The sequence below is a fragment of the Emydura macquarii genome, unplaced genomic scaffold (genome assembly GCF_026122565.2).
Source record: "Emydura macquarii macquarii isolate MOO-44397 ecotype Brisbane River unplaced genomic scaffold, CSIRO-AGI_Emac_v2 contig_2076, whole genome shotgun sequence".
NCBI lineage: Eukaryota > Metazoa > Chordata > Testudines > Chelidae > Emydura > Emydura macquarii.
Window position 1 is genome coordinate 279,631 of NW_027132213.1, and position 71,155 is coordinate 350,785.

Sequence of the window (71,155 nt, forward strand, 5' to 3'; positions counted from 1 at the left end):
GCAATAAAAACACAGAGTCTCAGAGCCAGGTCAGATGAGTGGGCCTTGCAGGTCTCAGGTCGTGGGGCTAAGAGTAGCAGTGTAGATGTTTGGGCCTAGGCTCTGAGACCATCCCCCCAGCAAGGTCTCTGGGCTCCCGCGCCTACACTGCAATTTTATAGCCCTGAGAGCCTGAGTCAGCTGACCTAGTCTTTTTAATCTTTCCTTATCGCTAGCTGTTCCATACCCCTAGTCAATTTCATCGCCCTTCTCTGTGCTTTTCCCTGTGTTAACAGATCTCTTTTGAGCTGGAGCGACCAGAACTGCACACAGTACTCAAGGTATGGGTGTACCAGGGATTTATACAGTGACCTTACGATATTTTCTGTCTTTTTATCATCCCTTTCCTAATGATTCCCAACACTCGGTTAGCTTTTTTGGCAGCCACAGCACACTGAGTGGTTATTTTCAGGGAACTATCCACAAAGACTCTGAGATCTCTTCTTGAGTGGTAACAGCAAATTTAGACCCCATCATTTTGTACGTATACTTGGGATTATGTTTTCCGATGTGCATTACTTTGAATTTATCAACATTGAATTTCATCTGCCATTTTGTTGCCCCATCACCCCGTTTTGTGAGATCCCTTTGTAACTCTTCGCAGTCTGCTTCGGACTTGACTATCTTGAGTAATTTTATATCCTCTGCAAACTTTGCCACCTCACTGTTTATCCTCTTTTCCAGATCATTCATGACTATGTTGAACAGCACTGGCTCCAGTACAGATCCTTAAGGACAATATTTACCTCTCTCCACTATGAAAACTGACCATGTAGTCTTTGTTTCCTATCTTTTAACTAGTTACTGATCCAGGAGAGGACCTTCCCTCTTATCCCATGACTGCTTACTTTGCTTAAGAGCCCTTTGCAAGGGACCTTGTCCAAGACTTTCTGAAAGTCCAAGTACACTGTATCGATTGGATCACCTTTGTCCACATGTTTGTTGACACTCTCAAAGAATTCTAATAGATTGGTGAGGCATGATTTCCCTTTACAAACGCCATGTTGACTTTTCCCCAACATATAGTGTTCATCTATGTGTCTGATAATTCTGTTCTTTGCTATAGTTTCAACCAGTTTGCCTGGTACTGAAGTTAGTCTTATCAGCCTGTAATTGCCAGGATCGCCTCTGGAGCCTTTTAAAAAAATTGGTCATCCTCTGCAGTGAAGACTGATACAAATAATTCATTTAGCGTCTCCGCAACTTCCTTGTCTTCTCTGAGTGTTCCTTTAGTCGCTTGATCATTCAGTGGCCCCACTGATTGTTTGTGGCTGCTTCTGATGTACTTAAAAAAATGTTGCTGTTAGTTTTTGTGTCTTTTGCTAGTTGCTCTTCAAATTCTTTTTTGGCCTGCCTTATTATACTTTTATACTTTACTTGCCAGAATTTATGTTCCTTTCTATTTTCCTCAGTAGGATTTGACTTCCAATATTTAAAAGATTTTTTTTCATCTGAGTTCCTATTTTACTCTGTTGTTTAGCCATGGTGGCATTTTTTTTGGCCCTCTGACTGTTTTTTGTTTTTTGTTTTTTTTAATTTGGGGATATACTTTAGTTTGAGCCTCTATTATGGTGGTTTTTTAAAGTTTCCATGTAACTTGCATGCATTTAATGCTTGTGACTGTTCTATTTAATTTCCATTTAACTAGCCTCCTCATTTTTGCGTTGTTTCCTCTTGGAAGTTAAATGCTACTGTGGTGGATTTCTTTGGTATTTTCCTCCCTACAAGGATGTTAAATTTAATTACATTATGGTTGTAGTACTGAGAGGTTCAGCTATATTCATCTCTTGGACCAGATCCTGTGCTCCACTTAGGACTAAATCAAGAATTGCCTTTCCTCTTGTTGGTTCCAGGACTAGCTGCTCCAAGAAGCAGTCATCAATGGTGTTAAGAAATTGTATTTCTGCATCCCATCCTGAAGTGACACGTACCCACTCAATATGGGGATAATTGAAATCCCCCGTTTGTACTGGGTTTTCTATTTTCATAGCTTATCTAATTGACTTGAGCTTTTCACAATCGCTGTCCGTCACCATTCTGGTGAGATGGTTGATAATATATTTCTATTGCTATACTCTTATTATTCAAGCGTGAAATTTCTATCCATGGAGATTCTATGGTAGTTTTTGATTCATTTAAGTATGTGACTGAGCTTTCTTTCCCACGTAGTATCACTCCCCAACCTGCACGACCTACTCTGCCATTCCATTATCTTTTGTACCCTGGTATTACCATGTCCCATTGATTAGCCTCCTTCCAGCAAGTTTTTGTGATGTCAATTATATCATTAACCTCATTTAAGACCAGCCCTCAAGGTCACCAGTCTTAGTGTTTTGACTTCTTGCATTTGCATTCGAGCACTTATGAAATTTGTCAATATTTAGTTGTCTGCCTTCATGTGACGGAATTGAACGGGATTCTTTTTCCTTTGACTGTTTATCTTCAGTTCCTACCTGTACGTTATCAACCTCTCTCCTCTGCTCTTTACTAGGATATAGAAAATTCCCTTTAACAAATCCTCCCTTCAGGGAGGATCCCTGAGTGCTTGGAAGCTGTAATGGATGGATGAACAATCCACTATCCTCCACTTCCTAACTGAGAGGCACTGAGCTACTTCTTGAATCCTCTGAGCGCCCTGTTAGAATTCAATAAAAGCAACAACAACTACCCAGGCTATTCCTGCTGGGCCCTGACACAGACCCAGCGCTCTCTACAGGTGCCCCTGCCTAACCTGACAAAGGTTAATCCCACCAGCATTTCTGCGGCACAGTCAAATGCCCCAGATTGCTCTTCACTCAATGCATCTGCTGCTTCCACCTCTGGGCAAATGCAGAGAAGATATCACACCTCACCTCAGAGAGCTAGTGTCAATTAATGGGGGAAATGAAGCCATACAGAAGAAGTGTTCTTCAGTGCAGAATTACACATCCTGCCAGCTGCAGACGAGATGCTGCGGGCACAGCGCGTTGGCAATACCATGGTGTCAGCAGGCCGATTTAATAGCAGAAGAGACACATGGAACAATTACGTGACCGGGGCTGGAGCAGAGTCAAGATTCTTTCAAGCGTGGCCGAAAAATACATAGTTATCAGAGAGAGCTTGAGCTGGGACACGCGGCAGTTTGTCCGAGGATAGAGAGATTTTCATTTTCCAGTGGGTGATTTTGCTAATGGAAATCTCACCAGTCTTTTCTTCTGAGCTGGCTTTACTTTAAAACATTTTAAGAGCTCAGCAGCGCTGCTTTTCAATGGGCATCAGGGCTAGACCATTATTCTGGCTCGACCGCCATTCCAACCCGTTATCCCTTTAGTAAAATGAACATTAATTAGTATCAGAAGTAATTAATTAATTAGCATTAATTAATATTACTATTAATTAGTATTAATAACTGAAGTCACTTTAAGGCTGGTTAACAACCCCAGGCTCCTAGAACAGATATGACACAGGCAACAGCAGAGCATGCTCTCCTCATCCTATCCTGTCCTCGAGGGGACCCTGCCCAGAGGTGAAAGGGGGGTTCTGTCTCCCTTCCCAATAAAGAAAGCAGCCGTGACGCTGGTTTCTACGACACAGACAGGTTTCCAGGAAGTGCTTTGGTTCTGTTTATTCATGTAAGATTCAGGAGACTTGATGGCTCAAGGGTCTGTCATGGGACAGACAAGCAGTCAGCAGATCCGCAGGGGTGGTTAGTGACGGAAAGGTGTTACCAGCTGAGGGCAGTTTGGAAAGAGGATGGCCCAGGGGTGGGTGATAGGCAGGGACTTGGGAGACGGAGGCGCAATCCTCTGCTCCACCACTGATTTCCTGGGATACATTTCTTAGTCTTTCTGTGCCTCAGTAAAATGGGGATGCCAGCAGCACTCGGCCTCACACGGGAGTTCTGCGGATCAATACGGTAATTTTGTGAGGTGAGCTGCTACTAGGGTAATGAGGGCCAGATAAGAACCTTAGCTAGACTGTCTGCTTTCTGGGATGGGATCAGTTCTGTGGAACCTGCATGCCACGTTCTGCTCCGGTAATATCCCTTAGCTTGCACGCTTCTGGGGGAAGGGACCGTCTCTTCCTGCATCTGTCCATCACATTGCACCCCGAGGGATACATATTGAAAGTGACATAACACTCTGTAGCTCCCCAAGTGCTTTACAAAGGCAATCACTATCATTAGCCCCATTTTACTGAGAGGAAAACTGAGGCACAGAGAGGGGACGCGACTTGCTCAAAGCCACCCAGCTGCAGAGCTAGGAACAGAACCCATGTGTCCTGAGTCCCAGTTCTGTGCTGTCCACAACCAATTATCCCCCAGTGAGCCAGCACCAGAGGGGCTCCTTCCCTTTCAGATACCCCTGGGTCCATGCACAAGGGGGGGCGGTCAGCCACCTCTACGGCATTTGAACCCCGAGAGGGCTCTGGAACCCGCACCGGGGGAAAGAGTGTCAGAAGGAGTGGTGCAGAGGGATGCATCTGGTCTTCCCCCAGACACACCAGACTCTGCAGGAAGGCTGCACGAAAGGTCGTGGATTCCACGGCAGGGGGGCGCCAGAGGAACTGCGCTACCCAGAGCTAAGAGTTGGGGGCAAGTGTCAAGACACCATGCACCTGCCTGGGAAGCCCACTGCCTTTGGCAAGTCTCCAAGATCTGCATTGCTCTCAGGGGATCCACAGGGTTGGAAGGCTATACCCCGTTTCTCCCTGGCAAGGGACAGCAAACCCTGGCTCCCAGTATGAAAACCAAGGGAAATCCACAGGGGACTCGGATGGAGTTTGGAGGGGCTATGTAGACAAAATCACATGCCTATCAGGGTGACAGGACAGCAAAACCGAGAAACATCTTCAGCAATGAAGAGATTCTTGCCACTTCCATGCCTACAGGCCTAGGTCATCTTTGTTGTCTGTCTCCCCACTTTCTCTTTGTGGTTTCCCGTTACTGCGATTGTTTTGCTGTTTCCTCACCTGTACGGCTGCACGACAGCACCTGGAAACTGATCAGGACTTCTTCCTGCACTCCTGAAAGTCAACGGAGAAACTCCCGTCAACTTAACGGATTAGGTTGTAATATTGTTATAACAACACATCACACTTCTGTAATACATGTATTGGAGGCTCTTAAAGTGCTTTACAAATGTTGCATACGCCTCACAACTCTTCTGTGGGGAATAACCACATTAATACAATCTTACAAGTTGGTAAACTGCTGCACACGTTGGTGGATGGTGACTGTGCTCTATTGATATGCTGGAGGTGTGAATCTAATCAGCTGCCACAAACCAATGTCCAGGAATAAGCAGAAGGAACTCCAGGGGCATCCTTTATTCCCCATATCATTCATTTTTACTGGGCATCTCTCTGCCTCATTGACTCCCCATCTCTTTTCAGATCTCAGACGCAAGATTCTTTTCCCTTACTTGCCTCTTAATTTCTCCCTCCAGCTGCTGCTGTTTCCCTCTGCAGTTGCATCATTTAACTCTGAAGAGTTTGGGGGATGCAGCTGACATGAGCGGGGCTCTCGCTGCATTGTGTTATAATCTACAATTATGTGCACCAAAGTGGGTGGCTCTCTCCATTTATGTCTCCATTCTCGAAAATGCCGTGGGGGCGGCTTCTGTGATGTGCACACAAGTTTGAGTGAATTATGGGTTGGCTAATTAGGAATCATACACGGTGCCGATCAATCAAAAAAGCTGAGGCTATTCTTCGGGCTGCCTCCCTCCCTTCAAGGAATCCTGCTGGGAATCCTCTTTACAACACAGAGTCCCGGTTAGCTGCAAACCTGTGGGCCCTGCCGAGAATCAAAGTCTCATAAGAGTGAGCTCTGATCCTTTCAATAACAATCAGCTAAACATGAGCTCCCAGTGCGACACTGTGTCCAAAAGAGCTGGTGCGATCCTGGGATGCATACACAGGGGTACCGCCAGTAGGAAAAGAGAGGTTATTTTATCACTGTTTTTGACAGCAGTGTGACCACGGCTGGAATACTGGGGCCAGTTCTGCAGCCCACAGTTCAAGAAAGATGTTGATAAATTAGAGAGGGGTCAGAGAAGAGTCATCAGAATGATTAAAGGGTTAGGACACCTGCCTTATGGTGACAGACTCAAGGAGCTCAAGCTATTTAGTTGAGCCAAATGAAGGTTAAGAGGTGACTTGATCACCATCTATAAGTATCTTTGGGGAACAACTATTAATAATGGGCTCATCCATCTAGCAGGGAAAGGTCTAACATGAGCCAGTGGCTGGAGGTTGAAGCTAGACAAATTCAGAATGAAAATAAGGTGTACGTTTTTGACAGTCAGGGGCATGTGCAGGAATTTAAATGTAACCCCTTTTGGAGGGGCACATTCTGTGCCCCCACCCCTCCGCAGGAGATCGCTTTTCCCTGCCCCCGTGGCCGGAGAAGTTTTGTGCCCACGATTATTGGGTGAGACCGTGCCCCTGCTTGCCCCACCTGGTGCATGCCCCTGGTCAGGATAATTAACCATTGGAACAATTTACCTTGGTGGATTCTCCATCACGGACAATTTTTCAATCAAGACTGGATGTTTGTCTAAAAGCTCTGCTCTAGGAATGACTGCGGGGCAGGTCTCTGACCTGAGTTATCCAGGGGGCCAGACTAGATGGTCACAATGGTCCCTTCTGGCCTTGAGATCCATGAATCTATGAAATAATAACTCCCAAGATCAGCGACAGCCCTCCCATTGACTTGAACAGGAGCACAATGGCGGCCCCTGACCCCGAATGAAGGAAGGACCCCAACAGTCCATTTCAGGGCTTCCAAAAATGCCTGTGGGGAAACCACCGAAGATTCAGGATTTGGGCAACTACCCCAGCTGCTCAAAATCTGTGACAGTGAGCTGCAGATGGCACCAAAGCAGGCTCATTTCAAAGATTTCCAGCCCCCCTCTTTCTGGCACCAGCCGGGAATACCATGGAAGGTGCCTCTCTTTGTTGGATTCCATCACTTCCCGTCCCAGCTGGAACTCAGAGCTTACGGAAACGGGAAGACAGTCCAATAGCTACCCTACATATTTTAAACCCTCAAGTAAGGTTCATTTTGAGTGCCGTTAGAAAGATGGACATGATTTTAACGAAGCTGATTCACCCACGTGTACGCCTAAGGGACAGGCCAGCTGTGTGGCCAGATTGCCCAGTCAATTCCTGGTTCTGGGAATGGCTCCTTGGGGATCACTGGAGGAGCAACATAAAGCAGTCCTGCAGCTACTCCAAGGGGTGCCACATCTGAAACTGCCTCAGGCCAACCCCAGGACTGGGGTGGAATAAAGGCTCCCCCTCCCTTGCACCCAGCTCTTGGTCTCCTACTCCTTTCTCAGTTGAGCTCTGTGGATTGCCTGCCGTTTAGCAGCATCAGGCTAGCGTGGGAATCGTGCTGCTTTCTCCTTTTGTATCAAGTATTTTCTTCAAGCTGCTTGAGAGGTGGGGTGCTATATGCTTTTCATTTGCAGAATAATTGGTCTGGCAAAGCATGTGTATGAAACGCCTAAATTTTAGGTTGCATTAAGTGCAGATATGAAAAAGCTTTTAACAGCAAGCTGAGCCAGCCAAAGAATTTCTTTGTCTCAACCTTACATCTATTTGCCGGTTAGGGTGACCAAATGTCCTGATTTTATAGAGACAGTTCCAATATTCGGGGCTTTGTCTTATATAGGCACCTATTACCCCTCAGCCCTGTCCTGATTTTTCACACTTGTGGTCACCCTACTGCACGCTGATATTAATTCCTATATATTTGTAGCCTGCCAGGGATCAGCAGGGATCTCTATGCAGCAGATTGGAACTCATGTGTTTTATTTTCTCACCAGTCCCTTTGTTAAATTCGTATTCGCCTGAAAATTAAAATGCACAGCGATAAGAGCAGAGCTTGATCAATTAGGTTTTACATTGATGGCCACTGAACCTTGAAGTGCGATTCTGCTCCAAGAAGTGACTCTTTAAAATATCAATGGGGCGGTTCAACATTGATATAGACAGGTGGCTCAATGAATCCACAGCAAATCTGCTCTGTTTACACGTAAAGTAATGGAGCCCAATTTTTAGACTTTGTCTATACTGCACACCAGAAGCAGCAGCATGTAGGGTATGTGTACACGTGTCGGTGAAAGGCTCTGGCAAGGGGGAAGCAGCGAGGAAAAACTCCACAGTCGGGTGGCAGCGGGATATAAATAGCAGGGTAGATGGGGGAGGCAGTGCTGGGGCATGTAGAGAGCAGCATAGGGAACATGCCCTAGGGTCAGGCATGTCTTTATTCTACTCTATTCTACTTTCTTCTACCCAGGTCCCCTGGGTCGCTAAACAGCTTCACTAGCCTCCACACCACAGTGGTACGTGGCACCATGGCCCCTGGCCAACAGCCTCAAGGCCTGCAGCCCCACAACAATCACCCCCCAGGCCTCTGATTGGCTGCACACACAGGATTTTCACTGGATACCTGGACTACATTCAGATCCCAGCAGGAAGAGGAAGCTGGCTGAGCAACAGACCATCACCTACTGGCTGCTGCTAGACCACCTTTGCGTGACCTCACCTTGCCACCCTACTGCCTTGCCTGATCCTCTTTCACTTGACCCTGCCCTGCTGCCTCACTTGGCTCCGCCCTGTTTCGAAAACCAGAGAGAGACGAAGCAGGCTGCTTCCTAAGGCAGACAGGCACAGCTTGTTCTATATCGGATCTTTCCAGACTAATTCTGATTGCACGCTTTCCTACCAAGCCCCTTGTCCTGCAAGAGGGACCAGAAAACCCCTCAAAATTAAAGTGACAGTCTAACATTCTAACAATTTTCAAATATGCCACATTTAGCCCATGCTTAATTGGTCAAGTTACAGCCTTGGCTCTCTGCAGGAACAATAATGATCTGAACCAGGACAGAAGAGAGCTGGGTTCTGTTCCCAGCTCTCCCACCAATTGGCTGTGTGATCTTGGCCACTTACTGTTACTGTTTATTTGTATTATCGTACAAATAAACCCCGGTCACTACAGGACTCTGTTGTGCTGGACAGTGCACAAATAGAGAACAGAACATCTGTGCTTCCAAGAGGCTACAATCTCAATATAAGACAAGAGACAACAGATGGATAGATACACACCTCCTGGGGAAGTAACAGTGAGAGAATATTGGTCTCTGTGCCTGTTTCCCCATCAGTAAAATGCGGAGGATGATGATAACACATTTCTGTTTTGTATAGAGATCCTCGGAAGCTGCTAAAGGAGCGTAAAGTATTGTTAGCTATTGCAACTGATAGCCACTCCGTGGATGGGCATAATCAGATATTGCTGTGTTCATTCCTGCCCTTCTCTCAGCTCTGCGCAGTGAATGGCCACAGGTTAGATGATGGGACTCTGAAATGAGGTAAATTAGCAGCCATTATCTTCCACTTCAGTGAGATTGTGATGTCAGAGATAATTTCAGTCAATCCCCTTTCTCTATTATCCTTTTTCCCTTCCTCTCTTGTAGGTTTACAGGTTAAAAGTGACTTAACATTTACAAGGCTCACTGGTATTATCATCCAGACTCAGATCTTTAGCCCGAATGTTTGACACTTCTTCCTGTCTACAGTAAGACAAAATTCCTTAGATTGTGAGCTCCTTGGAGCATAAGAACATAAGAACAACCATACTGGCTAAGACCAATGATCCATCTAGTCCAGTATCCTGTCTTCTGACAGTGGCCAATGCCAGGTGCTTCAGAGGGAATGAACAGAATGGATAATCATCAAGTGATCCATCCATTGGCCATTCCCAGCCTCTGGCTAACAGCAATCCCTGCCTATCCTGGCTAATAGCCATTGATGGACTTATCCTCCATGAACTTATCTAGCTCTTTTTTGAACCCTGTTATAGTCTTGGCCTTCACAACATCCTCTGGCAAGGAGTCCCACAAGTTGACTGTGTGTTGTGTGAAGAAATACTTCCTTTCTTCGTTTTAAACTTGCTGCCTATTAATTTCATTTGCTGACCCTTAGCTTTTGTGTTGTGAGAAGGAGTAAATAACACTTCCTTATTTACTCTCTCTACACCAGTCATGGTTTTATAGACCTCTATCAGAACCCCCCTTAGTTGTCTCTTTTCCAAGTTGAAAAGTCCCAGTCTTATTAATCTCTCCTCATATGGAAGCTGTTCCATATCCCTAATCATTTTGTTGTTCTTTTCTGTAGCTTTTCAATTCCAATATATCTTTTTTGAGATGAGGTAACCAGATCTGCACGCAGTATTCAAGATGTGGGCGTAGCATGGATTTATAAAGAGGCAATACAATATTTTCTGTCTTATTTATCCCTTTCCTAATGATTCCCAACATTCTGTTAGCTTTTTTGACTGCTGCTGCACATTGAGTGGATTTTTCCAGAGAACTATGCATGACTCCAAGATCTGAGAGCTAATTTAGCCTCCATCATTTTATGATGTTGAGTTAAGATGCAGAGTTGAGATGTTTTCCAATGTGCATTACTTTGCATTTATCAACATTGAATTTCATCTGCCATTTTGTTGCTCAGTCACCCAATTTTGTGAGATCCCTTTGTAACTCTTAGCAGTCTGCTTTGGACATAGCTATCTTGAGTAGTTTTGTAGCATCTGTAAATTTTGCCACCTCACTGTTTACCCCTTTTTCCAGATCATTTATGAAAATGTTCACCAGTACTGGTCCCAGTACAGACCCTGGGGGACACCACTATTTACCTCTCCCCATTCTGAAAACTGACCATTTATTCTTTTAACCAGTTACTGTTCCAGGAGAGGACCTTCCCTCTTATCCCATGACTGCTTACTTTGCTTAAGAGCTTTGGTGAGGGACCCTGTCAAAGGCTTTCTGAAAATCCCCTCAAAGAATTTTAGTAGATTGGAGAGGCATTATTTCCCTTTACAAAAACCATGTTGACTCTTCCTCAACAAATCATATTCATCTATGTGTCTGATCATTCTGTTCTTTACTATAGTTTCAATCAATTTGCCTGGTACTGAAGTTAGGCTTGTAATTGCTCGGATCACTTCTGGAGCCTTTTTTAAAAAATTGGCATCACATTAGCTATCCTCCAGTCATCCGTACAGAAGCTTATTTAAATGATAGGATCATGGGTGGCTTGTGAACTGCCGTGAGGGGAGGCTAGCCCCTGCCTCCCAAAGCCACGCTCCTTCCACCCCCTCCCGTCAGAGTCCCACCCCAGGCGGCCCAAGCATTAGCCAGGCCAGCCAGGTGGCCCCAGTGCCAGAGTGCCACAGCACCAGCGCGGACCCAACCTGGCCCCAGGCTGGCCGGCCTGACCCAGCCTTCATAGAGCCACCGGCCCAAGTGCCCCAGCCCTCGGAGTGCTGCCGGCCTGCACTGAGCCATTCTGTGCCCCATCACCGACCCGCCCCCATTGCCGGAGTGTCGGCCCGGCCTGCCCCAGTGGCGCAGCGCAGAACCCACCCTGGCCCTGGCCATGGGCTGGTCTGCCCAAGCCCCCGGAGTACCACCAGCCTGCGCTGCGCCGCACCATAGTGCCGTCCCGGCCCACCCCCAGGCTGGCCAGTGGCCAACCTGCCCTCGGGCTGGCCAGTCTGCCCCAGGCCCCGAGCGCGCTCAGCCCCTGGAGCGCTGCTGGCCCATGCTGACCCACAGCGCCAGCCCACCCTGCCCCCTGGCTGGCCGGTCCTCCCCAGGCCCGGAGTGCCGTCTGCTCGCGCACCCAGTCCCCGGAGCACCGCCAGCGCACGCCCCACCCCAGAGCAGGCCTGCCCCGTCCCCAGACTGGCCGGTGGCTGGCCAGTGGTGGGCTGATCCACCCCATTCCCCGGAGCACTGCCGGCCCAAGTGCCCCTAGTCCCCAGAGCACCACTGGCCCTTGCTGTGCCGCAACGCCAGCTCACCCCAGCGCTGAGCGCCAGCCTGCCCTGCCCCTACGCTGGCCGGTAGCTGACCCGCCCCCACTGCTGGCATGGCTGCCAGACCAGCCTGCCCCAGAGGTGCAGCGCCGACCCACTCCAGCCCCGGGCTGGCCTATCCCTCCCAGTTGGGTGGCTGCCTAAACCCCAGCCCCTGCCCGCTTAAGACTGCCACCACTGCCAATCATGCGACACAGCAGGAGGGAGCCGAGCATGGGCAGGGCCCCGCCTGGCTGTCAGGGAAGGCTAAGCTTTCCCTGGCCTTATATCCCAGCGCCCATGGATCGGTTACATACCACAGTTAGTTGTTCTGCAATTTCAGAACTCGTGGGTCAATACCATCTGGTCCTGGTGACTTATTACTGTTTAATTGATCAATTTACCAAAATCTCCTCTTATTGACACCTCAGTCTGAGACAGTTCCTCAGCTTTGTCACCTAAAAAGAATGCCTCAGGTTCGGGAATCTCCCTCACATTCTCAGTCAGGAAGACCGATGCAAAGAATTCATTTAGTTTCTCTGCAATTGCCTTATCTTCCTTGAGTGCTGCTTTAGCACCTTGATCATCCAGTGGCCCCACTGCTTGCTTAGCAGGCTTCCTGCTTGTGATGTATTTAAAAAAAATGTTGCTGTTATTTTTTGAGTCTTTGGCTAGCTGTTCTTCAAATTCTTTTTTGGCCTTCCTAATTATATTTTTACACTTCACTTGCCAGAGTTTATGCTCCATTCTGGTTTCCTCAACAGGATTTAACTTCCACTTTTTAAAGGGTGCCTTTTTGCCTCTCACTGCTTTTTTTACTTTGTTGTTTAGCCACGGTGGCACTTTTTGGGTCCTCGTTCTATATTTTTTTAATGTGGAGTATACATTTAAATTGAGCCTCTATCATGGGGACTTTAAAAAGTTTCATGCAGCTTGCAGGGATTTCACTTTTGGCACTGGTCCTTTTAATTTCTGTTCAAGTAACTTCCTCATTTTTGTGTAGTTAAATGCTACTATGGTGGGCTGCTTTGGTGTCCGTCCCCCAGGGATGTTAAATTTCATTGTTATCATAAAAGATAGGGTTGGAAGGGACCTCAGGAGGTCATCTCGTCCAACCCTCTGCCCAAAAGAGGACCAAACCCAACTAACCCATCCCAGCCAGGGCTTAGTCAAGCCACACCTTAAAAACCTCTAAGGATGGAGTTTTCACCCCCCTCCCTAGCTAACCCATCCAGTGCTTCACCACCTGCCTAGGGAGAAAGTTTTTCCCAATATCCAACCTAGACCTCCCCCCCCTGCAACTTGAGACCATTGCTCCTAGTTCTGTCATCTGCCACCACTGAGAACAGCCTAGCCCCATCCTCCCTGGAACCCCCTTTCAGGTAGTTAAAGGCTGCTATCAAATCCCCCCTCACTCTTCTCTTCTGCAGACTAAACAAGCCTAGTTCCCTCAGCCTTGCCTCATAAATCATATGCTCCTGCCACATTTTCGTTGTCCTCTGCTGGACACTCTCCAATTTATCCACATCCTTTCTGTAGTGGGGGACCCAAAACTGGACACAGTACTCCAGTCGTGGCCTTGCCAGAGCCGAACAGAGGGGAATAATCACTTCCCGCGATCACTGTTATGGTCACTATTACCAAGTGGTTTCACTCTGTTCTCTTCTTGGAGCAGATCCTGTGCTCCACACAGGACTAAATCAAGAACTGCCTCTCCTCTCCTGGCTTCCAGGACTAGCTGCTTTAGCACGCTGTCATTAGTGATGTCTAGACATCTCTCTTCATCCTGTCCTGAGGGGACATGGCTGAAGAACAGAGTAAAAGAAGCGGTTAGACTGAGGATGGGCTGTGTGTGTGTGTGTGTGTGTGTGTGTGTGTGTGTGTGTGTGTGAGGGGGGCTGTGTGTGTGGGGGGGGGGGCGATGGCTCTGGGGGATTGGGGCCATGGTGGTGATGAATGAGGGAGGCCCAGTGTGTGTGTGTGTGTGTGTGTGTGAGAGGGCCATGGGGGAAGGGGGCAGGGCTCTTGAGTGTGTGTGTGGGGGGGTCTCTGGTCGTTATGGGGGGGAAGGTGGGGGCTGATGGGTCCTGGGGCTTGTTGTTGTTATTGGGGGGCTGATGGCTCTTTGGGGCCGTGGGGGGTAATGTTGAGGGGCTCATGGCTGGAGAGATGTGGGGGTGATGGCTCGGTCTGGGGGGGCTGATGGGTGGGGGGAGGGTGTTAGGGGGACCGAAGGCTTGGGGGGGAGGCGGGTGGCTGGGGGGGTCCCTGCCCCCTTGCGGCCCCGCCCAGCAGCCGGCCCCCCCCGCGCCGCCGCTCGTTGCCCGGTGACGGTGTTTGTGACCCGCCCCGCCCCGCCCCGCGGCCTCACTCGGCGGCTGCGCCGGAGCGAGCGAGTGGCCGGGCCGGGCCGAGCCGAACCGAACCGAGCCGAGCCGAACCGCACCGCGCCATGGCCTCCCGCAGCGCCGGGACCCTCCTGTCCCACAACAACGCCACCTACGTGCCGCCGGCTCTCATGCCCGGGTAACGGGGGGCCGGGACCCCCGAGATCCCCTGGGATCCGCCTCAGCCTGGCACCACCCCGACCTCCGGCAGCCCCCCATCGCCCCATGCACGCCCCATAACCCCCCGCACCCCCATCGACTCACAGCGACCCCCCATTATCCCCTGCACCCCCACTGACCCCTGGGACTCCCCATCGCCCCATGCACCTCCCCCGACCTCCAGCAGCACCCCCATCGCCCCATGCATGCCCCATAACCCCCCACACCCCCATTGACTCACAGCGACCCCCCCATTGTCCCCTGCAACCCCACCGACCCCTGGGACCCCCCATCGCCCCATGCACCTCCCCTGACCTCCATCAGCCCCCCATCGTCCCATGCATGCCCCATAACCCCCCCGCACCACCATCGACTCACAGGGACCCCCCCATAGCCTCCTTCACTCTCATTAACCCCTGGGGCCCCCATCAACCTCCATGGGACCCTCATCGCCCCACGCACTCCCCATAACCCCAGCCCAGCACCCTCCTCCAGAACCCTCCAGCACCCCTCAATCCCCCCATTGCTCCCTGCACCCCCACCAACCTCCCTATCACCCCCTGCATTTGACCCTCCCACCCCATCAACCCACAGGGACCCCCATAGCCTGCTGCACCCCCATTAACCCCTGGGAACCCCACAGTCCCCTGCACACACACCCCACTAACCCTCACAGCCCCCTGCATCCCTATTAACTCTCGGGAACACCCATAATCCCCATATTAACCCCAGGAAAGCCCCCTCTACAGCCCCCATGTCCTCCCATTAACCCCTGGACCCTGATTTTGAGGGTACCTCCCGTCTCTAACCCCTACATGCTACTTCTATCACCCCAGATACCACCACTTTCCTGGAGTGGGTATCCCCGTCCATTGTTCTGTATGTTCCCCCCACTCTGCAGACACTCCCCCATTACCTCCACACCCCTTCCCTAGAGGTACCCCACATCTGTCCATCCCCTACACACCCTCTCCAGGGCATGGGAACCCCACATACTTTCTTCCCAACTCCCCTACACTTATCTTGGGGGAAAACAACCTCTGTCTGCCCCAGAGTATGGGAAAATGCCCCTTGCCAATGTATGCATTCTCCCCACTGGCCACCCAATACCCCCATAGGATGGGGAGAATGGAGAGGGTTTGAATTATGCATTGCGGGGGGGGTGGGGGGAATCAATGTGTACGTAACAGAGTTGTGCATGTGGAGATCATAAGATAAGGCTGTGCATGGAGGGTAAGTTTATAAGGGTGCAGAGAGGGTGAATGCAATTTATGGGGTGGGGATTCAAGCCAGGAGGGACTCAAGGGGTGGAGATACCCCTCTGCCCGCCAATGGCGTGTCCAGGAAAGGGGACCCTTGTAATGTGCTCTCATCATTTACTTTGGGTATGCAGGACTAAAACTTGGGGAGGGCAAATAGAGATTCTCGTGGGTTAGGATGGAAATTTAGCCTGTTCAGGCCCCCTCTCTCCCTGGACTCTGCTGGATCAATAGTGGAAACAAATTGCAATGGCTTCCCCCTCTTCCCCCAAGAAAATCCTCTCTAGTCTCTCCTGGCACTCAGATCTCAGGAGCTCTGTTTACTCTGGCACTTACCATGAGAGTCAGGGCTAAGGCAGCCTTTCAGAGCTGCTATCTCCTTCTGGTGCTGTTGGGGGAACAATCACACCTGCCGTCCTCTCCAGGCAAAACAAGGAGATTTTCAGTTTGCATAACTCTGCACATTTCCATACATTTGAGCAGGCCCTGTCTAGACATAAGGACATAGAACAGGCAGACGGGCAGGCCAGTGGTCCATCTAGCCCAGTATCCTGTCTTCGCACAGTAGCGGATGCCAGGTGCTTCGGAGGGAATGAACAAAACAGGGCAATCATCGAGTGATCCATGCCTTGTTGTCCAGTCCCAGCATCTGGCAGGCAGAGGCTAGGGGCACCCGGAGCATGGGGTTGCATCCCTGACTATCTTGGCAACTAGCCATTGGTGAACCTATTTTCCATGAACTTAGCTAGTTCTTTTTTTAATCCAGTTATACTTTTGGCCTTCACAACATCCTCTGCCAACAAGTTCCACAGCTTGACCGTGTGTTGTGTGAAGAAGCACTTCCTTATGTTTGAAACCTGCTGCCTTTTCATTTCATTGGGTGATGACCCCTGTTTTCTGTGCTATGTGAAGGGGGGTAAATAACACTTCCTTGCTCACTTTCTCCACACCAGTCATGGTTTTGTAGAGCTCTAGCATATCCCCCCTTAGTCGTCTCTTTTCCAAGCTGGGGATTTGCTCCCAATCTACCTATCAGTGTAGCTATCCCAGGGCAATTCTTCACGTAGACAGGCAATGTTGTGATTTTTGTCAAATGAGAAATAACGCAGGATAAACTCCACCAGTGAAAATAGTGACCTTGCTGGCTACACTAAGGATGGCTTTGGTGCGGCTACACCAGTCTAGGTAAAGATACACAAAGGCCCCTTCAGGAACTAAACTCCTGCTCCCCTCCAAGCAGAACTCCCCATGAATTCATCTGCCCCCCAGCTCTAACACCAGTTGTGCCCCCAACCACACCTCTTTGGATTCTGCTGCTGCCACTTCTTGCTCTGTTGCTTTGCTCAGTTTACCCAGCTGCTCTGCCCTCTCTCAATGCAGGGTGAAGCCGGGGATGGGGATGCATGCACACACAGCTGGCGCAGACGCGGGGTTTCTTCACTTCCCGGCTCTAGCAGGGGGGCAGCTCTGGTACGCAGAGGGCAAAAGCTGCCCCTTTGGGGGTGGAGGAGCTGCTCCACACAGTGGAGGAGGGAAAAAGCTGCTCAGCACATCGAGCAACTCTGGTTGGCTGGAAATGGGGAAAGCAGCTAATCAGAGGTGAGTTCCCTGTAGACTGACAGGTCTTCCTTGTAGAAGGGATAGAAAACCTGCAGTCTAACAGGAAAACTGTGGCATTGGCAGGTCTGTATATCATAGACAGATGTCTGCAATGATGCTGAGGGACATGGTGAGAACAACCTAGAATGAACTTCCTGTAAGCAGGAGGCACCTGGAGGTATTGATTGCATGTTTCCATCAGGCAGACCCTGCTTCCATCCTATTAGACTCAGTCTTGAGATCTCCACCCCAACAGGACTGGACTTGCCATGTCCTGCAGATGCTGAACCAGACTTCCTACTACCCATAGAACGGAGGGTGTTTTGTGAACCAGAGCCAATTGGGGTCAGCATGTGGATAAAATATTAAAAGCCTCTGAGCAAAGCTGTGCAGCAGCTTTGGATAAAATGACTGTGTTTGCCTGGCCTCAGGGTTGTGTTTACATTGTGGAAAATTCACTGACTTCACCAGCAGTGATGACTTTAGCATCGTATCTAGTTGTCACCCTAAAGTAAAATATTGATTCGATAATGCATGAGCATAAATTCCTTGTTTTTATACACAAGGACCCAAAAATGCTTGAAGAACTGATTTACAAGTTATCAGAAATCATTGCACTTAGCACAGAGGAGATGTCTGGAGTGAAATGGGGCAGCTGTTTAACACTCCCAGCAATGGAGGATCTATGTGAGCGCAGTGAGCTTATGCACTAGGTAACACTTTTAGAAGTGGCCAGGAGCTGGACTGCATCCCCACCGAACAGCCAGCAGATGGTAACTGTTTTCAGCCTACCTGGATTTCTAGGCGGTGACAGGATCTGTATCTCATTAACAGTCCTCTTAGTCATGCAGTCCCCTGTTTTTAGACTGCAAATATGATACTCCTCCACACTGACATGGGGTACGCCAGTTCCAGTTTTCCCATTAGCTGCTGTTAAGCTACAAATGTACTGTTTGCAATGCTCCCAACATAGAACACACCGCTTCCAAGAGGAGCCTTATAGTTCAGGCAAATCATTTTGCTCCTTGGTTTTCAGAGGGAGCCGTAAATGATGCAGTCCGCTGTTCCGGCTGTGATCTGGGCTCTGGAAAATCCAAGTTCCTGTGCTTTACGTTGAGTGGGTTTTCTAGGGGCCCTTTTTTGCACAGCCAGAGACAGATGGGCTTAACTTGGAGCCCTGATTGCTATCTCAGCTACAGCAGAACTACTAGCTTCCCTTATTTATTGTTTGTATAGCAACAGCTGTGTTTCTAGGTGCTTTACGGACAGGTACTTTGATTCAGTTATTGCCCCGAAGCGCTTACAACCAAAGTATTGTAAGTTCTTTCTCTGGTGGCTTCTGGCACTTGGGAGCTGCTTCATCTCTGGCTGATCCAGTATTCACTCTCCGCTAGCCCTCTCGTGGGGTCCGGTGTTCTCTCTCCCTGCCTCTCTCTGAAATAGGCAGGCAGGATAGTTGTTCCTTTCATGCAGCTACCTGCCTTGAGTCCCTTCCTTTCCCCCCATTCAGATTTTGCCTCGGATTGGCTAGTTGGATTGTGATATAACACAGCAGTCTGGCCAGATAGACTTAATTGGGCATTAGCAGAGAATTCATGTGGCATCTGGATGCCACTCCAGTACCCACAGAGGTGGGAAAAGGGGCAGGCAGTAACCCTATTCCTCTAGCGTCTCACCATTCCCATTTTGGTTTCTGGCCCCCTTGTCTAGGTGCTGTTACTCCAGAAGAGTAACAATAGGATAGTGAGACACCAAAACATGTATCAGTTACAGCGCTTGGAAAATTAGTGTTAAGTAGGTCATCGCTGGGCACAACGTGCTTTTCCATGGCCCTTTGTGTAACTGTGTAGTGCCTCTCAAGTTTTATACACAAGCAGGGAGGGCAGCTGTCGTCTCTAGATTTAACCCTTTGGTCACTGCTGCCCTATGTCCATACCTTGGAAACAATTTTCCTTGGGAACCTCTGCATTAACAGAGCAGAAGGAGGTACCTGGTACATCCAGCCACATTTGGGAATAGCCGCTCATGGACTGCAGCAGACTGGAGTTCACAGTAGTTCCCTTCTTTCGTCTATTAAGCCCTGAATGACAATGTACCTTGTAAGAGTTCCACAGCCACGTAAGGTTTTATCCTGATTTTGTCCTAGTATAATAATGGGAAATGTGATCATAATTAGGCCTCCTCTTGAAATAGGAAATAAGAATTCTGGTGCATTTCCCCTCTCCCTCAAGCCTCTTTCAGCTACACTGGGCCAGTAGATTCCCTCTGGTCCCAGAGCCATGATTACATCGTAAGTAGCAGGTTGAGTCAGAAGGAGCTGCCTGTGAGGAAAGATCAAAGAGCTACATGTGGTTAGCTCAGCTAAGTGACAGCTAAAAAGGGACATGATGGTCTGCAGGTGTTTGAAGAGTGTAAAACACCAAGGAGGGAGAGTGATGGCTTAGGGTGGCATAGGAGGAATGGGGTGAAATTATAAGAAGGGAAGTTCTCTTCTATTAGGTTGTAGAATCGTTTCCCAAGGGAAATGGTGAAAGCCCCAATGCCTGGGACATTTAAATCCAGATTAGAGGGACTACATGACCTAATAATTCTTCTGAGTGTCCATTTCTGTTACACGAATTACATCCAAAAAACATGTTAAGAACATGAAGGTTGCAAATTCAGGCACTCAAAAAGTTTGGAAATGCCAGAATGAAGGCTGCCTATGCAACCTTTATTCATTCCCTTGTGCATATGCATTATATGCATTTAATTACATGATTGCATACTATTTTTTCTACTGGACCATGCCTCATTCAGTGACTGGGTAGCTCTTCACTATTTCGTTTTATCCTATAGGTTGAATGTGTGGCCTCCAGGCCTTATTTAGCATGCACCATCCAAAGTTTGCACTGACGACAAAATTATTGATTTCCTCATGTATGCGGTGTAGGTGCAGCCATATCGGTCCCAGGATATTAGAGAGACAAGGTGGGTAAGGTAGTATCTTTTATTGGACCAACTTCTGCTGGAGAGAGAGACAAGCTTTCTTCAGCCTGGGAAAGGTACTCTGAGCATCACAGCTAAATGCAAGGTGTATGCTAACTACTTTTGCTAAACAGTTTTAGTACTTAAAGAATTTTTTATGTTCAAAGCACAGCTCCAAATCAACTTTGGCTGCAGCTGCGAGAGCTCAGCACTTCTGCAGATCAGATCCCAAGTTGCACACTCAGAAAATGAGGAACACACAAGAAGTGACTTGCCCACCATCACACAGGAACAGGCAGGGATAGAATCCAATTCTCCAGAGTGGCATTCAACTTCCTTTACCATGAGACCAGCCTTTCTCTTCCTGCAGTTGCTGGCCTCATTCACTGTACATTTTCCAACTTCTGCAACAAATGAGGCAGGAGTTTACAGACAACAGCATCCTTCACTACACAATCCTGATTCTCCTCAAAGCAGGTCCATCCTGTGCAGTGAGGCAGGAGTCCTGTGGAAGCAATGTTATGTTATCATGAAATTAAAGACTGTATCATAATGCACAAGAATTGCACAGGCAGCCTTAATTCTGGCATTTCTTAACTTCTAAGTGCTTGACTTTGCAACCTTAACGTTATATTAACATAGTTTAAGATGTAATTTCCTAATTAACACCCCCCCCCAAACAGTAATTCGATCACGTGGAACCACACTGACTCCCACTTGTGTCATCAGCAGTGCTTGGATCTTTTGATCCTTGAGCTAACAATAGAAGGCTGTTATCCTTTAAGTGGACCAATCAGTGTGGGAGTGGGAAATGAGGCACACACCTTGCTAGTGGGTGTCACAAAAATAGTTCTTAAACAATCCAAGGAAAGTCAAGACACAAAAATAGTAAGGCTGCAATTTGAATTGTATCAAAGTCAGGAAATATATTGCAGTTGTGGTTGACTTGACAAGCATAGTTTAGCCACGCTGCACGTATAGATTAGAGGTATAGTCAACAATTAACAACATTTTGCATTTATATAACACATTTCATCCATGGGCTATTTTCGGTTTGGTCTCTAGGCACGACAGTAATAGAAATAATTCAGTTGTTGGATTCACATTGCTTTACAAAGGTGGGCAAGTATCATTAGCACCACTTCCCAGATGGGGCAGCTCAGGCTTGGAGAGGGAAGTGAGAGTCCCCTAGATAACAGCACTTACAGTAATGCAAAACACTGCACGTGCACAAAGAGGCCAAGAGATGGTTGCTGTGGAACCCATGGCTTTGCACCTCCTGGTTTTTGTGCCTATAAATTCTCAACTACATCTTTCCATAAACCAGCCAAAGCTTTTCATTCCTGCTGAGTTTCATCTGTGTCCTTTAAAGTCCCTGCAACTTTGGACTTCTTCCTAGGGCCAGTTTTGTGGTATCTGGTCTCTGTAATAAGTCTGAGGGTTCAGACTATCCTTGTAGATCATTTAGTGGATCAGCCTGTTTTCATAAGAACATAAGAGTTGCCATACTGACCAGACTAGTGCTTCATCTAATCCAGGATCCTGTCTGTGACACTAGCCAGTAACAGAACTTCAGGAGATACGTCCAGAACAGATCAATATTCCTCATCTCTGTTAATTAAATTAAAATACCATATCGTTAATTTCTTAAGGTGACTGCATGAGTCGGAAGTGCCTTTCTACTGTCTGTTGGAAGAAAACTGCAGAGGATTGTCTCACCTTCCCATCAATATTTCCTTATAATGATACTTAATACATGATGTGATGGAGCAAGATAGACTTTTCAGGCACACTTTGCTACAGTATCTGCCATGTCTTCAAAGTAGTTCACCTGCTTTTTGCCTCATTTATGTGCAGTTAGGCCTGAAACACTCTTGTCCCAGGAAATTCAGCCAATTTTCTGCTCTTTCTTCCTCCATAGTTCCCTTTCTGACTAGAGCCCCAGCACTTACCATTTCTCTTCCCATGTTCGTCTTCCTTTCCCTGTTCTTTTTCTTAGGCTTTGTCTACACTAGCAGTTATGCTGGAAAAACTTTTGTCGCTCAGAGGTGTGAAAAAAACAACCCCTGAGCGACATATGTTTTGCTGGCATAAGCGCTTACATGGACAGCGCTATGTTGGTGGGAGACACTCTCCCGTTGACATAACATGGCTACACACGTGCTCTGACAGTGGCCCAGCTGTGCTGATACAGCTGTGCTGCTGTATGTTTTTACGTGTAGACTAGCCCTTAGACTAGAACTCCTATTGATTTCAGGCGACTTTGTGCCAGTTGGGAGCCAGTTTTTATATTAAAGGTGGAAGAGATCAGGAGTTGGGCATGGAGAATGGGCGGGTCACAGATGTGCCTTTCTGCAGACCAGTGAAATGGGGTAGTGATTTGGCAAAGTTTTAAGAGCTTCTGGATTCTGCAGAGCAATCGTTTCATGGCCGGACAGTGTTTCTTTGCATGGCCATTGACTGAATGTCATTCTTAGTAGCTATTCCTTGGAGACGGGCACCAGACATGCCTTAAGAGACCAGGAGGGCGGGCTCACTTGCTGAATTGCGGGGCTCAGTTCAGTCCAGGCTGCTAGCAGGTAGATGGAGGTCAGGAAACAAAAGGTCTTGTATTTAGCTCTCATCCCTCTCAGGCAGAGCACCACCTGCATCCCACTTACCCAGCGCCAGCAAGTAAGTCACTGGGGATGAATGAACAGTGGCCCCAGCTCAGGCCTACCTTCATTCCTAGAAGCTCTGGCAGGCAGCAGTTTTGTATGCAGCTCCTGATCCCAACCGGATCGGCCTCTCTCTCAGAAAGTGAGAGCTAGAGATCTGCCCTCCTTCCCGTTCAGCTGAGCTGGGCGCTCTCCCTCCCTGCCTAGCACCTGCCACAGGTGTAGTGGGGCAGGGCAGTTCACTAATCCTTTCTCAGCCGGCGTGGGGTTGGCATGCCCCATCACACTCGCGATAGCTGTATTTTGGGGAGGAAGGGGGAAAAACCCGACACAAGCCCCATGTGTTGCACCCACATCTGGCTGCATCACTCTTGTTTACCATTCTCCACCTCCTGTCCTCCATGCAGTAGAAGGCAATGGGACATGGACTGTCTCCATAGTACAGAGGAAACGATGGACCCAGCTCTCACACCTTTGCTCATGCTGATTAGTCCCGTACTCCACGTGAATAAGACGAGCGGCATCTGGATGGCAACCGCTGTTTTTAAACAAGGACCTGGAGATTAGCGCTCCAGCTCTTATGAAAAGTGTCCCGGGACCTTGAGTGATTGTGAAGGAGCAAGACCGTGATGTTGCGTCTCGTTCCAAACGTGAGCACAGGAAAGCTCCCAGAACTGAATGCACTTATCTGAAAACCCAGCATGTGCTCTCGATTTTCCATGCCAGTCCAGGCTGTTTCATGCGTAAAGAATTTGGATTGATAGGAAAATAAGTAATTTTTAAAAAAAACACAGTTAGTTGTAGGCTTTTGGTTTTCTCCCTCCCTCCAGTGCGTAGCTAGCTGGAACAGGTATTGTTTCTTGGCTTCATCTCTCCAGGGTAATTTGGAACATTTTGCCCATCAAATAAGCAGCTCACAATGATTTTAAATGAGGCATACAATACAGCCAGTTATAGTACATCTGTGGAATGAGGACTGGCTGACACCGAGGAGAGCTTGGAAACACCGGAGACTGTCTTCAAGAGACACGTGTCTCAGGCTAGCTTCTCGCAGGATTGCAGTGCGCTGAGACACAGGAAAAAAATATCCTAGGGCAATCTAGATATGTTGAGTCAGAAATGTTTATCTTAAAGCAGAATCAATCTTTTTCTCACCCCTCATCTGGAGCCCGTGTACCGTAAATTATATACATTGATTCTCTCCCTATCAGTCCCTCACAACAGAAACTGTCAAACTGAGATTTTCACAGGAACCAATAGGATTAGGAACCCACCTCCCATTGAATTTAACTGGTTTCCTCTCTAAACCCTTTGGGTTCCTTTGCATTTTTTTTCACCCTAATGTAGTTATTGGATAGATTTCTCTCTTCTTCTCTGAGATATTTCTATCTTTTATAAAGCATATGTCTTTAGCTTTCTAAGTAGCAGCTGTATTTGGCAAAATCCCATTGTTACAGTCTCAAAACCGGATTATTTTTCACCATCTGAAATGCTTTTTAGGGGCAATATGCAGAAAATCTTAACTTGCAGCCAAATTCACTCTGTATCCTCCTATGAATTAGCCTGGTCTAAGAGAAAAGCAAATGTTCTGTTCAATCCAGCCTCTGGCAGAATTTAAACCAGGGATAAAACACAGTCTGTGAATCCATCACGAGTTTGCCAATTTTGCTTTTGATATAATGTAAATTTTCCCCTCTGAAATCGGAAAGCCTAAGGGTATTAGCTCTGCAGCAAAGCTGATTCCACGCAATCATTACAATGAGCCAAAGTGAGAACACTGTCAACGTGTATAAATTATGTGCAGGCTTACGGAAGGTATAAATGGCTTTGGGGGATGGGGGTGCGGGAGAGTAGAAGAGGAGAATATATTATAGTTTCATAGCTATTCTTTAAGATCTTATTATTGGTAAGATTTTCAACTACAAATGTTGCCAGAGCTACCAGGAATTCCACCTGATTTATTTTACGAGCCAGAACCTGAAGTAAATGGAGCTATGTCAATTTATGCCAGCTGAGGATCTGGCCTTATATATTTACCACGGTGATGAAGCTTGTACATGTCTAGCTAAGTGACCATCGGTTCCATCCCCCCACCAGAGCTGCATAGCTACGATCACACAACAGTGGGTATGAAACTGCCGGCGTACTGAATCTGATTAGTGCCAGGCAGCCAAGAGATGCGACAGGAGTAGGGCTGAGCGTGAGAAGGGAAGACAAGTCACTTGCAATTGCAGAGCCAACTGGGAGGACTTTGGAGAGCAGGTAGTGCCCTGGGAACTCTGAGAGAGGAAGCTGAGTTTGGCCGTGGCAGGTTGGATAGACGAGAGAGCAGTGGGAGCTGTCAAAGCATGGAACCGGGTTCTGATAGAAGGAGTCTTAGAATCCTAGAAGAGGAGGGTCGGAAGGGACCCCAGGAGGGCATCTGGTCCCACCCCCTGCTCAAAGCAGGGCCAACCCCGAGTAAATCACCCCAGCCAGGGCTCCAGGAAGAAGCCGTGGGATTTAGCAGCCAGCTGGGATGTGAGATGCATGAGGGAGGGCACAAAAGGCATGCCTGCACTGCAGTGGGAGGTACAACTGCACCGTGGGCCTGCATTCCTGTGTTAGCTAGCACAGCTAAAAATACCAGTGAAGACAGGGCGACCATGTGTCAATGCCCAGGACATGAGTGGTCGGCCCACTGGTGAGAGCAGGCATCAGATCCGAGAGTCAGAAGCAGAGCGAAGAGTTAGCACTGAAGTCAAGAATCTGAGCCAAGGGCCAGGGCCGGGTCGCCTGGAGCGAGACATGGCAGGCGCAGGGCTGGGGCCAAGCAGGCGCTGTCACAGCCACGAGGGAGGGCTTTGAGTGGTATTGAACAGCTGCTGCAGCAGGGTTTCGGAGCCAGTCTGCTGAGCCTTCCAACCAGCCCGGCAGCCCGTTAGAGGCCGGCTGCACTCATTAGGCCGCACGGAGAATGGCTCTGCTGCAGGCCCTGATTGCTGGCAGGATGGGCTTCAGCTCACGCTAGCAGTGCCAGTGCATGCCAGGGTCCTCAGCGGGCTCGTAAAGCCCATGCTGAAGCTCAGGCCACCACGTCTACACGGCTGTTTTTAGCTCCGCCAGCGAGATGAAAGCTCATGGGGATACGCCAGCCTGCGCTGCAGGCATAGCACTGATTTCGGTGTAAACGCACCCTGAGGTTGGGAGCATAGAGAACGGCAGACTCACTGGGCGATTGCATGTGTTGGAGGAGGATGGTGACAGCTTGCTACGGGAAGATGATGGGGTGTGTGTGCGGCGTGTTGCGTTTAGTGATTGCGGCATCCGGAAAAAGATGCCCGAGAGACAGAGGCAGATGCATGCCTGTGCTCACTGGGTGAGATCTGGGTGTCAGGCATTCACAAAGTGCCAATCCACCCCGTATCTAGGCAGTGTGCTACCAGGCTAATGACGGCTGTGTGGGAAGCTGCCTTGCTAGCCATCAAAAGCAGCTGTCCCTGGCTGTTACAGAGAAATAGTCATTACCATCTCGGCTGTTGGGTTCTTAGCTGCAATTGCTCCAATGTTATCGCAGTACATCAGCATGTCCCAGCGTGAGAGAATGTCACCAGGGTTCCCTCAACTGATCTCTGGTTATCCGGGGGCTTCTGACTTGCAGGAAATGTGGATGCCACTGTGCAGCCTGTATGGTGCCCTAATACCTGTGCGGTTCTTTGAAACACCTGTGCAGTTCTCTGATGTTCTTTGAAACACCTGTGCAATTCTTTGATGCTCTTTGAAACATCTGTGCAGTTCTTTGAAACATCTGTGCGGTTCTTTGAAACATCTGTGCGGTGCTTTGATGCTCTTTGAAACACCTGTGCAGTTCTTTGAAACCTACTTTGGTTTTTCCTCCCCTTCTCTTGGACCATTTGTAAAACTCCACATGTTTTTCATCAAAGCGGCTAAGTTGGTTTTTGTATTCATGACCTCTTTGTAACCTGGTGGCCTAGGGGCAGTGATCCAAGAGGTTAGATCTCCATCATCAACCCAGCCAGGGGAAAGCACAGCTTGAAGAATTCTTTATTTTAATGGAGGAGGAAAAATAATCCAAAGACGAAAAATCTCCTTCCCCGATAATGAGCACAAAGAGCCGGTGACCTGCCTTCTCAGAGTCGCAGCGGTGCCAGAGGGCAGGCAATTGGGGATGCGGCCGACTGGAGTCCCTTTGGCTGTAGCAACTCATGCTAATGAGCAAGCTGGGAAATGCCGCCCCTTTCTGTGTCCCACAGCTGCACCTTGTCGCAGGGCCGCCTCCAGCTTGCCTCTTGGCTGGCTAGAAAGCAGGGCCTGCGAGTTTGCCTAACGAAGAGGAAAGTCACCTTGGGAGGAGCTCTGATGAGCTGGACTGCTGCTCCCCGGAGTCCCGGCGGGGGGGAAGCAGTTTCAGACTGAACCAGCAAGCGGAGTCCTATGGAAACAGCCAGTGCTCACCGGGGCTGGGACAGCTCTCCTTAGCCCTAACACCAAGGGCCTGGCTTCACTTCGTCTCCCCTTGTCAGAGGCAGCAGCCTAGGCAGAACCTTGCTCACCGGGCTTTGACCACAGAGGGACAGCCCCTACCAACCATGGAGGTGGATTTGTTGCATTATGTGCTGTGCAGTGATGCTTCACTGCCCCCATTAGCTGGTGTTCATCAGCCAGATATTCCTGTCCCCTCCTTCCACCCGGCATAAAGTACCATGTCCCATTGGGTGACTAGCCCGTGGGCTAATTGCCCCTTCCCTTTTCCTTACGCCCTGTGGTATAGGAGTGCAATGTGCGTGGGCCCTGCGTACACCCTGTATTACCTTCTTCTCTTAGTTCCACCTGGGCGGGCACTGTGGTCAATCTGGGGGATATGGACACCAGGGGCTGGAGCAAGGATCGTGGGATGGGCACAACCTCTTGTGGATCTGGGAGCTGCACAGATCCCAGGGACCCCCACTCATGGGGGCGCAAACCGAGCCCCTCTCCAATGACATGACATTGGGGAAACTGGAGATTTCTACCTAGAGAGCCCCCCGCCCCACTTTCCCCCCGTGGATTTTGCCACAGGGGCAAGCCCGCTGGTCTGCTGAGTAATCTTGGCCAAGCCATGTTAGCTGCTCTGTGCCCCACTTTCAGCGGGGATGCCACCACTTCCCCCTTTGTTGTGACTCTTAATCAAGCGCTTTGGGATCCTCACCTTAGCAGTACTAGGAAGGTGTGAAAACTGTTATGACAATTAGCGCTTGGCCCTGTAGCATATTCCGATTCTATCCCCCACGTCACTGAAAGCATCTGATCCATAACGGTTCTAAGAAAGGACGAATGCAGCCCCGAGCGCTGTGAACTGTTGACAGGGATTCTGTTTAATCACTTTGCTCATTGGAGGCAGGAAGGTCTTGTAGAAGTCAAAGAAGAGCGACTAATGAGGAAGATGAAGGACTGCACATGGCCGGGGTCAGGAGGGCCCATTTCCACAGACATCGCCTGTGTCAATTCGACAGCAATTCATCCTCATGTGGACACTCACACATTAAATGTGGTAATGAAAACGCCGAAGCTGTGTTAACGATGTCTCTGCAGTCACCCTCCACTCTGTTCTAGTCTGATTTTTGCTGGATGCCTTTCACATCACATATCACAGGTTGCCAAAGTTTTTATTTTACAAGCTGCATGTTCGCAGACGTGCAGAGGTCAGCACAGAGGCATGTGGACACGCGGGGATTCTGTTGCCTTAATGGATGTACAACCATCCTGGGATTTATAATCTGCCCAGGGTGATCTTTAAATTGACAAGAGTCAGCTGCACCCTCTCTTGGGTGCTTCATCTCTACAGAGGACTGTTTAGCACTCTGTAACCCCCCCCCCCCTCCTCAGCACTAGTTGGTCTTAGCCCCATTTTGCAGGTGGGGAAGTTGAGACACTGAAGGTTAAAGTGCAGCATTGCAAGTACCCATTAATTCCAGGTGTCCAACCAGGGGCCTGAGTTTCAGAGATGCTGAGCCCCAGTAACGTCAACACTTCTGGAAACCAGGCCCTAGGAGTCTCCAGTTGGACCCGCCCAGAATTAGTGGGCGTTTTGGAAATGTTGGGCAAGGCTTAGACAGCAAGTCTGAGGCCTGGCAGAGATCAGTGCCACAGAGCTCCTGACTTTCAATCCTGTGCATCTCACCGGTCGTCAGTCTCCGCAACTGGCTAGTTTCATGGCTGAGAATATCTTCAGTTATGCGTGGAAGATCAGGCTAAAAAAAAGGCTTCAGGGTGTAAACTGATGGCTCCTGGGGCCTGGGAAGAGCTCCTCCCTTCTGTTGTGGCTCACATAGGAGCAAGGTGGGATTTTGACATGGAGGTTGCAGGGTGGCACTGAGGTGTATGGGAGGGAGAGCTGCATAGCCCCTTGCTGATGTATTTAAACCAGTCGTCAGCCCCTCACTTCTGCAAGCTCTGCATGTAGGAATGTTTAGAAGGAAAGACAAGGGACCTGTCCCCAAGTGGTGTCTCACTGGGTCTGTCTCTCCTCTGCAGGTACCGTGGGCATGTCCCCAACACAGTGTTTTCCTTTGGTGACACCTATGGGAACACCACTCTGAAATACTTCCAGGATTTCCGTAGTGCTGCCATGGAGACCAGCCACTGCCCATACAGCAAAGGGGGTCAGTTCCCCACCCTCTTCTCGCCCGACCCTGGGCTCGTGCTAGGGTGCAGGGCGCGGGGCTGGGACAGGTGGCTGCACGCCCCTTCCTATTCCCGGTTCAACTTGGATTTCAACCGCTCCGAGGAGCTGAAGGAGTTTTACAAGGTGAGAAGGTGTTTAATGCGGTTCCATGCCCTGCCCAGAGCAGCCCAGCAGGCTTGATCCAAAACACAGCACCTGCGCGCCACACAGTAGTCAATGCAAAGTGGTCAGGCCAGCGTCTGGACAGCTGGTATCACCCACGTCCCCAGGGCGGGGTGCTTGCCCAGGACTGAGCTGAGATGCAATCAACACAAATACACAATCAGGCAAATTCGCCACCATCAGATCAGTTTTTCTGGATCGACTGAGCAGCAGCGAAGAGCCGCTCCGTTGATCCGGAAGCTGATCTATAAAAACCACCTCCGAAACAAGCATCGCGCTGCGTCGACAGGAACACGTTTCCCGTTGGCGCCGCGCTGTGGAGACGGCGCGCTAAAGGGAAGTCACAGAGTCTACGGGAGTTACGCAAGCTACTCTGTGTAGCTTGCACAACTGCTGGCGACGGCCGCCGAATTTTACCGGCAGTGTAGGCCTGCCCTAAGTCACAACCAAAAGCCAGCCCCCTGGGCCATGCCAAACTTTTTCACTGCCCTGATACTGGCTCTGAGGGCAGCTTCTTGAATAAAAGAACCGAGGCAGACAATAACCTGAAAACCCAGCTGGCTCCGGTCGTCCCGTCTCCAAGGGTTTGCATGCCAATGTGGCAGGTGTGCAGAGGGAGTCTATAAATGACTTCAGTCAGCTTGGAAAGCAGTAGATGAAGAGCAGGGCTCCCTTCCCGTGGTTACAGCGCAGACTTCTCTGCGTGTGCTGCTGCCTGTGGAGCTGTTTCAGGAGTCATCCACTTTGCTTTGTTGCCTGAGAGAAAGGTGGCTGCTACAGGGGGAAGATAAGAGACTGTAACCCACCTGGCGCAGCACTCAGCAGCACTCAGCAGGCGTGTAACCCCGTTGCTCAGCACAGCGAAACCTTGTTGGTCTCCCTGAATCCCCACTGGACAGGAAGGGGAGCTGGGGCAGGGAAGGGGAGCACGGACCCCTGGGCAAAGGAAGTGTCTTGTTCCACTAATAAATAGCATGTGTGTGACTGTGGGAGCATGCACGGGCCTGCACACCTGTCTAATTGCACATGGGAGATGTTCCCCTTGCTAAATAGAGCAGCAGTTCCCTGATCGGACTCGGCTAAGCCGCACGTTTTAGAATTTGCACCCAAAGCACAGGGTTGTCCCCCCCACTTCTCAGCCACAGTGAGGGCACAGAGCCACGACTCCATCACGGCGCATCATGAATCATTAAAACTTGAACTGCCGAAGTCCCGCGCCAAGCACAGATGCTTGTGTTATGATCGTCCCTTACCTGTATGTGCTGCCTGCGGGAGGGGTGTTTTAGAAACACAGCTGTTGTTATTTCTCTAGCAGCTGACAGCATGTCACGCTTTGCATGTCTATAGGAAAACAGGTCCCTGCCCTAAAGAACTAACCCCTATGGGCCCTGTGGAAGCAGGGAAGAAAGGATGCAGCACCAGAGGGTGCATTGCTCGTTTGGTATTTTAACTCTTCGGTTGCCTTGCCAGCTAACGCAGCTCTGCCCTGCACTGGACGCCTGGGTTCTGAGTAGTTTGTTTGCATTGCAGCTTTCCCAGAGGCACCGCGAGCATTACCGCGACAAGACAGGGACGCTGCACGTGGTTCCCTACTTCGTGCTGCCGGTCAAGGAGAAGGACAAGTATCCCCATCCTCTTGATCTGTGAGTTGCAAAAACAGCCCCCACAAGGTGTGGTCGGTAGCGGCCCTTTCCTAGCTCCTGGGGGATAATGGAAATGGATCCAGACTGCTTTGGTTCCTGAAGCAAATCTTGGGGGGCGGGAGGGTGTTGGGTCACTCCAGCCCCAAATACCTATGGATTTACCCACCCCTCCCCTGATGGAGCACAGAACAGGCTGGAATCAGCAAAGAAGGATAAAGGGGGGTAGGTTTTGTTTGTTTGTTTTTTAATGTAGAAAGGACCTGCCCGGATTAAAAATCGCAGGGCTAGATTCACCAGAGGATTTAGGCATCTGACTCCCAGAACCAGGCCCCAGTGGGATTCGCAAAACCCCTGCTCAGCTGCTGCTGAATCCTGCAGGTTCCCACGTTTCTGGAGCACTCAAGTTGTTGCTGTAAAATCTCGGTAGCTGCCTGTGTTTCTGCCTCCAGGCAAGGGCACTTCATGCCCTCCACCAGGTATCCAGATGCCTAAGCCCCAGAGTGATTCGTGAACTGGGCGAGGATCAGTGTTCCTCTGCCTAACCTGTCTGCAGGCCTGGATCCAGTAAGCGGGCTCTGAGCTTGCCTACCAAAAGTGGGGAGGGTCCTGTAGGCAACCTTGCACAATATGGCTGGGGGAGGGGGGATGGACAAGGAGGCGGCTCTCCCTCAGAACTCTTAGCCCAGTGGTTAGGGTACTCACCTGAGACGAGGGAGACCCCCAGTTCAAGTCCCCCTCCACCTGAGGAGGAGGAGGGATTTGAAGAAGGATCTGCCACCTCTCTGATGAATGCCCTACCACCAGGGCTCTGGGATATTCTGATGTGGGGGCCTCAGTCTCCCCTGCTGAAGCTGTTCCACTGTAGGGAAATAATTAAAAAAGTCGTTGGAGCAGGAGGCTGTATCCTGGGTCTCTCCACAGTGCCCACGCCCATGTGAGTGCGCTAACCACTAGACTACAGTGGCATTCTAATACATGCTGCCTCTCTCGCTGATCCTTTCACTATTTATCTGTAGTGGAACAGCTTCACCAGGAGAAAGTGAGGGTATGTCTACACCACAAGTGGCTGAAAGCACTGTAGTGTAGATGGGTGCTACGGCCAGGGAAGGGTTTTTCCCATCGCTGTAATTAATCCATCTGCATGAGTGGCGGTAGCTAGGTTGATGGAAAAATCTTTCTCTTGATCTAGCTCTGTCTACACCGAGGCTTGGTCCGGCTTCAATGGGTCTCTCAGCGGCGTGAATTTTTCATATCCCTGAGCAACATAACCAGGTCAACCTAAGTTTTCGGGGCAGACCAGGCCAGAGGGAGCCCCACAGCAGATTTTCCCATTAGCCCTGTGTGAGAGCACTCCCCTGGGAGTTGGCAGATCCCTGTTCAAATTCCTTCTCCCTCTCAGCTGGGACTTGAACCAGGAGGCACCCACAGCCCTGGTGAGTGCCCTGTCTACTGAGCTAAAAGTTATGTGGGTGGGTCTCTTCCTCCCCTTCTCCCCAGTCTCTTGCTAAAACGGTGGAGGTTTTTCAGGGGAGGGTTTTCAGCGAAGGACGCCATCTCCCAGCAGCCTCGATTTTAGCACCAGACTGCATGAGAGGGGCGGGGCTTAGCACACACCCCTTGGCTTGGCACCGCCCATTGGCTAGGTTAGGTGAGGCACAGCCTGGCATGCTGGCATTTGTGAATCTCCTTCGGCGGCACCTCACTTTCCCCAGGCATTGCAGAGGGAGCTGAGGCTCCACAGTCCCCACGCCGACGTTTCTTTGTGAATCTAGCCCACAGAGTTTAAAAAAGCAAACGCCCTCCCTGCGGACTAACAACTCCCGAGACCTTGAAAGCACAAAGGCATTTCAAGATGGAATGTGTTTTCCTCACTGCCACTGGGTTTGTATTTCACCTGGCAGGTCAGTCTCACATTTGTTTCTGGTCAGTTTCAGGGTCTCTCCCACCAGTAGCACCTGCAGTGTTTGGGTCAGCTTCTCTTCAGGGAATATCTGTTTGGTTTTTGTTTGTTTGTTTGTTTTAAATCCTGGGAATATGTCTATTAATTTTGAGTTTTTTTAGAAATCTGAAACTTTGGGCTCAGTTTGCCCCAGTTGTGTCTCTTGAACCATTCCGGGTTGGGATGAGGTTCTGGTGCCTCCCCCCAGCCTCCCAGATGTTTGCTTCACTGAAGTTTAGTGGTCGGGGCCCCTGTCCGTTCTGTGTGCAAGTTGGGTAGTGCTCTGGTCCCCACTCTGATGGTTGGTAGCTCACTGGGCTGCTCTTGTTTCGGACACAGTATGCGGATTGAGGAGTCACACTGCTGCGTTATGAAACTGGGCAGTTTCCCTTGGCGGGGCTCTCACAAAAATTTTCACCGAGTTTTGCCTGAGCTGTGGGTTCAAACAGGCCCCTCAATTCAAAGCGAAATGTGCAGGCCACCTGAGTTTGCACAGATGCGCATTCCTGCAAACCAGGCCTCAGCCCAGAGATCGGCTTGCTGGCTTGGATTTGCTTGCTAGGTTAGTGAGCCCTGGCGAAACCTCCGGTCAGCGTGGTCTGAGTGTCAAGTTTGTAACAGACCCTGAAGATGGGCGAGCTGAATGTGAGGGGGCATTTCACAAAGCTGCAGCTCGCAAGCGCTTGGGCCAAACACAGGCCAAGTGTAGCAAGCCACAAACAGCTAGTGGATGGGTCTAAGATGGGGCACCTCAATTGGGCACTCAGGGCAGCGCTGTGGCACCTAACATGGGCATTTGGCTGCCTGGGGGTTGAATCCTCCTCCAATTTGCACCCTGTGCAGCTCTGTGTAGCCAGTGGGGGCCGACGGGGTTCAGACCGGGACAGAATTTATCCTTGCCAGCTCATTTTAGCAACAAAAATGCAGGGTTTCGGCAGCCGACCAAGGAGCCCGGCTCTGAGCAGCTCTCTCTCCTATGTGTTCGGGCTCATACGCAATGAATCAGGGCCTGCACGGTGCTGAACGGGCTTAACTCTCACCGAAGCCAGTGGGGACTGACAGAGCTCAGCGCCTCCCAGGTGATGCAGGCTCGGACCCTAAATGTCCAGAGGCGGGGTAGGGCGGGGCTTTGGAGGAAGAGGTGGGACAGGAAGAGGCGGAGCGTGTGGGCGAGGCCACAGTCAGACCTGGCTGCTGATGTGCTGATTTGCAGTGCCACTGAGCGCCACTGAACAGCTGATTCGCGGCGGCCAGCCCTGGTGGGTGCTCAGCACCCGTTTTTCCCCCCGGGGGCGCTTGAGCCCTGGAGCACCTGCGGAGTCGGTGCCTATCTGGCCTTAGCATCGCTGCAGGGCAGCAAAGCAGGGCCCAGTCTGCTGCCAGCACCTGCTGTAGCACCAGCTCTCTCTCTCGCTGTCCTTCAAGACAACCCGATGGGCGTTGCCTAGCTGCGAGAGAGGGAGCACCAGGCGAGCCTGTGCTACTCCACGGAGCGGCTGAATAAGCCACTCGGCACAAGGACACGACCCGGGGGCATGGCAGGAGGCAGCATAATCTACCCCGAACGCAGGCAGCTTTTAGCTTCGCAACGACTCGTTTGCATTTGTTTTTGTACCCGCGCCTCTATAATGGCCACCCCCCCCCGTACCGCCTCGATTCTGCACCCGGTGCACAAAGCCTGGGGGGCGGATCCCATTCCGAGTATTTGTTGTCATTCATTTTGCTGCCGGTGTTTTGGTTTTGTTCTTTCCCATGTGTTTTCAGCAGCATTTTCTCCTCCCGCCTCCCCCCCCCACCGCCACCGAGGGGGCCCCTGGCACAACCTCCATCTGTTTCATAAGCAAACACCCAGGGCTTATTTCTAGGCGCTGATTTTGTCTGGGGAGGGTTGGGGTGAGCTGTCTGCAAACAGGAGCCCTTTGAATTACCTCTCCTGCTGCAAGGGACCTGTTCCCACATTCCCTAGGCTCGCTGGACTGGGGCTGTTCTAATTAACCTTTGGGTGCTGGCTCCCCCACTGTATCTCCTGTGCGGCCTCTGGCCGCCTGGGTTCCCTTATGATAAATGCAATGCTAAGACATTTTTGGGAATGCGCCGACACAGGGCAGGCTCCTGTCCTTGGTACATTCAGACCCTTGTTCCTTGGACATGCTTGCTCCATGGGCGTCTCTGTGATCAGCAGTACGCCAGTACTCTTTGGCGATCCCTGTTTTGTTTCATAGAATCCTAGAAGTTGAGGGTTGGCAGGGACCTCAGGAGGTCATCCAGTCCCACCCCCTGCTCAAAGCAGGACCAACCCCAGCTATGAAGCAGGTGCGTTCTGCGTGGATATACCTGGTATGTGCCACTTTCTGCCTGCACATGCCTGGGAGAGCCAGCAGCATGGCACATGCAGTCTAGGTGGGCAGCCCCACAGGCAGATCAGCTAGTGAAGCTTCGAGTGAGTGAAGAACGAGCGCCTTGCACGTGTGTGCCGGGGTGGAGGTGTGGGGATGTGTTGAAGAGTGCCTGCTTCAAACTCTGTCTAGCCAACCTCTTTCTGCCTTGTACATTTTGCCGTAGGGGGCGTAGACTCTGCCTCCCCGGGAGCGGTGTGCACGATAACCCTCTGGCTTTGCTGACAGAGTCCTCACTCCCCTGGAGGTCTCTTTATTAGGACTCTGGGCAGAGGAAGGAGACAGGCACTTGTAACAGTGGAAATAGATCACTGAGTTCAGAATTCACGTCAATAAACCTTCCCCATAGTTTCACTGGCCAAGCTTAATATTCCAGCAAATCGTTTTTTCTGTTTCCACCTGTCTAATATTTCTTTCCGTTAAACCCCTTTTTAGCCCTATTCACAGCATGTCTGCCCTGGAAGGGTCTTTGGAGAACTAACGAAACGAGGACATCGCAAGACACCGAAGACTGGAGAGTGGGCGACAGAGACAGGAAAGGATTTTAGTCAGACTCCACTTCCTAAAGAGCACTTGGGAGAAAGTCGTCTTAGTTGAATTCAGCTTGCTCAATGCACATTTCATGAGAGCCCTGAGGAGGCCCCCAGGAAAGTCAGAGAAGATCAGACCTGACATTCCCGCTATTTCTAAGGCAAAACACAAGCAGGCACAAAACACGAAACCTCTTGGGCTTTGGGCATCTATGACAAAGGAGTACAGAGCCAGCTCTTGGAGCTCCTTGGCTGGGCAAGTCTGGAGCTCCCGAGCAGGGATAGCATCTGGGACTCAAATACAGGCCCCAGTCTATAGCCACAGCACAATTCAGGAGGCAGGGTGGCTTTCTGCCACCTTTGCATTCCTCTCCCCCCATCCCATCCTGGGCCGACTCTGGGCTGGGCTGGTCCACAGCCTAAGTTAGAATAACAAGAAGGCTGCTCTAATTTATGTGGGGTGCCTACATCCCTGAGTGGTCGTTAGGGCAACTAAGGAACATGAGGGCATAGATTCATAGATTCCAAGGCTAGAAGAACATAAGAACGGCCATACTGGGTCAGACCAATGGTCCATCTAGCCCAGTGTCCTGTCTTCTGACAGTGGCCAGTGCCAGGTGCTTCAGAGGGAATGAACAGAACAAGGAATCATCAAGTGATCCATCCCATCGGCCATTCCCAGCCTCTGGCAAACAGCAATCCCTGCCTGTCCTGGCTAATAGCCACTGATGGACCTGTCCTCCATGAACTGATCTAGTTCATTATAGTCTTGGCCTCTACAACATCTTGCGATCATCTAGTTTGACTTCCTGTATAGCACAGGCTGGAGAATTTCCCCACAATAACTCCTAGAGCCGATATTTCATAAAAACGTCCAATCTTGATTTAAAATTGTCAGTGATGGCGAATCCACCACTAACCTTGGTAAGTTGTTGCCGTGGTTAATTACCCTCACTGTTAAAAATGCCGCCTTATTTCCGGTCTGAATTTGTCTAGCTTCAGCATCCAGCCATTGGATCGTGTTCGAGCTTTCTCTGCTAGATTGAAGAGCCCGTTATCAAATGTTTGTTCCCCCTAGAGATACTCATGAATTGTGATCAAGTCACCCTGTAACCTTCTCTTTGTTAAACCGAATAGATTGAACTCCTGGACTCTGTCACTATAAAGCAGGTTTTCTAATCCTTTAAGCAGACGTGTGGCTCTTCTCTGACCCGTCTCCAATTAATCAACATCCTTCTTGAATAGTGGCCACCAGAACTGGAGGCAGGATTCCAGCAGCGGTCGCGCCGGTGCCAAATACAGAGCTCAAAGAACCTCTCTGCTCCTCCTTGAGATTCCTTTGTTTATGGGGAAGCTCTGACCACACCCCCAAACCCTTTGCCCTGCCCCTTTATATCAGCAGCGGGGCGGGACATGTCAAAAGCTACGATGCCACTTCTGCTCGGCAGGAGGGTCCACCCATGCAGCGGTCACTGGGGCTAGTTCCACTGGCATTGGGGACCCTGCGTGCCAGCGGAGCAGTGCAGGGGAGAATCTGGGCCATTAGATTAACAGCGTCTTCTGATCCGACTGTGGGTCTCGGGGGTCACACACAGGTGCACATCAAGCTCTGCAGAGTCACCCCCGGGATGTGAACTCCACCTAGACCCCAGGATGTGCTAGGAAACCTGGGGACTGAGAGTTCCCGAGTTAAGGGACTAATCCGCTCTCGCTGGCATCTTCCGCATATCTGTCATTTACTGCCTTCCCCCAGGAGACATAGAGCTACCGACGCAGCTCTCCACGCGTTGTACTGCCAGCCCCTGGGAGCTGCACAGTCATTTATGAGCTGCAGTTTGTGAAAGCGCACGAACGGGATCTTACGTGAAGTGAAACGGAGGCTACGTTAGTACCCTGCTGTGCTCAGCTATTCCGATCGCACCGCCGTTGAACATCAGCCCAGGCAGCAGAGTTTCCTTGGCACAGCTCCCTGTCCCTGCGGCTACCCGACCTGCCTTGAAGCCTCAAATGACCATCTGCAGGAAGTGCCCCTAGGGCTGGCTGGACCCTGCATTAAGACCTGTGGGTCAGATTCATCCCCCGTGTAACTCCACCGACGTCAGTGGGGTTACCCCAGGACCACAGCGACTTCGAGAGGCAAACACCACCACAATCGGCACTAACTGATCGCCCCGTGCTGGAGATTTCAGCAAAGGGACCAAAACCGAAATGGGCCATCGAGAGTGAATCTCGTGTCTGCCCTCCAGAGGTGCCCCTAGCACGGGGTGGAGGCACACGCTGGTGGCATGTCAGAGGGGACGGTTGCCCATGCCATAGAGGCATTCAGCCCCTGGGCTGTCCAGCCAGCATCATTCGTCCTTGTTTCATATCTTTGACCCACACTCCCACTCGTCTTTTCTTCTTTTGTTGTCCCAAGAGATCACATGATTTCTGACTCCCGTGGCCCCTCCTTCCTGGGGGTGTGGGTCATTTGTTCCCATGGGCTCCACCCACGAGCCCCAGGTGTTCAACCTGCCAGCATCGTCCACCAGCCCCAACGCAACCCTCACACAACATGAGAGCCGAGCCAAGTAAGGCGACAAAAGGGAAAAGATGTGTTGCCATGATGGCGTAGGCTTCAGTAAAGAGGAGCATTGCCTAGCGGTTAAAGCTGGAGCTGAGCAAAGTTTGGCATTTCTGTCCCCTGGGAAACACTGGTATCTCACCGCTTGTTTCCAGCCCCAGTCAGGAGGAAAGGCTGAAATGTCAGCATTAAACTGCCTTTTGCCACAGGCTCGCCTCGCCAACAGCCTGGGAACTGTTGTTCGGGAACTTCATGCCCCTGTTCTGTCCTGTGGGTCAAGCTCCCTGGGCGAACAGAAATGTTCCACTGGACCGTTATTCAGATGGAAGTTTTCTGAGCAGCTCCAGTCCAAGCATGGGACCGGGGTCCAAGAGACCTTGGCTGTGTTCCCAGCATTGCCTTCTTGGGTGTCCTTGGACAAGTCACTTAAAACAAAACAAACCTCTCGGTGCCTCAGTTTCCCTGTCTGTAAAACGGGGGTGTATCATAGGGCCACTCCGCCTGGGAGGCCCTCCTGTGGTAGGCTGCAACACAACAGGCATGCCTGCCTCAGTTTCCCTCCTGCAGGCTTGCCAGAAATAGTCCAGAGCCTCTTCCCAAGTATAAATGTAGCCCTTGTGAGGTCCATTGGTTACAAGAATCCCGTGCACATAAATCATAACAAGACTAGTCCCAATTCAATAAACCGGAATTCCCTCAGCATAGTTCTTACAGTAAATGTAACATACTGCTCCAGTATCCTTTATCCTGTCCTGTCTCACAAGTGTCTGGCACAGCCCCAGCATCTGTCACCCTTCCCTGCGTATCTGGCGCAGCCCCAGCATCCGTCACCCTGGCCCAAGTGTCTGATGTAGCCGCAGTGTTGCCTGCCCCTAGCTATCCAGCACACCCCTCCCCTGTCCTTGTACCAGGACAGCCACCCCCATCCCTTCCCACTGGCATGCACCCCACTGTTTCCAACGGGAACCTTTGCAGCTTCTCTGGGAGATCATCTTTACCAGGGGAGCATCCCTCAGTCCCCCGGCCCACCCACTGTTCCCCAGGGTCCAGCTCTCTGTCTCTGGAGATGTCAGCAGGGAAGCTCCTCTGCTGCCCTCCAACCCTGGCCTTCTAGCTTGTGGATGTCAGCCAGCAAAGGCCCCTTGCTGCCCTCCTGCCTTCAGCCTTCCTGCAGGAATCACTATCTGGCTCTGGCAGCTCGCATCTGACTCCCACTCATGAAGCTCTGACTCCCCTGGGTCTCCTGTCTCTCCCTGCATCTTTCTGACTGATCCAGGGGTCCCTTGACTCACTGGATCTCTCTCTGGTCCCTTATAGAGCCCAGGTATTGCCCTGCCTTCGTCATTGCCCTAGTGAGAGCACTTGCTCTGACACAGGGTCCTAGACCTAATTCTTTTACCGGGGCCAGCCGCCCTGTGACAGGGTTCTAATACGATCTATCGCCCATCCCCATAAAAGCTGAGCCCCTCCCAGGCTTCAGTGCACTGATCTTTCCCACACCCCTACGATCTCCATTGCACAGTTGGGAAACTGAGGCACAGAGCAACCAAGTGATTTAACTTCCCTGCTAGGTAGGTACATCAGTATTGTCATGAGACTCAGTTAAATGTTGTACAGAGCTCGGAAATTGAGACGCGCTCTGAACAGAAGAGGGATAGTTTTCATTTTTTCCCGTGGCCGACGGGAGGTGCGTGGGGAGGGCTGCTGGGGAAATGAGAATTATTACCTCCTGTAAAAACCATCGTGTGTCTGTCAGATGCGGTTCAATGATACGTGTGGTACGGATGCGAATACTGCAGTGCAGAAAAGTGCTGGGCAAACACGGCAAGCACTGCAAACCTCCTCGCGTGCCGTCTCCGGCGGCCTTGGGCATTAATGAACTGCCTGCTTAGGAGCCCTCTCCGATGACTCCACCGAGGCAGCCCTTTGGCTGAGTGAGCTGCCTCTGCCTAGCCCACAGAGGTGCTTGAACCGCAGCCATGATGCCAGCCCCAGGGATGGTGAAACCTACCCACATTACATGCTATGCCTTCACTTTGCGAGTCAGCTGTGCATTCGCCCAGGGAATCTCAAAGCACTTCACAAACTTCACCTGACTAATCTGCACATTTCTCTAGCAGGATAGGTAATAGTATTGTGATTCATCGGAGCCCCTAAGAGCCCGAATCAATACGTTCTGAGGGAGATTTCATAGTGCACCCTGGTACGGTCAGAGCTCCATCTGATGCTTCTTTCTTCTGCTCTTCATGGCTAGGAGCCAGGGTCACTCTTTGGGTGATCAGAGGGGCACAAGATCCTTTCCTATAAACAGCCTGAAAGTGCTGGGCATGTCTTCCTGTTAGCACCTCGGCAATGTGGGGGGTCCCATCAGGAGCTCTGTAGAGAGCATTGCTCTCAAACTCCATGTTCCAGCCCTACCTCTATCCCTGGCTTTGAAGACCAAGTCATCACAAGACAGCTCCTCTGATTAGAGACAGCAACTTAGTTCCCTGATCTCCTAATTGCTGCATGCCTGCAGTGAAGACATCCTGGCTTTCCAAATGGTCTGTTTTAAACTATGGAATAAATGAGTGGATCTGACTGTCCAGTTCCCACCCACATCTGAATTCATTAGCACAACGCCACCACATTCTGCGAGCTCTTTGTTCTGGTGTATTTCAAAACTTCTCTTGTTTCACATAATGGCACTGGGAGGCTTCTGCGGCAGGAAATATTGGACCAGGTGTTTCAGGAACAGATGGCAGATTAGAATTGTCACATTATGTCTTGCCATCTGCTCACAAATACAAAAAGTAAAAACCCCAGACACAGTGATTAGATTATTTCTCCAATGAGAAGCAACTATAAATAATTTAATTTTGAAAAAAGTAAAAACCTACCTTGAAAAGACACTAGGATGAAAATTCAAGCGCTCAACTGTCAGGAAGTGACAAAGTTAAGGATGCCTGGCTAACCTTAATTTTACCCCCTTGTGCATATGCATTACGAGAAAGTGCTCAAGTAATTAAAGACTGTCATGACATATGGAAGCACAGTCCATGTGAAATAGGAGGTAGGTTTTAAGGAAAACAACTGCAGATTATAGGCACAAACAAACAGACTTCCACATAGCGCGTGTTCGAGCTTTGTCCTCTGTTTACCAGGAAACATAGCATGTCTTCAATTCTACATAGCACTCAGACATCAAGTGGCTGCATCCTATACTGGAATTCAACATATTACAGTCCCATGCTCATTTTTCCCCAGAACCCCTTATTCAGTACACTCTGCAACTTCAACAGTGAATCAAGCTTTTGTTCCTTTCTGCACCCCAGCGGTACTCCCTGCACCACCATACCACATTCACTGTCCAACCTGTGCGCAGAATGTGACAGGGCTCCTCCGGGAAAAGTATGTGATTGAGTAGTTAAAGAATGTATTGCAATGTGTACGCACGCACAGGAGGGTGGAATTACAGATGTGCATAGCCGATGACCATGATTTTTGTATATGTGAAGCCATGACATTATTACAGATGCATTCCTTCCTCCTCCCTGCACACACTGAGCATTCACAATTGGCCACTGATTTCTGGGGTGATGCCTTACAGAAAAAAAATATAGTGCTCTCAATATATTCTTCATCAGACCTGATCTTCTGTGCAGCCCCAACTCCCACTGACTTTGGTCTCTAAAGTTTCCTGAGCAAAAGACCAATTGCCTTTGGCAATCAGTTTCTGTCAGCCTCTGCGGTGGTCACTTGAAGTGGATTTTGGTGTTCTTGAAAGTGCCCATATATTACTGTCTGAGTGGGAGTGTGGGAATTCAACCATGGTCTCCTGCGGGCTGCAAAATGCTAACAAGCTTCAATCCAAGATGCACGGATGCCATCTAGTGCTGGGAAGCAGGATAATTTTCACGTTGCTCAATGGAGAAAAAGTATTTGTAGAATTTCAGGCCAGAGGGGGCCCATTGGATCATCTAGTCTGACCTCCTGTATAGCCCAGAGCAGAGAATTTCACCCAGCTACCTTCATATTGGGCCCAGTAACTTGTATTTGACTAAAGCATTTCCCAGAGAGGCATCCGGTCTTGATCGGAAGGCATCAAGTGATGGAAAATCCACCACTCCCTTCAGAGTTTGTCCCAAAGGTTAATAGAAATGTGCATCCAGATTTTAATTGGAATTTGTCTGCTTCAGCTTAGAATCCTAGAAGACGAGGGTTGGCAGGGAACTCAGGAGGTCATCTCGTCCCACCCCCTGCTCACAGCATCACTAACCCCAGCTAAATCATCCAGTCACTGGTTCTTGTTCTGCCTTTCTTTCCTTGAATAAAGAGCCTATTAGCACCTGGGATGTTCTCCCCACGAAAGTCCTTTTACACTGTCATCATGTGGCCGTTCCATCTTTTGGATAAGCTAAGCTGATTGAGTTCTTCAGGTCTCCCACAGTAAGGCGTTTTCTCCAGCCCGTGGGCCTTTTGTGGCTCTTTTCTTCCCCCCTACCCAATTTTCCACTGACCCCACATACCGAAGTAAAATCACCCCCCTACTTCTGCTCCCCGCTTCGTTACTACATTAGCTCTTTCAGCCCCAGCATCGTGCTGGGCTCATGCTGAGTTGCTTACCCACTGTGACCCATGAGCCCCCTTCCGTGCAGGAGAAAGGAATTGTAGGATTCTTCTCTTATGCACATTGCCGTCTCATGCTGGTGTCTGGTTAGACTAATGATAAAATTAACACCCACTAAAATGAGCACACAAGCGTCTAGCAAATAGCATTAGCACTTTAATGCTTTGATAACGACTTTGCGCCTTGAACGCCATCTGATCCCCTATACGGGATGGATTACGATCAGTGGCTCACCGTGGGTCTCTGGCGCCTGGGGATCAATACCTGTATTTGCACCCCCGTCCCAGTTGGCAGCAGCAGCAGCAGTACCACGTTGTGGGGGAGGGGGTCTGCAGCCCTGTTTCCCACTCCGTGGGGGCAGCGGGGAGCTCGAGTGACAGGGGCAGATGCCCCTGGGCCTCCCGGTGGTGGGAGGGGGGAGGGCTGCCCAGCCCCTGCATGGCTGAGGTCCCCGCAGCTCCCTTGTTACACCCAGCATGGGGGCGGAGGGGGCCGAGTCAGCGCGGTCACCGGGGATGTCAGCGGGGGGCAGCTCCTCTGAGGAGGGCCTGGCCGGTGCCTGCTCCAGACCGGTGCCCGCGGGCAGGGCTCCCTCCCATCCACCGCCCCCAGGTACACCACTGATTATTATATGCTTTTTGGTGTGGTGTGCACACACCTCCTTTGCCCCCTTGCACCCCCCATGGGAAGGTTAGCCAGGGGCATTTTGGGAGGGTTCAGGTCTTCTGCTGCTGGAACAGTCAGATGCTTTGGGGGCTGAAAGCAAAAGATGGCCCAGGGATATGGAAGTAGATGGCTATTGCTCTGTCCCACTACCGTAGGATGCTGGACAAGACGGCCCTATCCCAGTCTGGCTGTTCCTAAGTGTCTAAATGTTCAGTCTCAGATCATGGCCCTTTCTTTGAACTGGATGGTTTCAGAACCCCGAACGTGCTGCGTGCGTTCTAACCCGCTGTGGTCCCCTCTGATTTTGGGTTGTGTGTCTGAGCAGCTGAAGGGGCCTCTTCATTCACAGAACCCTACAAGATGAGGGTTGGAAGGGACCTCAGGAGGTCACCTAGTCCCACCGCCTGCATCCTGTCCTGACGGGCTTACTCTGTGTTTGCCTCTCCTTGTGTTGCTGCTGAATGTGTTGTGGTGCTGGGCATTTTGTGCTACCAGCACAGATAAGGAATGAAATAGACATTTGAAAATCTTCTCTCCTCTCTTTCGGCTAATGATGCTTTCTGTCTCAGAGAAGTGCTCCCTGGGCCAGCTCTTCTGCTGGTGTAAACCAGCCTCATGCCATTGAACTCAGTGGAGCTGCCCTGATTTACATCAGCTGCCCCTTCTGTCAATACCTGGCGAGCCAGAACTAGGACTGAAGGACCATGCTTCTTTGCTGATTGCTCTGTTGTGTCAAAGGGCCAAAATGTTAGTGCAGGGCAAACACGGGGATCTAAATACATATTTAGGCGTGGCAGCAAGAAGGCCTCATTTGCAGAGCTCTGTGTGTCCCTTACCAAGCCCGTTATCAGTGGTTAACAAAGAATAATGTCCCTTCGTGAGTCCAACAAAAAGGAAGGAGCAGAGGAGCTGAGCTCTGTGTCCCTTACCAAGCCCGCTATCAGTGGTTAACAAAGAATAATGTCCCTTCGTAAGTCCAACAAAAAGGAAGGAGGTCAGGCTAGATGATCTAATGTTTCCTTCTGGCCTTAAAAATCAAGGAAAGCAAATGTCTGCTGGAACGAGAAGGTTTTTGAGAAGTGTGACAGTCACCTGATAATGGAGTTACGGAGCCGTTACAGCCACGCTTGGTGTTAAGGCTGCATTTATAAATAGCTTACAAAGGCTTGTTAAATGATTAATCAGTGTTCCAATTCCTGGGTTGTAGATTATAAAGCCAGAAGGGATCATGTGGTCTGGAACTCATTCTTGGTTGAACTAGAGCAGATCTTTTAGGCAAACATCCCATCTTGATTTAAAAATTGCCAGTGACGGAGAATCCACCACGGCCCCTGGTAAATTGTCCCAATGTTTAAGCACACTCAGTGTTCAAAATTGCCCCTTATTTCCAGTCTGAGTCTGGCTAGCTTCAACTTCCAGCCATTGGATCTTGTTCGACCGTTTTTCTGCTGGATTGAAGAGCTCTGTGTTGTCAAAGTGCTGATCCCCGTGTAGGCACTCAGAGAGCGTGATCAAGTCACCCCTGAGCCTTCTCTTTGTTCATCTAACTGATTAGTTGTTATGGAGCCTCATCAACAGATTGCTTCTCGTCGTCCACAGCATACACTGCTCAGGTCTGTCGATCTTTTATTATCCCTTTATTAGCCATATAGACACAGAACATTACTGTAAAGCAAGACCAGTATTACCAGGCCGGTTCCTGACACGTTCAATCTGAAAGCTTGTTCAGAGCCGTAATGACGTTACATTGTATTTCCCCGCTGCGTGTATCTTTTAGTTCCAAAAACTAGACCCCACCAGACTGTAAAGCAGTGGGATCCCAACCTTTTTGGCTCGAGGGCCACAGATATCATTTATACAACCCTGAAGGGCCACCCGTCTCTGCCAGGAGGCCTCCCCCCCACTGCAGCCAGACAGAAGGAGTTCAGCAAGGAGGCTGTCTCCTCGCTGATCTCCTGTCTGCCTGGCTGCAGCAGGGAAACTGCACGTGTCCCGTAGCCCCATGCACTCCACCTGCATCCCTAGGCAGTGGCTCCTTTCTGCAGCCAGGGGGACGAGAGATCAGTGCTGCCCTTCCTCTGGCTCCAGCAGGGACCCAGCACCTCAGCACCCAGGCGGAGCACTTTGCTGTACTCCCTGCTACAGCCAGGGGGAAGGGAGTGCTAATTTCCCATCCTCTTTGCTGCAGGAAGGAGCCTGCACCGGTTTTTTAGCCTTGCAGAAACGCCTGGGTCCTTCAGCAGCGGCTCCCTTCTGCAGCCAGCGGGAAGGGAGCCGTGGGCCACTTTTGGCCCCCGGGCCACAGGTTGGGACCCACTGCTGTAAAGTCTCCCAAAGTCACACGCAGTAGCTCTCTGTGCTCCAATACCTCTGCTGTACTCATCTCAGACCGGCACACTTCATCATGAGTCAGTTGCTGCTCGGGAGAGGCCGAGGGAGGGAGCCATGGGGAGGGGAGGGGCAGAGTTCAAATCAGGCTGAGAAGGGGCATCAGCAGAGCTGTGTGTAAGGAGCCCAGGGCTGGGATAGCAGGGGAAGGGCTGCAGGTCTGGACTGAGGGGCGTGGGCAGAGCGGCATGGGGCCCAGGAGGTCCAGATTGAGGTGTCGTCACAGCAGTGTGTGCGGAAAGCGTGTCCGGTATCTGCCAGCTCTATGGCTCCAGCAAATACAGGAAGGGTGAAATAAAATTCACCCCCATGCAAGGTACATGCAATATTTTGGGTCCCCCCCCAATCCTATTTTGAGACCTTAATTGGTGCCCAGTCCTTTTGGCAGCCGTTGGCACTGGGCAAAAAATCACCCGGCGTCCCTTTGTTTCAGTTTCACTCCCTGAAATCTAAGGAATTAACCCCCCCGCCAGCTGCTTCCCTTCGCTTTCCAAAATGGTTAAGAAAGTTGTCGAGAGTTGGGATCTTACCTGCTGAGGTTCAGTTTCATGGGAAAATAGGAGCCTCCAGCAGAAACAGTAACTGCTCCAAGGCAGAGGAATGCAGGCAGCATCTCAGCAATGGGGCCTGTTGGGTCAGAGCTGAGCAGGGAATCAATCGATGTTCAGGTGCTCCGTGATTAGGAAACAATGGACATGCCAGACTGGATCAGTCCCGAGATCCGTCTAGCCCAGTGACTTGTCTCTGACAGGTGCAGCTCCAGCTGCTTCAGGGGAAGCGGTAAGACCCCTGCCGTACCCAGGGGTGGGATAATCTGCCTCCTGCCCCATGATGGTCTCGGTCTGATCTCTAATAGTTAGAGAAGTGCAGGAATAGCTAATGCAAAAGATTTAAAAATGGATGAACTATAATTGAACAGAGTTTGCCACCGAAATATTTCTTCCTGAAAATTCAACGGGTGCCCCGGGACTAAGACAAGCTTGTTTTGGATCAGTGTGCTGTGCAGGATTTACGGTAGGGCCCAGCTGCTGCACCTAAAAGTTTGTCTACATGCGTGGCAAGCTGATGTACTGCAGATGTACTTGCCATGTAGACAAGCCCTAAAGGAATGAAGAGTAAGCCGGGCTAATCTTCAACATGTTTGTTACCCCTGGAGAGTGTGAATTGGTGCATGTCTTCACTGCAGAGTTAGCCCAGCTGATCGGCATCTGGGTTAGTCCAGCCACATGGCAAAGCGTGATATGAGTTTGTTTCCCCATTGGTGTGATGTCCCCCTCACTCACCCTATGTGGGTCGCAAGCTCTCCTCTGGGACACATCCCATGGGTCTTTGTGCTGCAGTAAACAGAGCTGCTCCGTGAATTGTGAGAGAACTTGTCTGTCCTTCTGGGTCCCCGAGCTGTGTGGGGGAATTGTGGGAAGGCGTTGGAGGACTGTCAGCATTCGAAGGGGTGGGTTGCCAGCCTCAGTGAAAGCAGCCCCTGGCTCTAACGCGCACCCCCCGCCAGGCAAGCTGGCCCGGGTTGAAAGCACCATTAAACTGGGTGAGAGGTTTGTGTGTGTGGCTGACGGGGGGGCTGGGGCAACACCTGCATGAATGCTGCATGCTGTCTCTGAATCCATTTAAACGGGAGGACTATTTGGGGGTGTATGGGCATGTCTGTACAAGCAGAGCCTCAACTACACACTGTTACATCCCCTCTACCCCCACGAGTGTGTCTGATGGGTCCTTGAGCAGACCAATGGGACCCCAGCTGCGTGCAACCACTGGTGCAAGGCTCCATGTCTCCCCTGCCCACCCTTTCTCTCCCATAGGACGCAACTGAGACAGCTTCTCCTCACGGGGCTGAGCTTTCTGGGGCTGATGCCCAGTTGCGTCACCTTTGTTCTGCTCTTCTGCTTCTCCCCAGCCCACCTCTGAGTGCGAAGACCCAATGGCATTTATTCCACGTGTCTCCGGAGAATCTGCGGACGTACCAAACCTTCCCCTCGGGGAAGAGGGTGACCGCCCAGGAGAGAGAAGTCAGAGACAGCTATTTTGAATACAGAGCGTGAAGAGAGGGATTTCTCTTTCACCGCCAGGCTGGGAGAAGGCCAGTTCCTAGAGGAGGAAGGAACGGTGAGAAATAAAGCACTGGGAGTGAACGACCCCCCTGGATTCTCTCTCCAGGCTGTGGCTGTTTTTGAGCAGTGGGACAGCTCTTTGTTACCAGCTTGCAGCGCAAGGAGAGGTGAGGCTTGTGGCTGCAATATAAGTCACGGATCATGCCCCTACCGCTGTAGATGTACATTTACCACAGAGATTAAGACAGGTGGGGTGCACATTGAATGCAACATAAGAGCATAAGAACGACCATACTGGCTAAGACCAATGGTCCATCTAGTCCAGTATCCTGTCTTCCAACAGTGGCCAATGCCAGGTGCTTCAGAGGGAATGAATAGAACAGGTAATCAGCAAATGATCCATCCCGTTGGCCATACACAAGCTCTGGCAAACAACAATCCCTGCCCATCCTGCCTAATAGCCATTGATGGACTGATCCTCCATGAACTTATCTAGTTCTTTTTTGAACCCTGTTATAGTCTTGGCCTTCACAACATCCTCTGGCAAGGAGTTCCACAGGTTGACCGTGCATTGTGTGAAGCAATACTTCCTTTTGTTCGTTTTAAACCTGCTGCCTATTAATTTCATTTGGTGACCCCTAGTTCTTGTGTCATGAGAAGGCGTAAATAACACGTCCTGACAGATTCAGCAGCTGTCGGAGAGAATGTAGGGACTCTGCTCTGGCCAGCAAAGTGAAAGCTCCTCCCATAAGTCAAACCACCAACAACCCAGGCTCAGCTTACTCATAATGCCAAGAGGAACCACTCACAGGAGGTGGGCAGGCCTCCATAATAGGTTTGTCTCTCCCCTTCCTCACATAATTTGTTGACAGAGAAATAATAATGTTAATAATTAAAGGATCATCAATAGATTTCAGAGTAAACACCCATTGGGGTAAATAGAACCATTGACACGTCTCTCAGAGTTGTTGTTTCAGGCTCTCTGAGGACTCCGAATCACAACTGGATGCATTTCTTCTCCAATATAAGGGCCAGGGATGTGGTTTTGGATGAAAGCTTAGATTGTGGAGCACAAATGGCAGGCAGTAGGGAAAAGGACGCCTTTGCCAATCCAAGCCAACCCCCTGGGAGAACTGTTTATTCAGAGAATATAAGAACTGCTTTCTGCTAGGTGTTCTTCCACCTTTTGTAAAAAAAGTAGTCCCTCATCAAGCGAAGAGCCAGAGTGCAGCCTGTCGCTGCGCAGATCCTGAGTGTAGGACCCAACAAGGTCTGACGAGCACGCCTACTCCAGCGCAGCCACGCGCTGATTGCCCGTCAGCTCAACGCCAGGGTTCCCAGGGTGAAATTCAACATGAGGCAGAGGCTCTTAGTGCACAGGGCGTGTCTGGGCTGTTTTCATAGGCCCAAGTTCACCCTGTGAACAGTGAGCGTGAAGAAACAGAGGGGCTGAAACAGCTGCCACGGAGACAAGCCCACACCTCCCTTGGCTACAAGTCAAGGGCTCCCATTAACTGAAGTTTTATTGCTCCTCTTTGCAGCTATAGATTATGAGGCACGCTGCTGTCTTTCCTAGGCTGTTCCTCGATTCAGAGACCCTAGGGCCAATAGGACCAGTAGATTATCTAGTCTGGCCTCCCGTGCAACCCAGGCCAGAGAATTTCACCCAACTCCCTCCGTCCTGAGCCCAATGACTTGCATGTAGCTAAGGAATGCCTTCCACCAGGCAACCAGAAATGGTCTGAAGACATCGAGAGCCACTTCCCTGGGGAGTTTGGTCTAATGGCTAATCACCCTCCCCGGTAAAACGTCATCTTATTTCTAAGTTGAGCGTGTCTGTGTGATGCGGGTCTCTTCCTGCCATGGATCCCCCTGCCAGCAGGGTGCTGTTGTGCAGAGAACTTTGCCTCTATCAACCTCTGGTGACCACTTCCTTAGCCTGGCTCTGGGCCTTCTGCTGAAGTTCAGCCCCCTCCCGCAGCAACAAAAGGGCCGATTTGAAGTCCAAACAAATCCAAATAGTGCTACAGCTGCCGCTCTTGGGCTCACTGACCTTCTCCGCTTCTCAGCCTCTGTTCCTGGGCCCTGCGGAGCTTCTCCAATGCTCCTTCCTCTTAGCAGGCTTGCCCTCACTTGCCCGCACTGAATTTCATCTGCCCTTCTGTTGCCCCGTCACCCAGTTTTGTGAGTGCAGAGTGCAGCTGAGCTCACGGCTCTGTTAAATAGCCAGTGCTCCGTTGCCCTGCAGCTGGGGTCAGTCATTACAAGAACAGCTCCAGCATAGTCAGCTGGAGAATAAGCCCAGCTTGGGACAGTCTGGTTTCAGCTGCCAGCCACTGGTTCTTGTTATTAGTTTTTCTCTGCTAGATTAAAGAGCCCTTTAGTGTCCAGTATTTCCCCCCAGGAAGGTATCAGGACACGTTAATCAAGTCGTCTTTCAATCTTTTTGATCAGCCAAACAGTTCAAGCTCTGTAAGGGTCTGTCTACACTGCAGTTAAACACCCGCAGCTGACCCGGGCTTGTGGCGGGCTATCAAACTGCAGTGTAGCCATCCAGGCTGGAGCTGGAGTCCGGCCTCTGGGAGCCGCCCCCTTTGAGGAGCCTATCTTGGGAAAGCAGTCACCGGTGTACACGGCGAGATGATTGCGTCTGCATCAGGCATCCCTGCTGCAAAACTGGCTCTTTCCCGGGAAGAATCAAGGCTGAGACCTTGAAAGGAGCCCAGAGCAGATCCCAACCCCATTAATTTTCCATGGGATTCAGGCACCCAACTCCTCTAGGTTCCTTTGAAAATCTCAGTCTGAAAATAAGACAGTGGCTACTGCCCACACCGTAACTGGGCATCATCTGTGCTGCCGGCGGGGCTCAGACCGGGAAGAGGGCATGGGGCCGGCTGCTCTGTGAGCAGGGACAGTCATGAGCATCTGCCAGCCATTGCTTGCTACCTACCCAGGTTCAGCAGATTTTAGTGACAGTTACATCCCAGCTCTGCTGCGCTCAGACAGAGCCAGCTCCGGGACCTGTGTACTCCTAGAGTCTCACAGAAGCCTGAGCGAGGCAAGAAGTCCAAAAATGCGGTGAAGAGAACGCCTCTGAAAGCTGTTGAGCCTTTTATCCTGGTGAGCGTGTAAGGTCCGTGTCTCACTCCCGTACAGAAGAGCACAGATAACACGTGCACGATACACACAGGTCTTCACATGTTCTGTCGATTTGTTGTTTCCCAGACCCTCTTGCTCAGGCTAGATAGAGTTGTGGCAGCTTTTTCGATGCGGATGTTGAGTTCCATTTCAAGTGAAAGGCTGGCTGCAATAGCAGACCCCAGGTACGTGGACTCGTTCACCGCTTCAAGTTCATACTTATTGATGCTGGTGGAGGGTGCTGCTTCAACTCCTTGGCACATTATGTTAGGCTTTTTAAGCTTATATTAAGCCCGAAGTCAAGGATGGCTTTGGAAAAACTGTCCGTGAAGTTTTGGAGACAGCTTCCCTGGGGGTTGTCACTGCTGCGTCATCAGCGAAGAGGAGGTGTTGGATAAGGACCTCCTGAGTCTTGGTTTTAGATCTAAGTCTTGCAAGATTGAACAGCTTCCCATCAGAACTTGGGTGCAAGTAAATTCCCTCCATTGAGGAACCTAAAACTTGTTTCAGAAGGAAGGAGATGAAGATCCCAAATAGAATTGGGGCAAGTCACAGCCTTGAATCTGGAAAGCCTCAGGGACTGAGCTGTCGTATTGGACTGTGCTGTACATGTTTTCATGGAAGGACTGAATCATGCTTAAGAGTTTGGGGGGACATAGGATCTAAGCCATAGTATCTGAGTGCCCCACAATCTTTAAGGGATTGTTATAGATTGGGTTAAAGCCCGTGAAACTGATGCGGTTAACAGCCGCCTTTCCTTCAGGGTAAATGTAAGAAATAACATGGTTTCCAGGATACAGGCACAACTGGACAGAGGGGTGTTTGCTGTGTCGGGGGTGCCCGGGGAAGTGGCAGGGCTGGCCCTAGACCAAATGGCACCCCAGACAAGAAATGTCTTCAGCGTCCCCTCCCCCATTTGTTAAACTTTTGAATACATTATTTTTATTGCATCTGTAGCCTGTTTCATGACGCTGATGCACGACTTGCATGCATGATTTATCCCTGTCATAGAAGATGATAAATTTGCATGCTAGGATCAGTGCATCTGTATTTATTCATGCCAAAGATAAGCAAATAAAAAAAATCATTTTTGCTAACCTTATAGAAACTTTTAAATTTTAAAAATAACTGAAATGTATGAACAACAAGAAATTGAACTGTGCCCCAACACTGAACGGACGCATATTAAATAATGGTACGGTAGGTGGGTGACAGCCTTAGTCCTTTCGTTCAAAAGGTCACTTTTCTCACCTTTGCCCTTGCGAATGGAAGCACTGTGTCCAAGAGATCCAAAGACTGGCCAAGGGCATTTTCAAGCGATAAAACAGCAAGCGATGTCAGTCTCTCGCCAGCCATCATCGATCAAAGATAGGTTTTAATAAGCCTGAGCTTCAAAAAGCTGCACTCACCACACGCGACTGTGCAGAATCCTCAAAGCTACCCACACATTAGGAAACGTGTCCTGCAGCTAACAACAAAAACGCCCCCGTCCCAGCCCGGCATCCCCAGGGGGTCACCTGCCACTAAATCCAGCCCTGGGGGACACAGCACAAGGAAGCAGATGTACAAGGAGGAAGCGGGTGAGCAGGAAAAAGCAGAGACAGCCTGGAAGGCCTGGGCATGGGCGAGGTTTGGGGTCAGAGCACTGGTGCTGCCAGAAAGGCAGCTGTTCGGTTCCTCCTGCATTCCGGGACACACGACTTTGTATGTTCTTTGTAAATAGGATTGCACCACAGGTCCCAGCTGCCAGCCTCAGTTTCTCCTCTCAGCTGCAACTGTCCTGAGGGCCCTGAACTTTCACCAGCTGCTGGGGTCCAAAGGGGTAGCCATTGTCACCCTCCCAAAGCCCCCGCTGAGAGGTAGTGCTGTGCTATTATCACTGAAGTGTGTGTGTTTGCAGTGTGCTTGCCGCTTGACTGTGGTCTGTTTTGTTTGGGGGACCGTGCGCTGATCCTAGCGGCCTGCTAGGCAAGGCTGAGAGCTTCTTAATGAGGCTTTGATCCTCAAATCCTTGGGCACCCATCAACCCTTAACCAGGGGACAGGGCTATTCAGGGAGAAGCAGGGCTGAAAAAGCCCAGCCTACTCCTAAGTGACCTGAGGAGCTAGCGTAGTGAAAAGGGGCAGCTAATGGGGGCGTTTAGAGGGGGCGTTGGAGAGTGGGAATAGATACACTTCATTAACATTCTGTAAACGAAGGACAACAAATCCCTGATAAAAACCAAACAACATGAAAAGAAAGAGCTGCAGGAGGAAACAGAGAATGCAGGCAGAAGTCCAGCGACAGAGCGGGAGACTGTCCAGTTTATTGCACTGAATGCGGCATGTATAATTACTTGCCCTGTGCATTTGATGCAAGGAGCTCCTGGCCCTCAGAGACGGCGTACGGGCTTTGGAGACCAGGGTGACTGAGCTGGAGGAGCAAAGGGAGACAGGAGGTCCATAGATGAGACTTTCCGGGACACAGCAGAACGGTCCCACCCCCGGTCTGATAGCCTCTGTACTGTTGAGGAGGATGAAGGTCTCCAGGAAGGAGAACATCAAAGTGGAGCAGAGGGAAACAATCCATAGTTGGGACACTCCTTACAGATGATGTCATGGGGTCCTCTCATGCTGACGATACCTCTCGGGGGGAGGGAACTCCAGTTATTAGGAAAAGACAGGTAATAGTAATGGGGGAATGGATCGTTACAAACACAGATAGCCGGGTTTGTGATGACCAGGAGAACCACATGGTGACTTGCTTGCCAGGTGTGAAGGTTGCGGATCTCTCGAGACATCTAGACAGATGGATGTGTGGGGAGGAGCCGGTGGTCGTGGTACAGGTAGGTACCAATGACATAGGGAAGGAGAGAAGAGGAGGTCCTGGAGGACAAATTTAGGCTGCTAGGTGAGAGATTGAATTCCCTGCTCTTTGACTCTTCCTCCAGCTGCAGACTGTGGAGTTAACAGGCCTGGCCACCGTAACCCTTTCCAGTCCCATGTGGGGTGGACACCCCATCAGTGGGGGCATGATCCTGGCTGGTGCATCTGGGCATCCCTCTAACGTAGGTTAATGGGGGCATGGCTGGGTTCTCTGCCCTGGATCTCTCCGGCCAGCTTTGCTCTTCCCCACCCGCACTCACCCTGGAGCCTGAGCTGAAAATAGCTTCTTTGTGTGACATCATCCTTTGGGTACCTGGCCTGTACGGAGATACTCCGGCAATCCCTGCTTCCCTGAGAAGGGGCTGCCTGTAGCAAGGTGCTGGGCCTTTGGGCCTGAGGAAGGGGAACTCCCCTGCTGGGCAGAACAGGGCCCTACAGGCCAAACTGCCCAGCAACAGAGGGGCGGAGCCAAGGCAGGTAGAGGGACTATAAAAGGCCGGCCTAGCTGCTCAGTAGAGGGGAAGTTGTTGTTGGAGGCAGGTGTGTCTTTGTCCGCCCCACCGAGTGGCACATCCAAACCCTGCCTGGATTGCTGGGCCCTAGTGACTGGAGAGGGCTGCTGAGGCCTAGTGATGGGGGGGCTGCCAGGCTGGAATGAGCCCTAGTACCTGGAATGAACCATCTCAGACTGACACTGAGAGTTGGCTGAACCCTGTGGCTGGAGGAACCCCTGGGACCTGGAGGAGCTGCGCTCTGCTGACGACACAGAGGAGTTCTGGGACCGGTTGCCGGGCAGGGACTTGTGGGCCTGCCGCTCTCCTTCTAGCCCAGCGACCCAGAGGCAGACTGCTTCCTGCAGGTCCCCGGGGACAGGGTGGGAGGAAGTGGCCCAGGGACAGCCATAGCCAGCAGCTGAGTCAGGGGCTAAACCCCGTCAGCGTGTTGCGGCTGGAGCCCCGCTGACTCACTGGCACACGGCTTTGTCATTGCTGGGCCTGGGCTGGGACACAGGGAGTCGGGTGGGCCTGCGTCCCCCTGCCCCCTGCCCTGACCACCCCGGCAGGGAGCGCTGCCCTCTGCATTTGGCAGACAGAGGATCCCCAGCTCTGCTGGCCCTGCCTGCCTGCCAGGCCGGGGGCACCAGACTATTTTACTAGCCCCGCCTGTGGGAAGGCCGGGGGCTGCTGACTGCCCAACCAGCCCTGCCTGGCTTGCGGGCCAGGGACTGCAAACTGCTTGTCTGCCCCGTCCTGCCTGAGGGCTGGGGGCACCAGACCACTTGCTAGCCCGCCCCACTGGGGCCAGGGCTAAAGACGTGTAAACGGGCACTGGTTATTGCCCTGAAGGGAGACGCTGGGGCCTTCCTCGGAGCCTGGGCCCGAGGAAGGGTCGTGACGCCCCGGCCGGACCGTGCCACGGCTCACACGGCCCAATCAGCAAAGGCCATTGGCTCGACCCCTGGGCTGGCTCGGGGATGTCATGGCGAGAGCCTGGCAAGTGGGGCTGGTGCTGGCAGAAGCCGTTAGCAGCACTAAGTAAGTAGCAGTGGGAGCGACAGCCAGGTGCCGGGTGTCGGGGTAGGTAGCAAAGGCAGGGCTTGTTCCCCAGCAGAGAAGCAGTGAGGAGCTCAGGGAGGGAGGCCAGCCTGGGGGGTCTGTTGCTCCAGGGGTCTGATCTCCGGGATCCCGTGTGGGTTGTGCCTGGCGTTGGGGAGTGTCACAGGGTGATCTCAGGGAGGAAACGGAGTGAGGAGGGTTTATAAAACCGATGGGCACTGTTTGCCGTCTTTCGATTCTGTGTCTCCTAAAAGTCCGGGCAGGGTCTGGAAGCGCTGCGATCCCCCCATCCAGAGTGGCTCCCCGTCATCAGGTGCATGGCTCCTTTGTCTGTCTGTCTCTGTCCTGGCTGATTGCCACATGCTGGCTCGCTCTCATCCCCTTGGGAGGGCCTGCTTTGCTTTGCTGCTTGGTGTGGTACAGGCTCCACTGGCCCTTGGACCACTCCATGGGAGAGATGCCCAGCTTCACCCACACAGCTGGGCACCAGCTCCTACCTCCTCCTCCTCATCATCATCCCAGAGCGCATCTGTGCTTGCAGCAGGCCTGCCTGTGCCCTGCTGGGCTGAGCCAATCCCCCAGGGCAGGGAGACAGTGTGGTGAGTCCAGATCTAAATGCTTGGTTGTTTGCTTTCAAAAGCGGTGCCAGTCTTTACACTGGGGCTGGATCCTCGGTGTTTGGTGTTTTCCTTCATCCTCGTCTCTAGCTAGAACCTGGATTGCATGGGGGTTTTAGCTCATCTCTCTGACCTGTCTATCTAATGTCTTTCCTTTTCAACCCCACAATAGATGCATTGGGCTTGATTCTGATTTCACGCTGGTGTAAATCAGCTGAAGTGTATTTAGATGGGAGGGGGGTAAAGTCAGTGGGTGGGTCTCTCTGATCCTGTTTCCCATATGGCCGATAGAAGGGCTGCAAATCCCGTCCTAACCATCCACACACCCCAGCCACTTCCCAGCTTCCTGAACATGCTCCGAGGATGTCGCCTTTGGGGGTGGCCACACCTGAGAGCCAGCTGGGGTGGGGTGAGATGGGTTTGCAGTGGGCTGGAAGGGGGGTTCCCAGGTGGGACGTCCCGGGCATGGAGCAGTCCAAAGAGGCTTCCCCTGACGTAGTGGAGGGAAGAGCAGGCCCCAAAGAAGCGAGAGGCGAGGAAGCAGCCAGGGCTGGGATGATGCTGGCAGGGTGGGGCAGTCTGCTTTACTGATGGAGGCAGGAAGTGTCTTTCCCTGGCGGGGCCTTCAAATATTTATTTCACAGGGGAGGGGGGGGCAGCCGGGAGAGAAAAGAACTGGGCATCAGCTGGAGGGCAGAGAAAGGCATGGAGCTTTTAAGAGCTGAACCAGCCCTGGGGAGGGTGGAGGTTCCCCCCACACCTGGAGAGGGCTGTGCAGGCCGGTCGTGCCAGCCCTTCCAGGAGCACGGGCGCCTCATTGCTCAAGCCCAGCCGAGCTCAGCCAGCATTACCCAGGGCGGCTGCTGCCTCTGTCTAGCAAACAGCAGCGCGCACAGCAAAACTCAGTGGCCGTCGTCAGGGGGCTTGTTTTAACCTCCAGCGCCTGCTTCCGCAGTCCCCATGGGCTCCCTGCCCTGCCGCCCGCCTGGCCCTCGGGCTGTTTCCAGCCGTGATGCCGGTGTCTTCTCGTGGGTGGATTTTGGTGGCTGTTGAAAGTGCCTGGCTGGGTAGCGCCAGCTACAGCTGTGCACGGCGTGGACGTGCGTCGTTCGCATTGTCCTCACACACAACTCTGCTGATTTGCCACGTCCTTCCCTGGCATCCCCCGCTATTCCTGTCCTGGGCTGTCATCCTGACCTGCAGCCCCCCGCTGCACGGACTGTCAGAGCCCCTGGCCCCCGACTGATAACTGTGGCGGCCCCTCGTGGCGTCAGCCCCACCTGGGATCAGCCTGCTTCCTGCTACTGCCATAGAGGAAATTCCCCCAGCTCAGACAGCAGCAGCCTGGCTCAGGGGGGCAGTGGGTCTGGTAACTGTGATCTGCGCTGCCACAGCACCTGGCTTAGCCTGGCGCCGGGAGCGAGGGGGACTGAGGGGTTGATGACTCCTGCCCTGTTCAGCTAGTCTAGGTTTTTCTAGCCTGCCTGTCCCAATCACAGCCGGGTTCAGTCCTGCGCTGACACACGTTTGGTGCTCAGACCCCAGTGTGAGCCTCTCCCCACCGTTAGCCCTTGGTCATGTGGCCTGGCCTATCGTGGTTAGCGTGACCTCCCTGGGGACATCCCTGCTCTTTGACAAGCCCTGACTGCGTGGCTGGGGCTGGCCAGGAGATGGCCGAGTTTTAAAGAGGGGTTTCCGTGGAGAGAGGCCAGGTGCCTGCAGAGGGCAGGGAGCTTCCCTCCAGAGGAGCACAGAGGAGTCAGGCATTGCCCCGCGGCCTCACCGGCCATTGTAGCCTAGGACAAGCCATTGGGCTTTAAAGCACTTGTGGTTTCCGAAGGGGAGCTAGAGGGGAGACGGGGCCGGTGGCCCCAGGGCCCTCTGTGATCTCCAAACCTGGAGGGGCAAAGAGCAGTTTAGCGAACTCTCCTCCTGCTGGGCTGTGAATAGGTCGCCGTGACTCTGGGCCCCTGGGCTTCCCCTGAGACTGACACAAGGGGATGGGGGTCTGAGCGACATGGAGGGTTGATGGGCTCATCTGTGGGTCAGGGTTGAGGCGCCTCAGTGGGGCTCAGGGGACTGGGGTAGCAGGGTGCGCTGCAGGTGAGGATTGAGGAGCTTCAGCCGGGGGGATCCCAGGACTGGGCTAGTGGGGGTTTGCAGGAGGTTGTGCGTCAGAGCTGTGTGAGAGGAGCCCAGGACTGGGATAGTTGGGGGTGGTGATACCAGAGAAACTCCATTTTTGAAGTCCCCAGACTCCATTTTGTGTTCCCGGCTTCCATTTTAAACACGCAAGAGTCACTCCACCGTTGCCTGGCAGCTGCAGGCCAGGCAGCACTCGAAATTGGCGGGAAAAGGAGGTGGCAGAGAACGCTGCAGCAGACCTGCCACGGTGAGGTACATCACGGTCACAAGGCTAAACATGGAATTGGCCGTTCAGAATAACGCTGCTGGTGGGGAGCGGGCTGGAGCCAGGCCCCACCGATCACTGCAGCTCGAAGGGGAGGGCAGAGCCGGGCTGAGCGGGCTGGCCAGGGTCTGTGAAGGGAGCAAAGCCCGGCCCCAGGCCCCAGCTGGTGGGGAACCCCTAGAGCTGGGTCCCCAACTCTGCCATGGTTCCAGAGAGACCTTGGGGGAGGTTTAGCCTTCCTCTGCAGCATGGCTCATGAGTCACTTGCAGGTTTAAACTAGTTTAAATGGTGCAGTCTCTGTAACTTGAAGTCCTTAATTCATGAATTGAGGACTTCAGTAACTCAGCCAGAGCGTAGGGGTCTATTGCATGAGTGGGTGGGTGAGGTCTGCGGCCTGCAATGTGCAGGTCAGACAAGATGATCCCTTCTGGCATTAACGTCTGAGTCTAAGAGGACTTTGTTATTATGCCAACAGAAAAACTCCTTCTGTGCATGTAGGCTGCATCTAAGCTAGGAGGCTGTGCTGGCACAGCTGTGTCAACATGGACTCGGTAGTGCAGACATTCCCTCAGCTCTCCCTTAAAAAGTAAGTTTCAAGCTTTCAGGTTAGCAAAGAAAAGGCTGAAAACATGACCTGGGTGTGTCCTAAAGGCCCAGACCCAGATGTTGTCATCTTTAATCTCATGATTCTAAACTAATCTTGTGATCTTATTTGACTCATGACGTTGGGATGCCTGGAGTTGGCAATGATCCCAGGAAGAAGAATTTGGCACAGATGTGACAGCTGATCTGGGTTAAGTTTCATTTTTGCTGTTCCAGGAAATGAAGGAGTAGGCGGCAGCCAGTTGTATGTACGCAGATGTTTCATGGCCATCTCAGGTGCTGCCCACTGCTGGCACCTCTCTGGTGGTTGTCAGTCAAGGTTTCCCAATCTCTCCAGTGAATTTCAGCTCATGGGAAAACCTTCTGCTGACACAGAAGCAATGTCCCTGCTTTTAACAAAGAAAAGACGCCGAGAGGAATCATTAGTTCTACTGTTTAACTGTGGGAGGAGATTGTCAGCCCATGCCTGAGGGTAGCTCTTTGGCAGGGTTGGTGCAATCTCCATAGGAGATTCTCACCTCTCCCTCTTTCCTTGCAATGTTGATACATCCGTGCACCACCCTTTTTGGGTTCAGTTTGGGTGAGAGTGAATTTCTTATCAGAACAGGCTAAACACAGATCTGATGCCATTTGTTCATACAATCGAAGAACGACGTTTCGTTACCCCTGAAGTTAACACAAAAGTGACTTGTAACACAATACCAGCCACATTGACCATTTCCCATCATGCTCAACACCTAGTGTGCTTATGCAATATGCTGAGTACTTAATTGTACTCATGCAAATACAAAGCCCATGCAAATAATGTGCCCCCATTTCAGATGCTGAGCAGGGAGAGTGCCACTCAGACCTTGCTTACACACAGGGTGAAGTGTTACCCAAATAACAAATATTACAGGATCTTATTAGGGGATAAGGCAACAAGCCGCATTTATTGTGAACACAGAAACTTCTGTAGATAGTATCAAAGAAAAGGAAAGTATCAACACTGTAATAACATTAATATTGTGCTCTACTTAGTGAAATAGCATTAATAATAATGTAAACACTAGGAAAACAGTATTAACATATCAATACTACAAATTACAGAGACATGTTTCAATTGATGCTTTCATTCACATTCACACACACTGACAGGCACACACAGATAGAGACAGACAAACATACACAGGGATCTTCCAGATGTCATAGTTACCAGCTTCTTGGTGCTCATGATAGTCACTGGCCAGGTGACTAGAGCATGAGGATGAGGAGCAAGGTTCTGCCGATGCGCATCGGTACTCCTGGCTGATGTGATGTTGTAGACCCAAACCTCCAGCCTTCATCTTCTTGTCCCATTTTATAGGGAAAGGACCCCATGTAAGTCTATGGGTTTTGCATTGTCATGCTGCAACTGCATTCTTGGTGTGATCCTCAATCACCCACATTGTTGCAAGCCTGATCAGATTTTGTCCTTTGAAATGGGCTGGCTCCAAAGTTATCAGGGTGGGCTCCTCTTCAGCCGTTTGATCATCTTTGCTTCTTTCTTCTTCCCTCAAGCGTTTTAGGTGAGGCTGGTGTTTTCTTCATGTCTGTTTCGATATCCCTTACTCAGACCAATTGCAATCACTCTTTTTGTCTACACCCAACTCAATTGCTCAGCCATTCACACTTCAATCACTCAGGGCCAACTCCTAGCTGAAAAACTTACATATTATTTTTAGAGCAAACCTTATTTCATTTTTGACAGTGTCTTTCACAATTAGATAGATACATTACATTGCACAGTGTGGCTTTTGTACTTAGAATAGGATTTTTACAAATATATTGGAAGCAGGTAAAATTAACAAATAAACTGGCCAGTGGACGTGGTACAGACATTTACAAACAATCTTAAAATTATACAAAATGCAGACAGACTTGCATTTAAAAGGGTAGAACAGTAAGAGTCAGTTTGAGGTTTTAGCTTTTGAGTCAGACTGATGTGCCTTTTGGTAGGAAGGGGGGGTGTTTGTGGCTCTGTTCTTACATATATTTCAAAAACAAGATTTTGGCCAACATTATAATGCAGACAACCGCCCGCTGACGAAAGGGGGACTGCCCGCTCTGATGATCCATCGACAGTCAGACGCCTGCAACTTGTCCGATGATGAATTTTGACAAATGCATGAAATGGTGGGCCGACCACCACCAGCAGCAACAGGCAGCCCAGCTACAGCAGCAGCAACAGCTGCTACAGACATTGGGCATGCAACACCAACAGCTGATCCGGGACCTGAGGGCCCAGCAGCAGGAACTGCAACGTCAATATGTTCAGCAGCTGGATGACCTGTTACCTAAACAAGCGGGCCCGGATGAACCCCAGGGCCAACCCCCGCCGGTGGCTTAGCCCCAGCTACGCCTCATGAAGTTGGGGCCTGACGATGACCTGGAGGCGTTCCTCACGAGGTTGAGCATGTGGCACACCTAACAAAATTGGAGCCTGACGATGACCCGGAGGCGTTTTGTATGACATTTGAGAATGTGGCCACCACCGCAGGTTGGGCCCCGGGACAATGGGCCATCCTCTTGGCCCCATATTTGACGGGGGCTCCCCAGGTGGTCTACTGGGCCCTGGCCAATGATGAGGCGCAGGACTACTAGACCGTGAAGGCCACGATACTGGATGTTCTCGACATAAACCCTGATGCCTTCCGGCTCCGGTTTGTAACACTCATAAAATAAACAGCAGGATCTTATTCAGGGGACAAGGCAGTATGCCGCGTTTATTATGAATACAGAAATATTTGAAAAAACAATTGCCTAAAACACAGACACACAGTTCTGCAGGAGGGATATAATTACCAGCCTCTGTGTTGCTTGAGCTGAATCAATGGCCAGCTGATTCAGACACGAGGATGGAGCCAGGCTCTGTCGGTTGAGACACGATGCTCCTTGGGGTTTGGAGAACGAGCCCAAAGTCCAGGTTTCTTCTCCCCATTTTTATATTTATCCATCCCCATTCGGCTCTATGGATTTTGTCATGGCAGATAGTCTCCTTGTTTGATGTAATCGTCAATTACGTTTGATATCACAAGTGTGACAGCTTTCCCATTATTCTTTCATTCCTGTTTCACATTTTGTCTTGTTCCTGTCCTGGGGGTTAACTCCCCTGTTTGCCGGGGTTACCTTGATCTTCGGCCATCGGGGTTGTAAACAAAAGCATCTTTTCTCCCTCCTGCCCTTGGAAGCTGAGAACTATTACCTGAGCAATTACTTCCTCACTGTCATATCTCGACAGACTCAGACTGCATTCACTTCTCATTCATACTTACTAAAAATCATGACATTCTTATCCCATTACACTGGTACATTATCTTATACTTACTAACATAAGAAAGTCCTTATACCTACACCAATTCTATCAATACCAATTTTATTAAACGTATATAAAAGAAATCTTATTTGCCCTTCCATTGCCCCATGATTTACGCATCAACAACATTCCTGAGATGCATTGGGCACTTTACTTCACTTTAAATTTTCACAAGCAGATTTCAGGATGTTCCCAAACATTCATACGTAGATCTTCACAAACAGGGCCCCAATGTGTCATAAATGTTAAATCACAAAATGTTTAGGCAGGATGTTCCCACTCATGCGTTCAAGCAGTCAGTCAACATAGTGGAGTCCGGGTTGGCATGAACAAACAATCAATGTGTCCGGAACAACTCTATCTATAATGCCTACTTTTATTCTTTCTCAATGTGAGGATTAACCCTTGAGCTTCAAATACGTATCCATGGTCCGGGCCTGTTCTGGTTCAGGCCTATATCACAGAGGTGGGGCCTATATTATCCTCCTTTTGACCCTTCAGTTCAGGGGATTGATGGGTCATTTCCCTCTGTGTGTTATCGTCTGAGGGCCAAGTACTGTGAGGTGATTTGAATACGTGGTTGCAATTTAACATACATTCACCTTACCCAACAAAACATAAAACACATTCCAGTATTCCTTTTGAGGTGGGGGACAAGCCTGTAAAAATATCATACCAATGATAGGCTGTTAATTTTTTTTTCTGATTTTGCTATCCTAATCATGTCCCCATTTGCATGCGTGATCTGAATGGTGTGGTTTGGTTCAGGCCTATATCACAGTGCTGTGGCCTACATATTCCAGGAGAAAGCATACCCCCCGGGACTCGTCCTCAGGCCGTGGCCCAAGCGCATAGGGACGCCTGCTGGCGCTGGCTCCGGCTCCAGCCGGAGCAGCATGCCGTGCCCGCGGTGCCAGAGCAAGTTGTACTGGAACAATTTGTACATATCCTGCCTGTCCAGGGGAGGACCTGGGTGCTGAGGCATTGCCCCACCACGCTGACTGGGGCGGTACTTCTGATGGAAGACTTTTTAACGGAAGAGAAGCCCACTGCATTCATGGTGCACCCACCCAGTTGGCCGAACCCTGGGGGGACTGCACTGCACCAGCTCGTGCAGACTATCTGGCCCCGCCGGATCCAGGAGCCAGGCTGCAGCTGGCCACAGACCCGGGCAGCCCTTGAACCCCCGGAGGCCTGGGGGCACGGAGTGCAGACCCGAAAGAGAGACCCTGGGAGGCCTCCGGAAGCCTGGGCCCATGTTCTTCCTGTGGCCAGATGGGACATCTGCGGTGCCAATGCCTGGCCATGGACTGCACCTATGGCATAGTCTATGCTGAGGAGTGGCACGCTCGGGGCCCGACTGCTCCCAAAGTGACAAGTATGGTCGGGATAGCAGGAAGGCATTTGGAGGCCCTGGTCGACACCGGGTGTGGCAAGACCCTCATTCTGAGGGGGCTGGTCCCTGAGGAATGGCGGGTTCTCAGACAGGTCGTCCTTCGTTGCATCCACAGGGGTCTGAAGTTTTATCCCACCCTGTTGGTCCCCTTGACCATTGGACAGGTCACCTGGGTGCTGCCAGTAGGGCTGGTGCCTCATCTCCCGTTCCCCGTGATCCTAGGGTGGGACTGACCAGGTTTCGAGGGGCTCCTCCAACGGGGAGGTAGCCAAGATGCCCCTGGCAAGGGGCCTCCGGAGACAGATGCACCAGACCCCCAGCAGTCACCCTCTGAAGACGACCAGGTGGGTCCTGCCTCGGAACCACCTGGAGGGACAGAGACCCAGGAAGGAGAGTCCCCTCCAGCAGGAATGGATCCACCCGACTCAGGGGAAACAGGGGATGACTTTTGCCGACACCAGCGGGAAGACCACACCCTCAGCTGCACCTACGATCAACTGGCCACCGTAGACGGAGTGGTGACTGACCCCCAAAGGGTGGCCCAGTGGCCGCGGTTCGAATTGCGCCAAGACCAGCTCTATTGCCTGGAGCGGGACACCCAGACTCGGCCCCCCCACGCACAGCTCGTAATGCCGCGGACCCACCGGAGGGCCATGATAAAACTGGTTCATGACATCCCGGCTACAGGCCACCTGGGCCTTGATAAGACCCTGGCCCCGATACTGACCTGTTTTTATTGGCCTGGCGTGTACCAGGAAGTCCGGGATGATTGTGCCTCCTACCCGGAATACCAACTGGCGGCCTCGACAGGAGTTCCGTGTCCTTTCGTGCCTCTCCCCCTTATTGGAACGCCATTCGAACGGGTTTCCATAGACCTGGTTGGGCTCCTGGAATGGAGTGTGGCAGGATACCGGTACCTCCTTGTCCTGATGAACTATGCCACCTGCTTCCTGGAGGCCATCCCTCTAAAGAATTCTACCGCCTGTACGGTTGCAGGTGAACTGATCAAGGTGTTTGCAAGAGTGGGGCTACCTCGGGAACTTCTTGCAGACCAGGGAATTAATTTTACCTCCCGACTGTTTCGGGAGGTATGTGACATCCTCAGGGTCCAGAAGCTCTGGACCTCAATATATCAACCCCAGACCGATGGGTTAGTGGAGCGATTTAATCGGACCCTGAAGCATATGCCCCCCCCGGAGGATTTGCGGCATTTGGACCAGCTGATCCCACCCTTGCTCCTTGCCATCCGGTAAGTCCCCCAGGCCTCCACTTAGTTCTCACCATTTGAACTGCTATACGGCCGACAGCTGAGGGGAATCCTGGATCTTATGTGGGAGCAGTGGGAGCAAGCCCCGTCGCCGGCGAAAGGACTGCTCCAGTATGTCATGGACCCACGGGAACATCTTCGGCAGGCCGGGACGCTTCCCCAGGAGAAGCTGCAAACTGCCCAGACCACACAGGCCCGGATGTATAACCAAGGAGCGTGGACCTGTTCCTTTGAGCCAGGTGACCGGGTCTTCGTCTTGCTGTCCTCCACTGAGTCCAAGCTACTGGCCCGATGGCAGGGCCCATATAAAAATATCAGACGGGGAGGCCCGGTGAATTATGAGGTTCGTCAACCAGACCGGTGGAAGAAAAAGCAGATCTACCATCTTAACCTGTTGAAGTCTTGGCATGAATGGGAGGGTTTACTCATCAACCCTCAGCCCCCAGATCCGGACCTAGGCCCACAAATCCCCGAAAAGGAGGACCCCGGAGAACCTCAGCTCGGCAGCAGCTTAACTGAGACCCAGAGGTCACAGGCAATGCACTTGGTGGAAGCCTTCACCGCGACATCACCGCGACCCCTCGGAGGACCACTCGCGTATACCATGTGATTGAGACCTGCCCGGGTGAGGTGTGCGTACTGGCACGAGATCACCTATCCGACATCTGCAGGTGGCGGTAGAGGAGGGGATCCATTTAGAGTCTGGGGGTGATAGTGCCCTTGACTAGCGAATGGCGCAGTCCCATTGTGCTGGTGCGAAAACCCAAGGGGTTGTGCTAGTTTTGAATAGACCACAGGCGGGTCAACCTCATCTCAAAGTTCGATGCCCACCCCATGCCATGCATCGACGAGTTGCTGGATTGACTCGGGGAGGGTCACTATTTTACCACCCTTGATCTCACCAAAGGGTACTGACAGATCCCCTTATTTGTACCCTGACCTGATGGCTACCTAGTGGACACTTACAGCAGGCCTGGTGCTGGACACTGGGTCAAGTGAGGCTGCCTACAAGGAGCTGGAAGTTGGCCACTTTCACTCAGGGGCCTCACTGGCGGCGAGTTCCTAGGACTTGGCCGCCATCCACTAGATAGTAGAAAGTGTTCAAGGTCGTAAACAAGATAGTTGTGTGAGCTAAGAAGCTACCAATAATATGTAAGCTGTTCCCGTGTGAAGTAGGTGAAATCATATAATAGCCAATTAGCAACTGTGTGAATTTTGTAGGCAAAGATGATTAAAAAGGTATATAAGCTGGGAGGCAAGAGGGAATAAATGATTCTGCTTGCAATCATACTGGTTGTTGTGCTTTATCCGTCCTGCATCCTCTGTCATCAGCAGTGGAACTCTCCCTCATCCTCTGCCATCAGCAGTGGAACCCGACAAATGGTGACCCCGACGTGATAGCAATTCAAGTGGATTGGATTGTGCGTCGGGCAGGGAGAAGAAACGCAGGAGTTATAGCCGCTGCAGGAGGTACTGTGCTGGACGCAGCTCCTGGTCGTCCAAGAGGGACGTGTATGAGCTCACAGGAGATACTGCGGTGAAGGCAGCTCCTGGTTGCCCAGAGGCAGGCGTGGTCGCCCAGAGAGGCAGGCGTGGTCGCCCAGAGGCAGGTGTGGTCGCCCAGAGAGGCAGGCGTGGTCGCCCAGAGGCAGGCGTGGTCGCCCAGAGAGGCAGGCGTGGTCGCCCAGAGGCAGGCGTGGTCGCCCAGAGGCAGACGTGTTCGCCCAGAGACGTGGTCGTCCGAGAGAGACGTGGTCGTCCAGAGGCGTGGTCGTCCGAGAGGGACGTGTTTGAGCTCAAAGGTGAGCGGCTAATTAATTAAGTATGGGAAACGCTGCATCAGCTGAAGAAAAAACAGTGCTTGAATATTTGATACGTATCGCGGAGCGCCAAGGGGAGAAGGTGTCCCCAGACAAATTATCCTGCTTATTGAAGTGGGGGCAAAGGAAGGGATACTTTGTCCGACCAAGCAATGTATTTGATAAAGCGATTTGGGAACGTCTGGGCTCCGAATTGTGGGAGTCAGTGGTTGCTGGCAGTAAAGAGGCTTTCGCCTTGAGTGCTATTTGGGGCCGGACTAAAAAGATGGTGGAAAACCTGGCGGCTGAAGCGGGAGTACAGGCTGCAATAAGGGAGGTGTTTCAAGCTAAACCTGAAGCTCCCCATGTCCTGCCCGTTGGGGCGAAAGACTTTTTTGGTGGCACTGAGACTGTGATACCCTTGGCCCCGGAGTGTGAGGAGGAGTTATCTTCGGGCCCAATTGATCCGAGTACCATCCCCCTCCCGGATGAGGGGATAATGGATATAGACCAGGGAAAACCTGAGCCCCCGACCCAGTCTACACGGGGCCTATATCCGGACTTGCCTAGTCTCACCCAAGGTGAGGAGTTTTTGAATGAAATGTATAGACAAGGCCAGCAGTTGCAGCACATCTTGGATACCCTGCCTAAACTGGAAGGCGGCCCGCCAATGCGATCCTCTACCCTTGATGCTGCTGAGCGAATACTCGGCCTCTCCAATAAGCAGGTTGAAGAGCGAGGGGCAGATTATCGGGGACAACACGGACTCAGCCTCTCTGACACGAAAGCCGAAAAACAGGAGGCGGATTGTTGGAGGCAAAAGTTGGAACAGCTACAACGGACCCCAAAGCGGCAGAAAAGTCGTGACCGCTCCAAATCAGGTGAACCGCCGCCTGTTTACTCCTCTGACTCCTCGGATGAGGATTATCCGGATCCTGCCCGCAGATGGAAAGGAGTTATAAAAGATGCAATAATAGAGGGACAGTTTCTTCCAGCGGCGTACCCTGTCATAACGACCGATAACAATCCAAATCAAAGAAAATGGGCACCTTTGGATTGGAAGCTGGTCCGGGAGGCTCAGAAATCCATTATGGCATATGGACTTGAGAATCCGTATGTACAATCTATTATTGAACAGATATTCACAGGACATGTGATGTGCCCCTATGATGCGATTAAATTCGCCGATATGCTCTTGACACCTACGCAGCGACTGTTGTGGAAGGATAGCTGGACCAAGCGGGTGGAGCTGGCAATGCTTGCGAATATGGATTTGCAGCCCGGGGATCCCTTACAGACTGCTACGCGAGACATGTTAATGGGAACTGGCCCGTTTGTGGACCCACAGGCGCAAGCTCGGCTTCAGCCCCGTATTCTACAGCAATCTCAGACCCTAGCCTTAGCGGCCTTTAAGGAGGTGCCCCAGATGGGGAAACCAACCCCTCCTTATGCTAAGATTACTCAGGGCCCGTCGGAAAGTTACTCTACGTTTTTGGACCGGCTTCGGGACGCTATAGACAAGTCGCCCAATTTAACCACGGAAGCGAGAACTGCCGTTGGGCTGGACTTAGCAACGCAAAATGCTAATTCTGTCTGTCGTCGCATTTTGGCTACTCTCCCTAAGACTGCCTCTCTTCTGGAAATGATTGAGGCATGCAGCCGGGCCACCTTATATGAAGAAGCTGAGAAGGCGTCCGTCCATGCCAAAGCTCACGCCAACGCCCTGGCTGTAGCCCTGAAACCTTTGCTCAGACGGGGCCCCCCAGGCCGTAACAAGGGACCTGTGAGACCATCTGGCCAATGTTTTGCCTGTGGGAAGCATGGGCATATGAGACGGGACTGCCCTATTGCAGATGACAGGCGAATTGATACAGCGGCACCTAGACCTGCGGCGACACCTAGCCCCTTTCAAAACAAGTGTAACCGATGTGATAGGTTTGGACACAATGCGCCTGACTGCCGATCGCGCTTTAAAAGGGATGGGACACTGTTGCCGGGAAACGGGCCGCTGAGCGCTCCTCGGAGGAGCGCGAAGACACAAATGCCTCCCAATCCACGACTGGCTGCTTGGAACGCCTCACAGGAGCAACCCGAGGCAGTGCCGGAGTGGACTTGGCCACAGCAGCAGATATAACTTTGGATAATGATAAGGTGCAGGTTCTCCCGTCCACCACCAATGGACCGTTGGGATATGGACTAAGTGCTCTTTTGATAGGCCGCTCCTCGACCTCCAAACAAGGTATTTTTGTTTTACCCGGTCTCATTGATGCTGATTATACTGGCAATATTGGAATCATGGCACGAGCACTTCATCCGCCCGTGCGAATCACTGCTGGAACACGCATTGCCCAATTAATACCGTTTAAGGGGTGTGTGCCTAAAACAAGCTCGGCTGAGCGAGGAGCCCAGGGTTTCGGTTCCACAGGGCCCCCACAAATAGCCTTTGCAATGGAAGTTACCGCGCGCCGGCCTGTACGAACGGTCCGGCTCCAAGGCTTGGATGGACGGCAGATTATACATGAAGCCCTCTTGGATACAGGGGCTGATGTGACAATAATACCCTCTCGGTCTTGGCCGGAGTCCTGGCCTTTACAAAATGTTACAACGCCTGTGGTGGGAGTTGGGGGAACTCAGCTGACCCGTCTTAGTGCAAATTTCATTACTGTCATTGACTTAAATGAGCCGAATAATACGGCTAAGGTCCGCCCCTACGTCATGCCCACCTCGATCTGGCTATTAGGTCGTGACTGTCTAAGCCAGTGGGGCCTCACCTTGCAAACCTCACCTTTTGCTTAGCGGCCATTGAGGGGCGGCCAATCCTGCGGCTGGAATGGACGACTTCCACTCCGGTATGGGTTGCTCAGTGGCCGCTACCTAAGGAAAAGCTCGCCAGGGTGCAGGAACTCGTGCAAGAGCAATTGGACAAGGGACATTTGGAGGTCTCCGTAAGCCCCTGGAATACTCCTGTATTTACCATTCCTAAAAAATCGGGACGTTGGCGCCTACTGCACGATTTAAGAGCAATAAATGCGGTAATGAAGGATATGGGCGCCCTTCAACCTGGATTACCAACCCCCACTATGTTGCCAGTTGGCTGGCCCCTGCTTGTTATTGATCTCAAGGACTGTTTCTTTACAATTGATTTGCATCCAAGTGACAGAGAGAAGTTTGCCTTTTCAGTGCCCTCCATTAACAAAGCCGAACCTGCCAAACGGTATCAATGGACTGTTTTGCCTCAGGGCATGAAAAATTCCCCTACTATTTGCCAATTTTATGTTGCCTGGGCTCTGACGCCCCTCCGTGTAGCCCACCCCGATTGGATTATCTATCACTATATGGATGATCTCCTGTTCACCAGTGCCCAGCTCCAATTGGAGACAGCTGTACCGGAAATTACTCGTGTCTTGGAGGGAGCTGGTTTGGTTATAGCACCAGAAAAAATTCAGCAACAGGCACCCTACAGATATTTGGGTATGGAAATAACTGACTCTATTGTTCGCCCTCAGAAGCTGAGTATCCATTCTACAATCCACAATTTACACGATGCTCAACGTCTTGTCGGGGACCTCCAGTGGATCCGTGGTCTGTGTGGGATAACCAATGAAGATCTTATGCCCCTGCTTCAGTTGCTT

The 71,155-nt window shown here is 51.2% G+C and overlaps 1 protein-coding gene across 2 annotated transcripts; it reads left to right on the forward strand.

Moving 5' to 3' along the window:
* The first annotated feature begins 14,296 nt into the window (after positions 1-14,296).
* On the forward strand, positions 14,297-48,622 carry CIMIP2C (ciliary microtubule inner protein 2C). 2 transcript variants are annotated; one of them, XM_067558461.1, is made up of 4 exons: positions 14,297-14,413; positions 29,429-29,702; positions 31,272-31,384; positions 48,385-48,622. In XM_067558461.1, the coding sequence occupies exons 1-4, from the start codon at positions 14,340-14,342 to the stop codon at positions 48,527-48,529; spliced, it is 606 nt and encodes a 201-aa protein (XP_067414562.1). In that variant the 5' UTR covers positions 14,297-14,339; the 3' UTR covers positions 48,530-48,622. The 2 variants fall into 2 exon arrangements, with proteins under 2 accessions (XP_067414562.1, XP_067414563.1); XM_067558462.1 differs by lacking the exon at positions 48,385-48,622 and adding an exon at positions 36,155-37,428.
* Positions 48,623-71,155: the final 22,533 nt, after the last annotated feature.

Coding starts and splice junctions, on each gene's coding strand:
- CIMIP2C (XM_067558461.1), top strand. CDS start 14,340: ATGGCCTCCCGCAGCGCCGGGACCCTCCTGTCCCACAACAACGCCACC. Junction 14,414..29,428: donor CCGCCGGCTCTCATGCCCGG/GTAACGGGGGGC, acceptor TCTCCTCTGCAG/GTACCGTGGGCATGTCCCCA. Junction 31,385..48,384: donor TATCCCCATCCTCTTGATCT/GTGAGTTGCAAA, acceptor GCTTCTCCCCAG/CCCACCTCTGAGTGCGAAGA.